Source organism: Phoenix dactylifera, chromosome 15 (genome assembly GCF_009389715.1).
Source record: "Phoenix dactylifera cultivar Barhee BC4 chromosome 15, palm_55x_up_171113_PBpolish2nd_filt_p, whole genome shotgun sequence".
In the NCBI taxonomy this organism is placed as follows: Eukaryota; Viridiplantae; Streptophyta; class Magnoliopsida; order Arecales; family Arecaceae; genus Phoenix; species Phoenix dactylifera.
The window spans coordinates 9,744,255-9,816,130 of record NC_052406.1 but is presented as its reverse complement, the minus strand read 5'-3'; the positions used below and the strand labels follow the sequence as shown (position 1 = coordinate 9,816,130).

General features: G+C 37.6%; 4 protein-coding genes across 33 annotated transcripts in view; all 4 read left to right on the top strand.

Annotated features, from left to right (window-relative positions):
* The first annotated feature begins 10,737 nt into the window (after window positions 1-10,737).
* LOC103705811 lies at window positions 10,738-25,626 on the top strand. Of its 27 annotated transcripts, XM_039134374.1 has the most exons (7): window positions 10,738-10,879; window positions 11,076-11,492; window positions 12,856-12,893; window positions 13,030-13,068; window positions 13,168-13,238; window positions 20,843-20,942; window positions 21,621-21,943. In XM_039134374.1, exons 2-6 carry the CDS (start codon window positions 11,331-11,333, stop codon window positions 20,899-20,901), a joined length of 369 nt encoding a protein of 122 aa, XP_038990302.1. In that variant the 5' UTR covers window positions 10,738-10,879; window positions 11,076-11,330; the 3' UTR covers window positions 20,902-20,942; window positions 21,621-21,943. The 27 variants fall into 27 exon arrangements, 4 of the variants coding, with proteins under 4 accessions (XP_038990302.1, XP_038990303.1, XP_038990304.1 ...); XR_005515200.1 differs by lacking the exon at window positions 20,843-20,942 and adding an exon at window positions 22,019-25,626 and having other exon boundaries at window positions 10,738-11,492; window positions 21,621-21,698; XR_005515201.1 differs by lacking the exon at window positions 20,843-20,942 and adding an exon at window positions 17,331-17,391 and having other exon boundaries at window positions 10,738-11,492.
* A 2,633-nt stretch (window positions 25,627-28,259) lies between these two features.
* Window positions 28,260-32,430, top strand: LOC103705869 (type IV inositol polyphosphate 5-phosphatase 9). The gene is made up of 8 exons (XM_039134373.1): window positions 28,260-29,493; window positions 29,597-29,760; window positions 29,930-30,037; window positions 30,160-30,499; window positions 30,670-30,854; window positions 31,456-31,564; window positions 31,639-31,790; window positions 31,877-32,430. Exons 1-8 carry the CDS (start codon window positions 29,467-29,469, stop codon window positions 32,109-32,111), a joined length of 1,320 nt encoding a protein of 439 aa, XP_038990301.1. The 5' UTR covers window positions 28,260-29,466; the 3' UTR covers window positions 32,112-32,430.
* A 9,107-nt stretch (window positions 32,431-41,537) lies between these two features.
* Window positions 41,538-67,251, top strand: LOC103705810 (putative 3,4-dihydroxy-2-butanone kinase). Of its 2 annotated transcripts, XM_008789674.4 has the most exons (20): window positions 41,538-41,821; window positions 42,702-42,775; window positions 42,868-42,931; window positions 45,006-45,118; window positions 45,196-45,243; window positions 45,531-45,602; window positions 45,687-45,776; window positions 48,968-49,141; window positions 49,343-49,426; window positions 52,571-52,626; window positions 53,630-53,760; window positions 53,830-53,922; window positions 54,710-54,774; window positions 64,417-64,560; window positions 64,652-64,695; window positions 65,817-65,900; window positions 66,080-66,147; window positions 66,248-66,360; window positions 66,456-66,551; window positions 66,805-67,251. In XM_008789674.4, exons 1-20 carry the CDS (start codon window positions 41,782-41,784, stop codon window positions 66,934-66,936), a joined length of 1,785 nt encoding a protein of 594 aa, XP_008787896.2. In that variant the 5' UTR covers window positions 41,538-41,781; the 3' UTR covers window positions 66,937-67,251. The 2 variants fall into 2 exon arrangements, with proteins under 2 accessions (XP_008787896.2, XP_026659968.1); XM_026804167.2 differs by lacking the exons at window positions 45,006-45,118; window positions 45,196-45,243.
* A 1,575-nt stretch (window positions 67,252-68,826) lies between these two features.
* The window catches only part of LOC103705868 (cyclin-J18-like), a 4,778-nt gene continuing 1,728 nt past the window's right edge, over window positions 68,827-71,876 (top strand). Inside the window, exons 1-8 of one of the 3 annotated variants that reach the window (XM_039134372.1) lie at window positions 68,827-69,061; window positions 69,166-69,242; window positions 69,345-69,456; window positions 69,577-69,645; window positions 69,751-69,768; window positions 69,851-69,921; window positions 70,156-70,282; window positions 70,378-70,438. In XM_039134372.1, the coding sequence (XP_038990300.1) occupies window positions 68,972-69,061; window positions 69,166-69,242; window positions 69,345-69,456; window positions 69,577-69,645; window positions 69,751-69,768; window positions 69,851-69,921; window positions 70,156-70,282; window positions 70,378-70,438 (625 nt within the window). In that variant the 5' untranslated portion in view covers window positions 68,827-68,971. Of the gene's footprint in view, window positions 69,062-69,165; window positions 69,243-69,344; window positions 69,457-69,546; window positions 69,646-69,750; window positions 69,769-69,850; window positions 69,922-70,155; window positions 70,283-70,377; window positions 70,439-71,876 lie in introns of all 3 variants that reach the window. The other 2 variants (XM_039134370.1, XM_039134371.1) reach the window with 2 other exon arrangements.

The window sequence follows — 71,876 nt, the reverse complement described above, 5'->3', positions numbered from 1 at the left end:
TCTTAGTGGGCCAAGAGGAAGATATCCAAGTTCTACGACCTTCATGGTTGTAAGTGCACCATGAATCCATATCTTTATACTGCAATAATTTTTGCTAGCCTGTAGTCTTATTTGGGAGCAGGATTGAGATGAATTCCTATTGAATTTATAGATTAGGCATCTTAATTATTTGAGTTAGCCCGTATTGACCTAGCACCCTCGGACTAAATCCTATGAACTGTTTGTGAGGATACGAGCTTGATTTTGTCGGGCTTGACACTGCCATAACCTAGCTTGACATTTTAAGTTAAACTATAGGTTGGGACTTGAAAGTGCTGACAAGTCTGATTTCTGCAGATTTTTTCAATAGGAATACAAAGCATGTGAGATGCATCATCGCATACCATGGCCTGCTCATTTTCCCACAAGTTTCAGTCACAAGATATGTTTCTTTGTAGATCACCATATACTAGGCCTAAGAACATCTAAGTTTGCGATCCGAGCACGAGTCCACTACCCATAATATAGGCCTAGATTGGGGCCAAACTGAGTTCGGTGTCTTAAACCATAGAACTAGAGATTACATATACATTATGCTACTAGATTTTAGGTTGGTTTGCTCACCAGTCCCTACAGCTCTCTTTGTTTATTTTAATACATATAAATGTTCAAGGAGTTTCATGGAAGGAACGTCCTGCCCTTTTTAAGAACGCAATCACTTTTTGTGATAGGGAGGGGTAAACATCAGGCCTTTTCGTCTTTATTTATCTGGTGTACTTGAGATAGACTCCCTTGGACGGGCAAGATCTCATCTTTTTCTTTTCTGCTCTCCTTGTTTCTCTTTTACGTGCAAATATGTAATGCATGCATGCGTGTGCGAAGTCTCTTTCGCTGCTCCCAATACACCGAAAGTCCTCTTGAGAAGGTCTCAGGATAACATTTCCCTTGTCTCTCTATTCTTCTTTTGCAGAGACTCCCAAGCCCGCAATTCCCATGCAAACATACAGCTTTCTCTTTTACTCCTCTCCATGCGCACAGGTTATGCTCTTTGATTGCTTAATTATTGTTGCCCCATAAGTAGATTAATTATACTCGTTTCAAGGTACTACTTTCGTAGAGGGATGTCCTTTGAGGAAATTATAGAGATAATTAGTAGAGATTAATCCTATTTGCAGCATATGCTATGATTTGCTTGAATGAGTAAATCTAGAGGATATAAACACCAACATATGCTCGTGGTACTTCGACCAGGAAAAATACCAGGAGACAAAAAAATTTGTAGGTGCGAAAATTGAGACTCTCACGCAAATTACTGTGGTTCGAGAAAAAAAGAAAGACAAATATATTGAAAAAGAAATTCTAGCTACCATGGTTCGGGGTCATCATTGGTGACAAGATTGCCCCATGATAATTATCATTTTTCCTTAGACATCTATTTTTGGTGTGACACCCTCTTACAGGTGGAATGATGGCATGCATCACCTACATAAAGTTAATAAAAGTTTTCCTAAGACAATAAAGTGCATGAAGACATAACAATGTTGATCATTGAACCTATTTGGTGCTCATCTGATCAAGGTTGGATGTATGCATTTTACTATAAAATAGCAACAGTACTCCTCTCATCTCCTTTTTGTAGCGATAGGTCTTCTATGCTTTTTGGGACCATACAGTGGATGTCTGTCATCAGCCAAAAAAATATTGATGTTTATTTGTGTTGTCTCTTCTACTTCACAATAGTTGATGGTATTCGACCACCATTGCTCGGTTGGCAAGAACAGCTGGTCTAAATATTGTCATTTCTCTTCATTAAGATAAGACACCAGAGGGTTGACTAGGACTTGATCTATCAAAATAGTTTGTTAATTTCAGTGTATGAATGTTTCTCAATAGTAAAGAAAGAAAAAAATGTTTGAATATTTAGAAATTTCATTGTAAAAAGAAAAGAAATTTTGGCTCATCAAATTTCTTCTTTTATATTCCCGAAGAAATCTGAGAATTGATTATTCTTAGCCCTTCAACCTGCAAGATCTGCAAACATGATATTTAAAATAAAATTCAGAATTAGATTATGTTATAAAGTTCGTGCCGGCAGTTTACAGTTTATGGTGGATCAAATTTAGAAACTCAAGCTAATTGAATAGTTGTTCCAGATAAGATGCCATAAAATCCGTGCTCTATTTTTTTTTTTTTTTGAGAAATAGCACGAATTACTACACCATTCCATAGCTTGTAATTTCAAAAGTCTGATTGAGATTTTTTTTTTCTTTAAGGCAAGCAGAGAAGATAACTTAATGCATATATGCTTGCCATCTCGTAAGTCCATATTTGAGGTTTTTTTTAGAAAAAAAAAAGAAGCAATTCTATACTCGAAATTTAATGTAAAAGATTCCAAACTTGGACAACGTAAAGAAGCTCATCTCAGCTTAAAGACTTAAAACTTTATAATAAAATAACATTCAGCTCGATGCACACGATAATATCTAATGGAAGAAAGAACGTTACATTTATTTTATCAACAAGAAAGGTTTTTTTTTTTATTGTTCCCATCCAGAGCATTGATGGTAACTGTTGGAAGTTAATGTGGATGACAAATATGACATGGTCAAGTGCACGTTTGATACACAGACCATGTCTTCCATTCCATGAATCCACATTATTTAGTCATGATGCCTCACATCATTATTCCACCCACTTTGTTTTCTATCATCTCTCTCTCATGTGAATGCATTATATGCACAAAGATCTAGGTATGGACACATTTTCTCTTAATTGATGAGACGGCACTTTTATGTATTAAAAGCATCGCCTCGGAAAAAAGGAACAAGGTTGCTAGGTACTTAATAGTGAGTACTTATTATCTAGGGATGCGAACGCAGGTTTATATTGAAATTAAATAATTAAGTAAGGTTTCTCTCGGAAAAAGAAGGAAGCCAAGCAATTAAGGTGGTCTTTAATTCGACCGTTGGGTGACAGCTTTTGCCGATCAGTTGTGTCATTTTCCCTTGGAGTTGTACCTTTATGAACAGTTTCTTTCAACCGAAGAGGACTACTGAAATTAATGAATTAAGTAGTACTTTATCTTATCTGAGTTTTGTCAGCATTGTAAATGCATCAAGCAAGTAACTCCAACTTAGTTCTCATTGTCTATTTCTCTCTCACTCTCAAGAAAAAAAAAAAAAAAAAAAAATCTCATTGTCCATTGTTGAGCGGTCCAAAGTTGTTTATCCATGATCCAGGGCCAGAGACAATCTTAAACCATCCCATCATACATACCACCATCAATCTCATTATCAAAAGATAAAAAAGGAGGACTTTGTGTCACGTCCTGACAGCGCGTTTGCTTTACAAATTAGGCTGCCCCCTTCCATTAAGGAGAAAATTAATTACTAATATCAAATGAACTTTTTTTTATTTTTCTTTTTTTATTTTGGTAGACAGAGGCCCATAAGCAAAAGGCTAACCTTGCATTTTGCATCATGCTCGCCTTAATTGAAAGTTCAATTTAAATTGCAATATTTCTTTCAGAAGCAAATCATATCTATGAGATGTTCAATACTTAGGACTCTTAGGTTTTTATGAACTAGAAAGGCCCTAAATAGGTAAGATATGTAGGGAGAGGGATTATATCTTTCGCACAAAAGAAGGATTCATCTTTTTTTTTTTTTTTTGGCATGAATCCATCATTAAATCATCCATCGGTTGCTTTAAGTCCATGCAAGCAAATGAACGATGGAGTTCGTAGTGCTTCAAGATCTGTATAGTGGGCGATTCAATGGTGGCTTTGTGTGCGAAAGATGCAATGAGAAAAGTTGGCCCAGAATGCCCAAAGGCCCGGCCAGAAAATATGTGAGCTCAGTCTCCAATGTCATGTTCTCGAGTCCAATGAAGGCCTGACCTGAAAAAATGTGGGCTCGGTCTCCAATGTCATGTTCTTGAGTCCAATGAAGGCTCCAGATTCCATAGATGCAGGCTCAATTTTCGCGATTCTTTTGTTGTAGAAAAATTTCATAGATACAGAAAAACTACCACACTTAGGTTTAATGAACGGGCATTTATGAGAGAGACAAATGTCTCCCATGTTATATAGCTAAGCAACTCTTTTGTTTTTACTAAGAATTGTATTTTATGATTAGGGGGCTAAAGTTATCTACCTGTACCACACAATCAATGGATCGTTACTTGCATTATTTCTATAAGCCTTCGGAGAGCTCATGACTTCGTTGATGGGTTTTGTTGAATAACAACTTTCTATTCCAAAATTCAGAATTGTTTTATTCTCCACCACATCTTTCAATCTGTCCCTATTATACTCATTCTTGTTGTTTCAGCATACATCCACCAATAGCCTTACTCACTTTTAAATGTTTATCCATTGCTTAACATTTCTTTGGTTAGTTTATGAGGTTTACTATTAGGATATTTGTGAGGCCCAAGCCGAAGGAGAGGCCGGAATCCTCGGCTGCATCCTCTCGAGCGTAACGGGGGCGAGATCCGCGGCGGCCATTTGAATGGCCGATGAACCCGCACAACCGCCGCTGAAATCGCGGCGGTAATTTGAAATTTTTCTCCCTAAAATCCCCCACCCAACTCTGCCTCTAACCCCTTTTCCCTCCTCCGCTGCTAGGGTTTGGAGCTCGCACCAGTGCCGCCGGAGAGAGTAGCCGCAGCTTCTCTTCATAGCAAGGTAAGCCTTACCCTATATCCTTCCTACCTTATGATAATGAAATAAAAGAAGAGAAGAAGAGGAGAAAAAGGCGTATCTGTGATTGTCAGCTTGCCGGCTCTCGGTCGCAGGTATCGTCTGGCTTCGGCCGCAACCACCGCCAGTCGTCGGAGGGGGCTGCAGTCGGGTCGAAGTCCTTCCCTTTCTCCCTTCTGGTGGGACAAAGGGGGCGACTCTCGTCTTTTTCCTTGGGTGAACAAAGGAAGAAAGAAAGAAGAAAGAAAGAAAGAAAAAGAAAAAAAAAAAAAGGGAGGGGACTCACCGTGGGCGCTGGCCGCAGGCGCGGCCTGCGACTGCGGCGCCGGAGGCCGGGGAACGCCGGCCACAGGTGCGGCCTGCGACTGCGATGCCGGAGGCCGGGGAACGCCGGCCGCGGGCCGCAGGCGCGGCCTGCGACTGCGGGCGCCGGAGGCCGGGGAACGCCGGCCACGACCGCAGCCGCGGACCGCAGGTGCGGCCACGGCCGCAATCGTGGGTGCCGCAGGCACCGCGGGTGCCGCTAGCCGGCCGAGGGGGCGTCGCCGGCTGCTGCTTGGCCCTCTCGAGCCCGATCTCCCCTTACGGGAGAAGAAAGAGGGAAGGAGAAAAGAAGAAGAAGAAGAAGAAGAAGAAGAAGAAGAGGAGGAGGAGGAGGAGGAAGAAGAAGAAGAAGAGGAGGAGGGGAAGCTTCGGGAATGAAGAAGAGGGGAAGTTTCGGGAGAAGAGAAGGAAAAAAAAAAAGAAGAAGAAAAAAAGAAGAAAAAAAAAAGAGAGAAAAGGAAAAATAATAATAAATAATAATAATAATAAATATATAATTAAATAAATAGAGAATTAAGGTAATAGATGTATTTAAATGAAATGAAATAACAATAAATAAATAAATTAAAATAGAAAATGATAATCTGTCCTCTATGATGATGATAGGTACAGTGAAGTTGTCATCTGGTTCTAGAGATTCGTGAGCGAATCAAGGTAAGTAACCCTGGCACTGATCTTATTAATTTAGAAATCACTGTTTAATTGTAAGAATAAAGTAATAAAAAAAATATATATTGTTATGATGTATTTTCTTAAAAGTAGGATCAAGCATATGATTGCATGTGATTCATGAGTTTGGTTAAATTGCATCCTTCATAAATATTTCAGTATAAATTATGGTTATGATAAATTGCATGAAAATGAGATTTGCGGCATGATTATGAATCTTATACATTACGATGAATTATGGTTATGATAAATTGCATGAAAATGAGATTTAGATTTGTGGCATGATCATGAATTTTATACATTACGATGCCATTTGTCATTTTCCAACCTATGTATGAAAGTATGACTTACGAAAAAGAACAATGATTTATGAACTCTCAGATAGCTATGCCTACCTCTAGAAATAGAGGTCAGTCGACCCCTCTGGAGCTAGCATCCAACGAATATGGCCCTCTGCCAACGGGTTAAAGTTGGTAACGAATAAGAATAAGTTATAAAACTTGTCGACTACGAATACGAACCCTGTCACGGGATTATAGTGACCATAGCAGCACATCTGTCTGAGAGTAAGATTTATAAAGTATGGATGAATGGCAGCATTTTTATAGGACTTGCATTATCATGTTTATGAACTTGCATGGTTGAAGCATATTGTGCTTTATAACCTGTTTTGAATAATTTATCTATGAAATGCTTTATTTTCTGTTAAGTTCTTCAAATGATGCATTGGCATGAGAAAAATTATGCTTGATCTAATAAGATAGTACATGGTTACTTACTGAGTAGCAAGCTCATACCCCTCCTGTTGTTTTCTTTTATTTATTTCAGATAATTAAGGCGATTAGGAGCGGGAAAGAGTGAATGAAAATGGGAGTTGAAGCATAGTTACAGGGACTCTTAGAAGTATCTATGTTAATAAGTTTGGGTTGTAATATTACAAACTCAAGTATTTGATTTAGATGCACGGTATTTGCTTCTTTATGATTAGTTAATAGATTTGATCGGATTTGATTTTATTTTATGAAATAAGATTGTTATCATGGGCTGCGTGTTATTGTGGGCAACAACCTATAATAGCACGGCCATGTCATAAACCGGATTTGGGGCGCATAATATATATATAAAAAAAAAAATCATGTCCGGATCCGGGGCGTGACAATATTTCTTTGGTTAAAACATGAAATTAGGCTGAAAACAGATTGGATACGAATATTTGTAACTATATATTGGTATCTTATATACATTTGAGAGATGCAAGTATGGATGCAAATAATAAGAGATGCTAAAACTTATAAATATTTCCAAGGGAGAATGACATATGGCTGTTCCTTTGACAAATACTAAATATTTCAAACAAATAAATTCAGATTGGAGAAAAAATGAAACCGGTATTTGCATCTTCATTCAAAAAAGTTTCTCTTGCGTATCTAAATCCACATTAGAATCTGATCTTATTTTTATATCCAAATTTGAGTTGCTATGATCAGAGTGCATCCAACCCATTTTCAACCCTACATGAAATTGATTCTCATATCGTCGGTTAATTAATTTATCCCTAGACAATGGTGTAAAATAATACTCCTTATATATTTGCAATTTTTTCAAAAGATTCGCCATTTAAATTAATGATAGTTATTATAATGATGACTGTTATTCGACTGTTGCTACGTTATAATGACTTTATCTAATGGGAATAATATATTTTAAAATATATAATTTATTGACTGAAATAATGAGTGCAGTAAACAAGGTCCATTATTTCTATTATATAATTTTCAATTTATTTGTTTCCAACTAAGAAAATATTCTTTGTTCAGCCAAAAATCATTTTTTTATTTGGTCAACGTAATTCAGGCAATTAATGGTGTTCCTTTTTGTTATTGATCATTATTTTCCATTGAAATGGCAACAGACAACTATGACCATGATTACTATTAAAATGTAAAATATTTTAGGGTTCCTCTAAGTGCAATTAAAAAAAATCCCTTTGTATCAAAAAAAATCCTTTATATCAAAAAAAAATCCCTTTGTAAAAAAAAAAAAAAAACCCTTTGTAAAAAAAAAAAAATCCCTTGTGTCACCTAATGCTAGCCAAGCAAATTAATGTTTAATTACCCCATATTATATTAGAGATTCATGCAAGCAACACCAATCCTCTTGTGCCACATGCTTGAGGAAATTTTTTTATTCATAAAACAACACTCCCGGTACTCATGTTAAATAGAAAATTCACAATTTAGATATTTTTAGACAAATAACAGCAATTGCAAATATTATAACGGCCTGTAATGATTTTGGTGTGGATTCATTGTGACAGAATAAAAATATGATTTCAAAACTTGGTTTAGAACAACCTTAAGCCAAAAAGGATTTTGAGAAGCATATAATATCATTGTGACGAGTAGCATCCTTAAGAACTCACCTAAATCGCATCACATGTTTTTAAAAAATGTATTGCCAATAAATTTAGGTTGAAAATCATATGGAAATGCATATGACATTTAGACCACTTATACATTAGGATTGTGATTGCATGCAGTGTAAGAACAGCATAAGTAATGGACAAGGTTTGCGTAAATAATCCAGACTTATACATTGAAATTTCTGCACAAACATCTAAACAACCTCTAGTCTGCCCCTTAAACATATTGCACCAATAGATGCATGCGACACAGCTGCATGAGCCCTAGAACAGTGCCCTAAAAATTATGGAAGGCCTAAGATGAATAAAAATCTGATAACACTACAATAAATCAATTAATCTATATAGATAAAGTCAACATATCCAATTAATTAAACTGATTCGATTACAAGATCTTTAAATGTTCATTCGCATCAAAGAAAAAATATCTAAATAACTAGCTAATAACTATGATACTCACACTCCGAACCCAACCCATTCGGTACTATGCATCCCGCAACTCTAAAAAAGAGAAAGGAGTTGTGAGCTTTACAGCCCAGTAAGAATTTCCACACATCCATACTAACACAATAATAATATAGCTTTGAAAACCGCAAGAAAACATTGCACGCATTATGAAATCACAAACCGACGATCAATAATGCTTGAATAATCAATATAAATATGTACATCAAATATCAATAGAATCAAGTCATTCAAGAGTGATATAGCATATGATATCTCATAAATCTCCATTAATATTTTTAATGCTTTTATTTTTATTTCTTTTTAACTTGATCCGAATCAATTATTTTTTTGACTTTGGGCTAAATTCTAGTCACTTTTTTCAGCCCATGATGGGGCAATCAATAGTATCACATTTCTAGCATGTGACGGGGCAACTAGTAGTTTCACATTTTCTGCCTGTGATGGGGCAATCAATAGTATCACATTTCTAACCTGTGACGAGGCAATCAATAGTATCACATTTTCGATCTGTGATAGGGCAATCGGTAGTTTCACATTTCCGGCCTGTGGTAGGGCAATCAATAGTATCATATTTTTGGTCTGTGATGGGGCAACCAATAACGAAATAAGCCTAAAGTCCTTATTCATTTAATCACATCCACATATCAATTCTTTTTTAAATTTATTTCCAGCTTATACTAACCATGGTCACGTTTTCGTATCATGATAGGGCAACCAATATAACATGGCTACTTCAGAACACAATATCCATTAGTCTGATTATGCAAGTGTAAGTTATGCTCATATATGCACCCATCATATTATCCATCACAAGCAAGTATGATCAAAATATAATTTAATACCAAAACCATCATAAAACTGTTCTTGCTCTTACTTATCTAAATCATAGCATATCATACATATATAGGTACAAAAATATCTATATCATGCAGGTAGGTGTACAAAAATTCTTACTTCTTTGTTGACAACCAAATGACCAATCATCTGCCTACATCCTCTTGTCCAACAGATTATTCTCCTACAAAACTAAGTCAACATCAAAAATTATTTGGGATATCACACAACCCAAAATCCTTTATTGATCCTCTAAAGGGACCACCAGCACTTAGCATCTCAAGACTATCCAGCAGTCCTCACAAACAATGATCTCTCCGGATCAAGCTAGAGAGAGAAAACACCAACAGAAAGAGAGAGAAATTAGAGAGGAGAGAGAAAATAAGGAAAAAGAAAGAGAGGATCGACCAGCTCTCTCTCTCTCTCTTCCTTCTTCCCGACGAAAGGGGGGGGTGTTCGGCGGCAGGAGGCCCATGGTCGGCGATGCCTCATAGTCGACAGCCCATGGCAGTGCCGACAGTGCACCACGCCTGACGACGGCTAGTCGAATGGAAGATGAACAACAGTGAAACAGGGGAGGTTTGTTCAGTCAATCCGGCGACTCATAGGCCCGTTTCAAGATGAGACGGTGGCCCAAAAACCAAAAAAAGGAAGAGAGATAACTCAGCTTGCCTCCGCGTGAGCTCCTCCAGCCGGATCGATGGCGAACACTCCAATCCCTCCCGCGGATGAACCCTCTAATGGAAGCTCTCAGGATTAGTGCTAAGGAAGAGGGAAAGAGATCCTTTTATAGGCAAGGATTGGATCAAATTAAGTAAACTATGATCTCCCTTTTCGATGGAATCGGGGGAGATCGGAGCAAGGGAACAAGAAGACTCCGATCGGGAGTCTCTCTCCCCTGCTTCATGGGCCGAGCACGGATGGTGGCCTAGAGGCCGAGCCAGGCCCAGTAAGAAAAATATGGGCTCTTACCATTCCTTGGGTATTACATCATGTCAAGTAAATACGAAGGTTGCACAAATCCTACACGGACGGCATATGAATTGATTCCAAAATTATTATACGCAATTGTCTATATAAATAGGAAGCCTTACTGTGAACGCCGTGCTCAGCCTCGAGCCGAATTGTCACAATCAATCTAAGCACTCCTGACCGTCCAATGGGACTCTGATGTCTTCCACTTCTAGAATTGGGTCCACCACAGCAGCCAATCCAGGACCAATGGCCACATCCACCTCTCCCGTGTCTCAGCGCCGCGCGACGCCACGTGTCTCCTTCACCGCCGCTAATTCAAGATCAACACGAGAGGGACAACGCCCCCAAAAGAGGAATCCCCACATAGACGTGGACATGAGCTCACGAACAGAATCGTAGTTTCTACATCACTCCCAAGAACAGAATCGTAGTTTCTACGTCACCCTTTCTCCGCGGAGGGAGAGAAGAGAAAAACGAGCCAAAAACGAGGCTTTCCAATTCCTAAGGTCTCTAACCCTAATTCCTATCCATTCCCCCCAATTTTAGCATCTCCGTTCCCTCAGTTCTTCGATTTTATCCGTAAATCGTCAAATTCTTTGAATATTATTGCATTTCTCCAACTTTTTGGAGGAAGAAACTCGATTATCTTTTTTGCATAAAGATTCTATTTTTTCCATTTTTTTACCTTTATATGTTCCCAAGATCCGTCCGGGATCGACGACGGCGGCGGCGCCAGAGGCGGTGCTGCTGACGTCGGGGGTCAGCGGGCGGGTGAACGCCGTCCTCTCCCTCCGCGTCCTCCGGCGCCTCCTATTCCTCCTCCCCGCTTTCCTCCTCTTCATCCTCCGGTGGCAGCCGAGGTCGCCGCCATGCCTGGGCCCTGCGGCAGGGGCTCACCGACGGGAGGAAAGTAGGAAGGGCGGGGCGGGAGCGGTGGTGGTAAGGGTGCCGGCAGCGATGGTGCCGCGGAGGCAGAGGGAGCAGGAGGCGGCGGCGAGGCGCGCGGCCGCGGTCCGGGGGGTGGTGGCGGCGAGGGAGGAGGGGAGGACAGAGAGAGAGAGGGATTTCTCATTGTTTGCTCTTCACCCAGTCGTGGACTCCTGTCACCGTCAAGACCAAGTATGCGGAACCGTTACCCCTGTTGTCCCTATTTTCATATTAATAATTTTAAAATCGTCTATTTTCTAGAGTTAAAAGTCCAACAAATTTGTGGATATTTTTCGTCATTATGGTCTTTCTTATGTTATGAATATTTGGTTGCTGAATGCTGTAGAAGAAACTATATACAACAGTGGCGGCTTGGCCAAGCACGTGTTTAGAAAGGCTAATGGGCTGCACACTAAGTGGCCTCTGGGGAGAGAGATGCCTAAAATGCTCCATGATTTATTGTTTTCTGATTTTCTGGGATGTAACACATACTGAAATTATAAGAATTATCCGTTTTAGCAAAAAAAAAAAAACTATATAAGGCAAGAAATTAAGATTTTTTAAAATATTATTATTTATATTCTTCTACTATAATTTGGAAAATACACGACCATTGTCGATGCACTCCCCCGTGTCCAGTTTTTATAGCAAGAGATACAAGGGTGCATGTATTCGTATTCCAAAAGGGCATGCTTTATTGAATTTGTATTTTATATATTCTTGGGTTGGTATGGGTTTTTTCTCGTCATAGGACAGGCATAGTTATCTTTCTTTTTTCTTTTTTTTTTTTGTTGGTAAACTTCTAAATATTTAAAAGAAATACTTACAAGAGAGATATTGTGGGAAAACATTGGAAAAAAAAAAACTTGATCAGTTGGAAGGTTCTTTTTCCCTCCCTTTTTGGTGTAAGAATTGCAAACTGGATGGCTTTCTGTGATGTGGTAAGCTCACCTATGGTTTACTTCCCCATGCTGGCTTCTATCTTTTCTCCTCGGAAGGTTTGTGCTCCAATGTAGATGAGATTGCCAAAGAATTCTTTCAATCTGTTGCGTTATCTCTTATTTTGAAAAGGATGTGTTACCTCAGTGCCATTTTGTTGCAGATCGGTTTTTGCATGCATGTGTGTAGCTTTAGCAGGGAATAAAACGCTAGGCAAGATTTTTTTCTTGGGGTTAATTTTCAACTTGCAACATCTAAGAACTAACTGAGCAGGTGACTTACTTAAAATGTTTGATTTCAACCCTTTTTGTCACAAGAATGTTTTTTTTTTTCTGCATATTATATGCATCTGGCTTCCAAGTTCTTCTTGTAGTTGCAACTTAGATTATTCTAGAATATCATATGTTGTTAGTTTGGAAGAGAATGCCTGGAGATACTTTTCTTTGATTTATTTTTTTTCTCATTATCTGGTATTTAGATCACTACTTTATTGCTGAATGATTTTTGATGTATTCTTCTCCGTAGAACAAATTGTAAGCTTCTAAGAGCACCTAGATAATAGATTGTTGCCTTACTAAGATTTATGAATGATGTCTTTGTGCTTCTTGATCTGCAGGGTTCCTTTTTATTTATACCTTACCTGATTTTGGCCAGGTCCGATAGTGTGCCTGTAAATTCACATGGGCATCCCAATTAAAGTGTAGTGAGATATTCTGTAATCAGATAGAGCTTAATTCTTCAGTCCTTTTCATCAAAGGCATCTATTGAATACTATGTAAATATTATACAGGGGCCTGCTTGTTCTTATGCATGATCTGAACGAACAATGGTATGTTAATTTGTGCTTCTATTGAAGCTTGATTTCTTACTTAAGATGCTAATTTAGAAATATAACTGCTGCTTATAGTTCCCATGTTATTTTCAACAGTGGCAGATATGATCATTTTGCAAAGAAGCTGAATGATGATGGTCTTAAAGTGTATGCCATGGATTGGATTGGTGAGTACTTGTACTGTCTTTAATGATTAGCAAGTCAGTTCATCTAAAGTTCATTTTTTGGAGGTTGCATACTTCTATAATTGTACATATCAGTGTTAATTGAGAATATATAGCAGCTGCGTATTCATCACATTTCACTCGTTGGTAGCATGTGATATTGGATATCCTTACTTTATTTTGCAGACAAGTTGGAGACAGAACCACAACTAGAATTTTAATATTCTGATAGCTATTATGACAGGTGTAATCATTGACTAAGAAAACTGATTTGTTGATGAACATATGTCTATCTTCTGCTTATCTATTTAAAGAATCTTACCTTTGTTGTAGAAAGTGAATTTGAATGCTTGAACAAGGCTTGAACAAGCAAAATTGCTTCTTGAGGGAATCGGAATGGATTTTTGGGTACTTCCGTTGGTAACATAACACCTATAAATGAAAGTTTAAATGGAAAATTGGTTTAGTTGGGATGTAATTGAGCTAATTCTCAGCTTACTGTGACAATTTTCATCTTGTGGAATGATGGATCTAAAGATTCAACAGATATCCTGAGGTCCTCTAGGATTGCAAATTTGTGATGCTAGAATAATGAAGCGGCAAGAAATATAGTGGATCGAGAATGAACAGTGGGCTGTGTTCTTTCGTTTGTGGATTCCATATGTGACCTCCTATTAAAGTCTTTATAATGCCCTCTTGTTTTATCTAATGTTCTTTAGGTAGTTTGTTGCCTTGTTCATATTTGTTGGACTTAAATTTCTATTTGATTAAACATAAATTGTTTATTCTAAGAGATTGCATTATATGTGTATATGGTTTTGTATATATTATATGGTTAATAATACTTAAAATATTTGATATTCTATCTTTTGCGGTCATAGCAGTACTAGATTACTAGATCCCATCAAAACTCCACAATTAAGAGCTTGTTTGGATGATTGGGCTGAAAATCCTATTGGATTCGTGGATTGGGCTTGTAAAACTAACAAAATCATAGGATTACAGGCCGGGCTAGGCCTATATTCATAAGTTTCCAAGAATAGCTTTGGAGTGGGCCAGCCCGAATCCTATAGGAAGGGAAAAAAAGACCTTAGAGGCTAGGCCTATATCCATATGTACCCAGGAATAGCTTTGTAATGGGCCGGCCCGAATCCTATAAGAAGAAAAAACAACACCTCGCTCCAAAGCTATTCCTGGGTACTTATAAATATAGGCCTAGCCCAATCCCATGATTTTGCGAATTATACTGACCCAATCCACGAATCCAATATAGTTTTCAGCCAATCATCCAAACAAGCCCTAAGTGTGCTTAGGTAAGAGTAGTACTAGGATTATCGGTGCACTATGATATCATACGGTTATACACCTTCTGTTTCTCTTAATGTATTAAAAATATGACCAAAGGGACAATATTAATAACAATCAGCCTTGGAGACCTCTTTGATGATGTTAAAGTAGAAAGAAACTTAATCATCACCTACAAAGCACACAAGAAAAATACTTTTATAAAGAAGTTATGTGTTAAGTCTAATTTACATTGTTGTCCCTTTGCCTACTAGCTTAAGTTTTTGAATTTGATCAGTTAGGTAGCATGGTATTAGAGCTCAGGTTTGTTGAAGGTCATGAGTTTGAATCCCCGACACATTGTTATCTATTATCTTGATTCTAGTATGCCTTGACTTAGTTATCCCTACGCATGTGTGGCTCAAGCCACATGTGAGGTTGATGTTAAGTCTGATAGACATTGTTGACCTTTTCCAGTTAGATTAAGCTTGTGGAATTAACATTATGCAAGAAACATGTGGCAAAAACCTATGTGTAAAAAAAAAATCTTGATAGGACAGGACAAAATGGGGCATGGAGACCAAACAAGAGAAAAGGGATATCATGCAAGAAAATCAGAAAAATGCTTCAGACTGAGGGACCTGAAGAGGCCAGAGAGAGGTCCAAGGGGGAGAATAATGATTCATTTGGGTCTGATGAAAGTGTTCAAATAATTACTGAAAACAGTGCTTCTAGCTGCCACTATGAGCGTGGAATGCTTTCATAGTGGCTCAGGACACGGCTACAAGGTTTGTAGAATCTTCAACTGGCAAAAATCTTCTTATAGTTGTTTCTATTCCCAAGCATCACTGGACAGTGATAATGCGAACCCAGTAACTGGTTAAGCATATCACATCGCAAATATTGATGACTGCAAACTCTTAGTTCTATGTTGTTTTGGTGATTAGACAGTGAGCATGAGTTCATCATCTGTGAAACACAGCATAGCCACATATTATGAAACAAAAATCAACTGGTGATTTTCTACTGTCAGCTGGATGCCTGTGTTGGCAAAATGTAACTATGATGAGATGGATCCATCTGCAAGACCAACATTAAATGGCATGACTGGATGACTTGATATAAAATGGAGTTAGATTAGTGATGAGCAGATGTTTCAAGGCACATTTGGCAAAGTTGTAGCAAGCAGTTTAGGAGGATAATTTCCATCTGTGATGGGATGAAACTTGGGGAGCAAGTGAGCAAGCTTGAAAGGGTTGCAATCATTCAGTGAAACCCACTTAAGAGGCATCAGTTCTACATACGCAATCACAATAGGTTGTTGCTCCCACAGGTATTTTATGAAAACAATACACATTCAAGATTGTGTAATTAGAAAATTACAAGAACACAAACCAGATATTATGAGTAGCATAAGTTGAGCATTTTGATGTTTCTTCTGGGTTGACGTGCCTTAATCTGCTAATTGCATATCTCATCTAATGCCTGTTCAGGTTATCAGATCAAAGAATGATTTTACTATTGATAATTTTGGTTAACTGATATCTACTTGGCATCAACCCTTTGCGAATTGGTCTCTAGTAAAGGCAAGAGGGCCTGCTAGAAAACTTGTGAGGCTATTTGATAGGATGGGTTGTAATCAGTTAGGCTTTATAGTCTAGTTAAAGGTTACATGAAACTTGGGGGAAGTCCTCATTTTTGTGGTGCCATAGGTGGATCCTCTAGTGTCTTAAATGAATGTTAACTGAAGATTGTAGGTATGAAATGTAATGAATATTGCGAAAAGAATGTTACATAGCATGCTTGCTTTTATGTTAACTGTGCATTTTTTGCCCATTGGTCAGGGAACTGTAACAGTACCATGTTTGAAACTAAATTTCTTTGGAAAAGGGTTTAGATTTATTCCCCAAAAAACCATGCATGAATTCTATATTTAGCTACAGATTTTGTAAGTTTGGATTTATTCTACCAATAGATCATAATTGCTTTTGTGGTTTGCACATCAGTATATAAAACTGCTTCTTGGCTATAGCGTTAACTCTAGGTATGCCAGTTTTTAAACTGAAATGTACTTATGACAATGAAGGCTAGTGAAAGTCAAACCATGCCACAGAACAAGCATATATACCTGCTTTGCTAATATTGTACTTGTATCTATTTGACAAAACTTGTTCAGTTTGGTGGTTGGAGAGTAACAGAGTGAATTATTGTTGAGAATACTGTTCATTGGTTTGAATGATTCTTGTTGTGTGAAGGCGATGTAAAAGGTGTATTTGGTTTAACCTGTGTAAGGTTGGAGAGAAGTTTAGTTAGAGTTAGCATTGATAACTGCCAATGTCTAGGAAGATTATGTGACTGAACCTTATAGAAGGGTAGGCATTAGTAGTTTAATTTATTTTTTGTATTATTTTTCCAAAGAAAAGATAGATTTTTTTAGATTGTACGATACATGAATTTTGGGATAGGCTGCTCATATGAGGCAACAGTAAAGTTTCAGCTCATTGGAGAATGTCAGAAATCAATGGAAATCATTTGTTGTGTGAAAACAATTTTAATGTGCAATTCTTTATTTTTTTAATGTTCTTATACCTTATTCATGCTTTTACTGATTGATGAATTTTTCAGGTCTCTTTTTAATTTAATACACTGGATATATCTTCTGGGCAACTGTGTCTTATCAAAATTTTTAGCTTTTTGAAACTCAAAACCTGACTTGGATCTGATGTGTTCCAGGGTCTGGGATGACTTGGTACTCTTCCTTGTGAGATATATATTGATTAACTTTAAGGATTTTTCGATTCGGTTTTTCAGGTTTCTGATGAAACATAACACCCTAAGACTTGGCTCAAGATTGGCTATAATCTTGATTGAGGCAAGTCAAGCCAGCTAGTTTAAGTACTCAATTAAGTTTTTTAACACTGCTAACTTTTAAATAACTGGACTCTTGTTCACTTCTCATGTCTTTTAGACTAGAAGAGCAAAATATATGTACATGCATTTACTAGTTGTTCATGCCCCTTATATCCATGCTTTTTCTTTGGACATTCAACAGGTGGTCTATGATAATGATTATTCCTTGAAAATATATTTTATAGGCTTTGCATTTACATTGAAGTTTTTTCCTCTTTCATGAATATTTGAAGGCATTACTTGACCCAAAGATTGAAGCCTGTGTTGGAGATGTGGTATTGACATCACCAGCTATACCTGTTCAGCCCTCTCACCCAGTTGTCTCAGTGAGGATATGGCCTTTTCTTTGCTGTTTTAACACATTTAAGAAAGAAAATTGCAGTGTTCAAAGAATACATTACTTTGCACTTTGCATAAGTGGCATCAGGATCCAGGATGGGTATTTGTGTGTTGCATAGTAACAGATGGTTTCTTTGGTGCCAGAAAGCTGTAACCTAATGTTAGTGGAACCCTATTAGGCTATTACCTATGCTATATGGGCATCATACCATTGTATGATGAAGTTCTGGATGCAATTGTCCTCTTTAACGATGCTAATTTCAGCATCATTTGATTTTTCACTGATTTCTGTGATACAACGATCTCCTCTTTCGAACAACTAGAAAATCTAGTTTTAGGATACTCATTCTTGATATAGTGAAAATGCAATGATTTTTGGCTTTCTTAATCTTGTCATTATTAAACTAAACGTAATCAAGTGGATAAACTTTATTTATATCTATCTATAATACATTATAAAAAGGGAATTCTGAATTTGAGGAATATTTCCTTTTAATTTTATTAATCATTTTTCACCCCAAAATGCCCTCGACTGATACTTAAATACTACAAAATATTGACTGTGGGCACCTTCCCTCCTGTTTAAGATGGCAATGATTTTTTTTTCAGTAAAACCACAACAAAAATTTTACTTTCTGTTTGCTAAAAATTTTCACCTATAACTTTTATTCTCTTCTCCAATCAAATGTGAAATTGGGTTTGGATAATTCCAATCAAGAAGGTGATTGGGAAATTTCAAATCTATTTAAGATTCTAGGAGAGCTTTCCTGTTTAATATGTAGTCTTCAGAAAAAGGTATTGATATAACAATGGAAGCAATGATGCACATAGTCAATACTTTTGGTATTTTAGACTTAACAGTTAAGGACATTTTGTGAAGAAAAATGTGACAAATATAATAATAATAGAATAGTCCTATGTTTTGAAAACTGCTTTTGATTTTAAGGAATATTCCCTTCTGATTTTGTATCACTTTTTCTCCCAAAATGCTGTCCATTTCACACTAGAATACCTAAATTATATTGACCTTGGGTGCCTCTCCCTGATGTGAAAAGGCTTCTTTTCTAACAATCCTCATCAAGAAATTTACTTTCTTTATTTTCAACAATCTCACTTATAACTTTTCTTTTTTTTATTAAATTTAAAATTGAATTGAACAATCTTAAAGTCTAAGACTATTTATGATTCTAGGAGATCTTTGTTGTTTACGATTATTTTTCTTAAAAAAATTAATTTAGAGTTACCAATCTTGATTGCAAGTTGAGATGTGCAACTAAATAATCCAAGTTGAAACACCTGCTGATGATCTGAAAGACACTGTTTAACAGCTATAGTCTGCATAATCAAAACCTATCCAAAGAGAATATCAATTTTGGGACGCTATCATTTATGCAAAAACCTGTGGACGAGTTTTTAAGACCAATTACAGAATCTTCAGAATTTTATGGTCAGCCATTGTGATGTAGCGTCTTGCTTAGAATTATTTCGAGAATATGATTAGGTTATATGTTCAGTTGGCAACAAAAGCAAATAAGCAATCTGATGTGCTTTTCCGGTTGATGAGAGATGATTTAGCATTATAAGCCTAGGTTGGAAAGGTTTGCTGCCTTTCTAAGGTCATATTGAACCACTAAATGTGTGAGACCCAGGAAAAAAAAAAAAGGGTTGACGGGCCGGCCCGAAAAGACCGGGCCCATCCCCCTTATTACGATCGTGCCCTAGGCACGATCGTGGAAGAAGGGAGTTGCAGGGGGGGCGGCGTGAGTTGGTTCGCCAGAGGAGACCGAGCGCCAGAGAGGGGACCGGGCGCCGAGATCCGGCCGGCCACGGAGGAAGTTTCCTTCGGTGAAGACCTCCCACAAATCGGGTGAAGAAGTTTGGGATCCGAGGGTTTTGGTCCGAGCTCGCTCAAGGTTCCCCCACCGATTTCTCGCTGGAAGGGTCGCCAGAACACCCCGTCGGACCGAGGTAAGCGTGGCTCCTTTCCTTGTACTTCATTTGCTAGGATTAGGGCCTTGTTGGTGGGGATTTGGCCGGTGAGATCATCGGAGAAGGGTCCGAAACAGGGTACCTCTGTTTCGGCTCCTCTCTTCCGGATTCCGCCACCGCCGGCCGCCGGGTTGGCCGGGATTCATGGCAGATGGGGTGGATCGGGTTTGTGTGGAGATTGGTGATGGATTTCTAGGGTTTGTTGGGAATGGGGATTGGTGGACCAAGGGCTTCCCTCGTGGTTCCACCTTCTTCTCTCCCTCTCGCGTCGGTTGGCCACCGGCGGCGACGACGGCGGGGGGGGAGGCCACTGGGGTTGCTGTCGGGTGGGGGCCGATCCACTGTTATGATGGTTTCGGTGGATGATTGGAGGAGGGGAAGAGTGGTCTTCGGCTGATGATGGAGGAGGGGGGGGACCCCTTTGCTGGTTCTTGGGAGGAAGAAGAAGAAAAGAAGATCTCTTCTTCTCCCTTTCTCTTGGCCGGCCACCATCGCCGGCAACTGAAAAAGTGGCGGCAGGCGATGGTTCGGCCAGTAGTGGCCGAGATGCCGTCGGGTGGGGGGCCGAGCCACCATCTCGGTGGTTTTTCTGTTGATGATGGAGGAGGGGGAAGGGAGGAAAAAGGGATTCTTTGCCGGTTCTTGGGAGGAAGAAGAAGAAGAGATCTCTTTCCCTTGGCCGGTCACCATCGCCGGCGACTGCAACAGCGGCGGCCGGCGATGGTTCGGCCAGTAGTGTTGTCGGGTTGGGGAAGAAGAGGGCACAGCCACCATGGCTGTTGCCCTTGGATCAAAAAGATTTAAGGGAGAGAGATGTATTCCCAACCATGAAGAGAGAGGAATCATCCCTTTCTCTTGGTCTCTTCACCGGGACCGACCATCGTCGCCGGCGTGGCTGCGGCCACGGCTGGCGACGACATAGGCCGGTAGTACAAGGTGGGAGTCGGGCCACCCGGACTGCCCTAGATCTGGAGGGATAGAGATGTTTGGGGACCTGGTGATGGACCTCATAGTGGATGTGAATTATGGTTTAGAATATTTAAATATTAAATAATTTAGTTTGTGATTTATAATTGATGTTGTAGGGGAAGAGTCAGCGGTGCCAGGAGATTTTGATCAGGGGACTCAGCACCCCAGCGCGTAGGTTGTGATTCGGATCCATGATTGAGTTAGTCTACATTTTCTGTAAGAATCCCTACATGTGAACACCTCTATGCATATATTTGATTTATCGTTGGATTTATTTTATAATTATGTTGTTATTGTTTTATGAGCTGATATGATACCTATGAGGCGTGCATTTTGTTTATTATGAAAATATTGAAATAAATTCATTTGGGAAGAAATAGCATATTTTTTGAGAATTTATGAAAATATGTAATGTGATGGAAATGTGATTAAACATGTAAAACTAGACATGTAAAATGGGTTGGACTAATCTTGTCATGAGATAGCCTCTACGAGCTTATGTGTAGGATAGCTGCCACGAGCTGATGCGTGGGATAGCCTCTACGAGCTTATGCGTAGGATAGCCTCCACGGGCTTACGCGTGGGATAGCTGCCACGAGCTTATGCGTGGAATTTGTGCAGTCTTGGACTGGGACATGATCTTGGTTAGTCCAAAGCCAGAAGTGATAAATTTTTAAAACTTGAGAATCAGAGTAATACGTGAATGGATCACATAATGTGAAAAAGGATTTATGTATATGAAATGGTTATATATACTTGTTGTTTGTTGAGCCTTTGAAATGATGAAATGACATTTATTTGATGCTTTGATTATTTTATTATTTTTACTGTGTGTGGCTGTTGGGATTTTTACTGGGCTGGAAAAGCTCATACCATACTTACTTTCTTTTTCAGAGGCACTGGATTCGTAGAATCTGTCGGATGGGACAAGAAGTGAGATCGATCTGGAGTCAGACTACCAGATAGTTAGAAGTAACTTATCTTTTATTAATGGACATTTGAAATTATGTAATAAATCAGTACATTTTAGTTGGATTTGATTGAATTACATTAATCTTTGATTTTGTCATTTTTATGAATATTGTACCTTGTTAGGCCTTACATGATCTCTAGGGTTTTACTTTAGAGATTATGTGGCCGTGTCACGTGGTCGATCCGAGTGATGGGTTTGGGGCATGACAAAATGATAATTGATAACTTTAGTTTTCATAGCTTAATGCTGCTCAGGTCTGCCTTTATATGTTTAGTTCTTTATTTTCAGCTTAATTTACTATATCATTTGTCTTAAGCAGTTAAACTACCTGCAAATGAGTAGTTAGCAGTGGTGCTGTAAAGGGCATTGGAGATTAAACATTTCTTTGTTCAAAAACCATGGCCCAGCAAGCAAGGACATAGAAGCAACCAACTATCCGTGTCACATCAATCTGGTGGCAAGCAAGAGAAGACATGCATTGAGAAGTTTGTGAATAATTCAGCCCACAGATTGAACTTATTAAGCTACAATTTTTATTCTCTGTCATTTCAGCAAGGTACAGTTTTCAAATAATTTTCCCCGAGTTGCTTAACTGTGACTAGGTTCATGTTTTTGTTTGTAGTTTGAGACTTCTATTATATCATTACCATGGCATGGTTAGATCCAATAATAACGTCAATTACACCCGGACTACTTAAAATTAATGCAAATTTGACGGAAGGCATCATATCCAGAAAGAAAATAATTTTCAAAATATGTTGAAAAATAATGCAAATCACTTAGGATGGTTTATGCTGTTTCTCAGGGGGTATTGGTGCTGATTTATATTTTGCATATAATTTCAAACAATGATAGGCCATTTTAAATTGTTAAGATCAACATACTAGAATCTAGTCTTGTAATGATTCCTCCATGCTAGGTTGGGTTTTGGATAAGTTTGTTTGCAGGCTGTATTTAATTTGGTATAAGAGATAAAGTTGTTATTCTGGTACAAGAAAATCTGGAACATGGAGCAAGAGAACATAATGGACAAGCCTTCAATTCTTATTTCTTCTTGAACTTGACTGTGTTTGATTCCCTATTTATAGGCCTCATAAGAAGATTTACATGATCTATTTCACAAAATCTTGGAATAATTAATTGAAACTTATGTTTAGGACATAGCCCTACATTTTCATGATAAATTATAAGATCTTGTTAACTATTTTGTGGGTCGTAATATGTGCATGGAACGAAGTTTTCTTCACATAACTCAGGTGAGGATTTCACTTGACATATAAAGAGGCACAGAGGTGAACGCCCAATCTCAACACTGTGCCATGGGCTATCTTAAATTGTTTTGTACTTTCTTTTTTTTCATGAACAAAATTTCTTTGTACTTTTCTTTTATTTAAATTGGTTAATATTCACTTTTTCTCTTTCATCTAAATTAATTAATATAGTTCCATTGAATATTTTTCCATCATGGCCTTCTTATAAATAATGTTGATGACGATCATAAAGAAAATGAATTGAATTGTGTGATTGTGTGACCCGAAACAGATGGGAAGTTTTGTCAACTATTGTGTGATTAAGAATCTCATTCAATTGTCTCTCAAATGTAGTTGCCAAGGGAACAATTGACCCATGATGTGATATCCAAAGTTTAATATCCTTCTCTTTTGAATGTTAGCTAACAACCCTACGTTTAGTGGCCTCTTTTTTAAGTTCAGAGCCCCTCTTTATCATAATTTACATGAAATCATTTAAAATTATATGAACTCAAGAGCCTAAATTTATAAATTATAACCTTCAATAAAGAATCATCAGTTAATAAAATAATCACAAGTGGCCTACCTTGTGACCTATAAAATTATCAATTATTACGTCCGGCATTGTCACTCCATGTTGTGGGGTTCAACCAACTTTATCTCTGTCCTATCTGCTAGTAGTAATAAGGGAGGTGCTTGAAAGCGAAGCACTAAATTTAGTGTTTGAGCCACACTGAAAAACTATACTAAAGTTCACCAAGCTTTGGTTATTGCATGGCATGTCTTGTTCTCAAACAATTATTTTATCTATTGATGAAGATGAGTAATTTTGGCAGGCCAATAGATACAATCCTAATGAATAACAGCATCAGCATGTACTACTGCCATTGCCACGTACTACATATTAGACCACCTATGGTGCAATAATTCTGACTTCTGGTGTTCAATATGCATTTCATGCCACAAGAATAATAGTAACATGTTAAGTTAATGAAATTTGTAAGATTTGCTCAAACCTCGCATTTCATCATCATTTTCATTCATTTCTTATAACAATTGTGGTTATTAGTTACATTGTAATTAGTATTTTTCATTTCGCATCATAAATTCAGATGAACGCGATATACCAAGACAACAGACTCTGTTAGCTATATATACTGAGTATTACAGAAGGGAATCAGTTGCCAGGCTCCTACCACTGAACAGAGTAGTGCAAATCCAATACACACTTCTCTCGTGGTGCAAACCCAATACCTAATCTGGTCATTGTTTACTGGCCTTTCCAAGATTCTTACATGCCATATGCTTGAAAGATGATAAGAAGCCAAAAGCAAGTTAGTTATGTTTTGTTATTATAGAAAACTACAACTTATGAAATGCATGGATTATTTTTTTCATCTCCTTCACATCACAGCTCAATGAATGCTTCCCCAGTTGTGTTGGCTCAGAGTTTTAAAAAACTTATCAGGCAGCTCAAAAAAAATTCCAACTTGTCCTATAAATGAATTTCCTTAGTGTCTTCTTCTCTCTCTCTTTTTTTATGTATTTATAGCTGGGAGGGTCAATATCCCTTGAACAGTTTGAATGCGTAAGGTTACACTCTGACTTCTCTAACTCTAACAACGCATTGTCCTGCCTATCTAGTTATAAGAGAAGATTAGATTACAGGTGATCATTTTAGATCATGAGAAGTGCCGACAATCTCCCTAGTCCCAAGTAAATGTTGATTAGATGGCTTGATCAAAACTGGCTGATCGATCTGTTATATTATAATTGGTAACACAAGAAACGGAGGAGTGATTTCACCTGATAAGAAGAGCCCAATGAGTGATGATTATTACATCAAAATAGTTTAAATCAGTATTCCATAGTGGGATTCAATAAAATAGAGCATGCCAAAGCAGTTTCAACCACGAATTAAGTACCTCGATTTTGACAGGTGCTCAAATAGTGTTGAATGTTCATTTCTCTTTTGACTGAATGGGAAACAATTGCCATCCGGATTGTCTTATTGATGGGAGAAGTTATGTTGGATGTTCGTTTCATAAGCCATTTCACTCCAAATTAAGAGCATTTTTTTTCTATATATCAGAAAGCTTTGTATATAACCTGATTTGGATAGAATGTGAACTATAAATGCATTAGTTAAAAAGGAGCACCTCAGCGCTCCGTATGATTTCCACGAATTGATGGAACCGCATACGATGTCTCAATTCCTTAGAAGGTACAGTATGAAACTTTAATCCTTAAAATACTCAGTTTTGGTGTATTTTGCCTCTGAAAAATGAACTCTCTTCCCTTTTTTTGGAGGAAATACAAAATGTATTACTATAAAATGAACTATCATGTAATAAAATTTATTACCCAATGGTTAGCAGTTTCTAGTGGGATTGGATCAGAGCCTTTATCCACATTGTCACTAACAACTTGTTATTAAACTAAAACTTAAAGAACACTCTTACTTATGCATAAAATAAATAGAGAGGATCCATTATCAGTCCTTTTTTTAGGAATATTCAATTATTAGATGTTTGAACTCAAAAGAAGCAGCAGCATAGTCTTTTCTTAGCAACATTATTAGATCAGAAGGAAAGTTAATGAACAACTATTTTTATGAAAAAATTGAAGAACATGACCATATTGGCTCGAAGATCTGCAACTTGTTATTAAACTATAATGATGTAAGTGGAAAAATAATTAGGACAATCTACATAGTGCTTACTTTAATCTTGATTGAATAGATATTAAGATATCTAAAGGGTCATTTTCGATTAACATCTGGCTTCCATTCGTTCAAAAATCAAGTTTGCATGGATCGTGGAATAAAATAGAACATCGAATGGGAGCAGAGTCTGTAATAGAAATTCTTATATATGAAATAAGAAAACTTTGATTACGTAGCCTCCATTAGTTCTTCTGTATCATGTTCCCTTTGGAATCATAATATAGTCATATAGATCACCAAGCTATTTATATGCTCAAGTGATTGCACACAACAACATGATAGGCCCATCTCATTAGACACCAGCCATGTGTTTCCTCGTGACTTGATTGGATTGCTAATTTTATCACTAATATCGCAAACGAAAATGGACACTTATTATAGTTCATAAGATTGAGACTTTTGAAATATTGCTTCCACTAATTTCAGAAGTCATCACAAAGAAAATTACCATTTTCCGTTGAACTTATCGATTCTTCACAAAAATTCATGCTTCGCAGATAGTAAAAATTCTCAGTATAGAAATGCACAAACCTACAGAAGGTGAATGTTCAAGAAAATATCTAGGGAACATATCAGTTCACAACATTTTGTTCTTTCATTGCTACATCTCAAGTTTTCCTCCAAAAGGTGGCGAAAACAATAAAGAAGCACGACAATAATCCCTGATATATGATTATAAAACAAAAACTATAAATTATATGAAGATGATTGATGTTTGCTAGAGCAATTAGTTTAGAATAGGAAATGTATGGATAACAATTATTGCAGTTTCTAATTTAACTTTGGCTCGCAGAGCCAATGGTTTTATCTTATTGTCTGGTGGGCTATGACATGGTCTTGCGTCAAATGAGGAATACATGACCTTCTGAAAAGATATTTGAATGTCGATAATTTGTTCAGATATGCACCTGCTCTTCTTCATCCTCACCACAATATACACCATCTTTGTTATTTCAAATTATATTTTTGCAGTAATAGCTTCAAGCAGGAGAATTATGCTTGAATGTGTGGTCATGTGATTTTTTTCTAAGTCCTACAAAATTTTACTATGAAATGGTGAACTTGCTCTTCTGTTTGTTAAACTTAATGAGCGGATTTGAAAATTTCTAGGTTCCGGTTTGCTATAGTTTAAAGAACCGCAAGCCATAGGTTTTCCTTAATGAATCATGCAGCATTGGCTTCAATCTCCTTTCATGGTTTTCCATTTAAAAAGAAACTTGACAATGCCTGGAGCCCTATGGGGCCCACATGCACTCTTTTTTTATTGATGAATTACTGGGGTTCTGAAAAATTTGACCATCTTAGATTAAATCCTTCCTCTAAGCATTCAGGAGATCGATGTGTTGTGATGGGAGAAGACAAGATTAAGAAATAAGAACCAATGGACAGCATCATAGGTCCTTAAAGCCACCATAGTCACTTTGGGAGAAAAGTCAGACTTCAGGGAAAAAGAATGCCAGAAATTCCATTCTCAAGTAAGAAATGAGATAAAAGAAAAAAAAAAGAACTTTAACAAAAAAATAAATAAAAAATGCGGGAAATTCACTAGTTATGGAACACCCAAGGAATCGAAAAAAAGAAAAATAGAATTAAGAGCATGCCGTATTATTTGGCATAAAGCACACACCCATGCATAAGCAAGGGAAGGGTAACAACTAATAAAAGTGAGCAACAATATTGAATAGCAACTTATGAGTAAATCAATATAAACAACAAAGTCATTAAATATTGAACACTACACTTGTTCTAATTCTTCTTTTAAGAATAGCTTGAATTATCTCCGGTGCAATGAGATATTCATGAATAAATAGAGAATATTTATCTAAATTTGAGAGTTTAATATGGGGTACTGTAAGAGGTTAGCTACCTTCTTATTAGAAGTCACTAAAGTATGCTTCCATGAGGTTTCCATTTATTTGTAAAAAAAGGCAGAATTGAGAAAGAGGGGATTGTGTGAGTTCTGCAGGGGGGATGTTCTGGAGGACACTTGGAAATTCATATGATTCCATACTCTGTTTTTGTTTGAGAAAAAAATATGGTTCCGTACATTGAAAAAGGGAAAGTATATGGAGAAAGAAACAGATGAGAATGGAAATCCTAAATGAAACAAGCTCATTGACACACTGGCAATTCAGATTAAAGAAATCTTTTAAGTTCTTTAATAACCATAAGAGATGACGACAAAGTTGGAACTTGGAAGTATTGGACCGTGTCTGATCATCTTAGTTTTCCAAATGAATAATTTACAACCATTAATATAATCACATTGCACCTTGACCTTTTTGGAGTTATATGAGGGTTCTTATTGGATGGTATTAATATAGCGGTGAAACAGCGTTCTTCTAAAGATGCTGGAGCTAAAGATAAGGTCAAGAGGCAATTGGAATTCTTTTATCTTCTGACAGCAATATGCTTAACTTACATGTCTTCTTAAAAGGTAACTTTTGCTCTTCTAGAGAAGGTAGCTTCCAAGAAATTTGGACACAGTTGAGTCGGAGACATTCAACAATATCGGCTCAGAAGGGATCATGAAAAATCTGGTGTTGATGATGGCAACTATAGGTGAAGATAAATTTTGGTTGTCATATGAAAATATGTGAAAGGAAAAATATATACGTCAAGATTTTGGCTTAAATTGAAACTTATTGAATGGAAGATTTCTGACATATTAACAAAAAGAAAATGGTAACATAATTTTAGTAGAGAAATTTGTAATGAGAGATTTAGAAATGGAAAGAGAAAACCTCTTTTATGAGAATCATTCTCTCTGCACAGAATATGTCTTGCATGAATCACTGAAAAATTGGGGACTTATCCCTGTAAATCAGGTAGATATACCCCCTGATTAGTAGATCAAAATTTCAAGAGATGAAAACTATTCTTATACCTTGAAATCACTGATTAGTCCAAAATATCATGAGTGAACTTTAAAGATAAATATAATATATCTCTTCCTAGAAATTTACCATTATTCATAGCCGGCCATTAAATTTTGCATATTCTTAATAGCAACCATGCTAAGATTTACATCATCAGCATACATAACAGCTTATTGATAGAGAAATGCATTACCACTAAAAATAATCAAGAGAAGATAAGCTAAAGATATGACAGGTTTCTTTGATACTCTAGCCGGTGCTAAACCAAATTTACACTCTGGCAATTGCTGTATTTAGTGCTTCTCCCTTGCATCATAACAGGGCAAAAAAGGATCCAGCTAAAGTAGAATAATCGCTACAAGAATTATGAATGCATTGGCAAGAAATGCTGAATATTTTGCCTATTAATGGCCTAATGACACCCTTGTGAGTTTGGAGTCCAATGAACCATGACAAACATTATTTTTGATCCTTCGGCTGCAAGTAACCCATCTCTCACTTACATCAGAGTGCAGAGTAACCCACACCCTCTTGGCCTCCATAACAAGGAAAGACTCTGGGATCTTGGGTGCTTGTCCTTCCCTATAAGACTTATTTTCACTCTGAAAATATCTTCATTTCCAACCACTTGCAAGATTTTGACATGAATCATCTTCGGCGTCAGAAGAAGCGCTTCCCTTCTCTCTCCCAACTTGCCCAACATCCAATAACTTTTAGTGCTTGAAAGGCTCTGTATGGGGGTCCCACATGGCCCTCCTAAGAACGCCATCCCACCCCCTTTTTATCTATTTATTCCCTTCCTTCCCCCCATTTGTTCCCTTTGTTGTCTTCTCCTCCAACCCCAAAACCCACCACCACCACCACCACCACCACCACCACCCACCCCATCCAACAACCCATCCCAGCTACCACCATGCCTGAAAACCAAAAGCAAGGAGAAGTGAGCTTCTCTCTCTGTGTGTGTGTGTGTGTGTGTGTGTGTGTGTGTGTGTGGTTGTGTGGTTGTGTAAGAGCTAAATGTTGAAAAATATTCATATTGTTAGGTCATGTGGCCTAGATTGGTGGCCAACAAGCTGCTTCGAAGGCCGTTGTGCTGCAATTCCTTCGTCATGGACTTCCCGAGCACTGAGATGTTGCTTGAAGTGGCTGGTCTGGATGATCCCATCAGGCCAAAGAGATTGTCTAAAGATCAGACAGACACCCAAAAGTACAAGTGAAATCCAAAAATATTAATTTCATCATTTCTTTACCATCTGACCTTCCTTCACTAGCATTCAGCAGCAATGAGTCATATTAGCTTAGAATTTCTAATCAAAAAAAATATTAGCTTGGAATTATTCTAACATGGATGATTTTTCTCTTCTTTTGTGCTTAAGGCTCTTTGTTAGTACATGGAACGTCGGTGGTATCCCTCCAACCGATGATCTAAATTTGGAGGATTGGTTAGACACAAAGAATAGCTCTTATGACATCTATGTTCTTGGGTAATTTCATTGGTTTCCTCGGTCAAATTTAGCAAGCGCACATTTAGTATCAAGATGATCAAAAACATATATATATATATATATAGTCCTCATAATATAATGGTGGTTTTCCTCCATCACAGGTTCCAAGAAATTGTGCCGCTTAGTGCCAAAAACATACTCGGCCCAGAAAAGAGTAGAATCTCCATGAAGTGGAACTCACTCATCAGGGCGACATTGAACAACTCTCCCTCCAACGCACAAAGAGGCCAGGATTCCAAGCTAGGGGAGATGCAGAAGGTGTATCCAGTCAAGCAAGGCAGTTCTAAGGAAAGCATTGTGCAAGACTTCCGATGCATTGTAAGCAAGCAGATGGTAGGGATTCTAGTCTCCGTGTGGGTGAGAGGTGATCTCCGACGATATATTCGCCACCCTAGCGTCTCCTGTATTGGTTGTGGCATTATGGGCTGCCTAGGGAACAAGGTATGCGTCATGTTATCTCTTCGATCACTGGGTTTAGAATATTAATGATATTATTGTATGCATATTTAGAATCTTAGATCAGAATGATATAACAAGTTTTCATAGACTTTCAAAAGATTTAGGATCTGGAAATTTGTCTTTAAAACTTAGACTCGAATTTTTGCATGCAGGGTGCAGTGTCGGTAAGGTTTTTCCTGCGTGAAACGAGCTTCTGTTTCGTATGCTGTCATTTGGCTTCTGGAGGAAAAGAAGGGGATGAGGTGCACAGAAATTCAGATGCCATGGAGATATTATCTAGGACAAGCTTTCCTCGTGGCCCTTCTCTTGATTTGCCTCAAAAAATTCTAGATCATGAGTGAGTAGAGATTTGGTGTGGTTTTAGCTAATTTTCATCACCATTATACAAGCTAGGAGGTTTCTTCTTTTTTAAGAACTTTAACCTTCAAGGACTCTCTCTCTCTCTCTCTCTCTCTCTCTCTCTCTCTCTCTCTCTCTCTCTCTCTCTCTCTTTCTCTCTCTAGATATCTCGCATGTACATGCGATGCAGAGATTATTTATTGATTCAAATTACTCTTTGTGTGGGCTTTTTGCAATATCTTATTATAAGTACGTGAATAAATTAAGAAAACCAGATGGATCCCACGTCATTTAGGTGGACCAGATCAGCCCCAGATCATGAATGATCCAGAATGAATCGCAAAACTCTTGCTCAAGAGGATAGAATTATACCACTTGGACGTATATCCAAAGTGATAATAGTATCAGAAGCACCGAAACTATTTATAACATTAACGGCAACTACTTTATTATTCATTTGACAATGTTAATCACTTTAATTGCATGTATCTGGATTAATGACCTCTACAAGTTGCATACTTTAAGAAATTCGCAGAACTTTTTTCTTAGAGAGAAAAATGATCACCACCAAAACTTATTTATTTTATCACTCCATGCAGTCGAGTAATCTTGCTTGGAGACTTGAACTATAGAATCTCCTTGCCGGAGGCCAAAACACGAACCATAGTGGAGCAAAAGGAATGGAACATCCTGTTAGAGAAAGATCAGGTGGTAAACAACATCACACTGGAAACTCTATCCTTTTTTTGACAAACAAGTCTCTAAACTCCCAAAACATGCAGTTGAGAGTGGAGGTCTCGGAGGGTCGGGCACTTGAAGGCTGGCATGAGGGCGAGATCTCATTCTCTCCCACATATAAGTACTACCCAAACTCAGATACGTATTATGGGTGCATGCATGGCAAAAAAGGCGAGAAAAGACGAGCTCCAGCATGGTAATTAGTCACCAACTTTCCAAACCAATTACTTGTTATTGCCGACCTGCTGCTAATTACCAGGGATTAACATGGGGGATCCACAGGTGTGATCGGATTCTATGGCATGGGAAGGGTTTGAAGCAAAACTTATATGATCGATGCGAGTACAGACTATCTGATCACCGGCCTGTGCGAGCACTTTTCTCTGCAGAGGTTGGGGTCCCGACAAGCTGTAATAGCTCCTTAAGAAGCTTGTTCTTGTCGGATAGATTTGATCCAGTCACCAGCCACATCGAATTGTTCTCAAATGAAGACTCCAACACATCGAGCGGCCGGTGATTCACAATTGCATCACTATCTTCAGCCATTGACTCACCAACATATTTTGGAGTTCATGGTGAGGTTTGCTACCATATGAGTAACCCTTTCCTCATATGAGTAACCCTTTCCTCATCCTTCAAGGGAGCTTGGGAAGCTATTTTTAATGCACCTTTCTGGTCTCTTATCAGAGAGGAGACCTCAATCCAGTGTATCTTATTTTTTATGTCAAGGTTTTAAAATTTGTGGAGCAGAGATTATATAGAGTGCTAGTGATTGGCCTGTCTGAATTTTTACTCAAAATTAAACTGGGGGAGAGAGAGAGTGTGTGTTTTCGTCTCTTGGATGGCAAGTTTGCACCGCTTGCATGGATGCCAAAAAGAGATCTAGTCGGGTACGACAGTAGATTGCATGGATTTCAGAGTCTTGTTGATAATGCGCGTTTGATTGATTTGATCTGTGATTGATTGATTGATTTGAAGAGGACAAGTTGTCTGGCAGCGCAAGCTATGGAAACGTACTGTAAAGATTGGTTGATGGACTGGACTTGGCGTGGACATGACCTTAAAGAATTACAACTCGGAGGGATCAATCTTTTTCTATCTGGGTGCACTTTTTTCCTCATCTCTGATGCCCTCGTTAATGCCTCATATCTCCCTCAGGCCCAGCAAGTTGGGATAGTTACCATCGAGTGGGGACGTCCTACATCGTATACAACGTTGCATAGGTTCATAAACTACTTTGTTTGATGGCCATCTGCTTTTTGATGGCCAGCATCTATGGCTATACGGCAACCGGCCGTGCCACGCATGCATGCAGAGGATTCATGCTCATAATTTGGTGGCCTAATTGCTAATCTCTCTCATATCGGCGTGATAACAAATCATCAAATATTTTTGTCAATATATTGATCTGATGTAAAAAGGAGACCGAGTCCTTTAGAAGTTGTTTATCTCAAGTGTATTCAATCATATAAATTTGATATCTCCTAATTTATGCCTAAGCTTGGACTCGTCGGTAATGGATCCCACAATTCAAAGGTGGTAATGGTGGACCAAATGAGACCAAATTGCAATGGTGAATCATGGTGGCTCTATGTTTGTTAGACCAAGAATATGGGTCTATGCAATCTCTCATCATACATGTGTATGTATGAGAAAATCTGCCCAATGTAGCTCTTCAAAAAGAGCTAATGATTAGATAATCGGTGAAGTCACTAGGAATCTAAGAAAGAGATGGCTTTAAATGTAGCAAGGCCACTATTGCAAATGTTTGTTTCTTAGTGGTCCTCTAAGATCCCGATGGACTCAAATCCTGACAAATGACCATGAAGTTCCCATATAATAAATATAAACAACAAAATTAAGTTTGCCTCTCCAATTTAACAAGGGCTAATATGAATTATTCACTTCTTATTTTATTTTAAGGTTTCAACCCTCTGAAATATAATGTCTTAATAATCTTAAAATTTTCATTTTTTTTTTGTTTTGATTGTACATTATTATGTAAGATTGCTTGACATGATTTGCTTACCTACAACTTCTTCCATTCTATATTGCCTTAGACAATTGAAATTTTGATTTAGAAGGATCATCAGACTCGATGTGCAATACTTTGGCCACTACGAGTATTTAGGAGGATCACCAAACTCGATGTGGATTACTTTAGCCACTACCAGTATCCAAAAGGATCACGAAACTCGATGTGGAACACTTTGACTACTATGAATATTTGGAAGGATCGCCAAACTCGATGTAGATCACTTTGGCCACTACGAGCGAAGTCAGACAAGATTTAAAAAAAAAAAAAAGATTCGTCATATCGAAAAGCCGAGTTGTAGCTAAACTTTCGAAGGCTATGACTTGGTCATACGATGTTTAATTGACCATTAGACCCCAAAACAGACTGTTCAAACTGAAATTTTTTTTTTTGGGCTAAGATTTTGACCGGACGTAGCTCTCTATACAAAAAAAATCAAGCGAAGTGATAGACGAGAGAGTTAATGTAGAAATCGAGATCTATCTCCTCGAGATTTTTAATTTTTTTACTAGAAATATCCATTTTAAGAAAAAAAATTCTGCTAGGATTAGAAAGAAAAATCTAACCCAAATTGTTTTAGGATGGACTTCACATTATAAATAGAGGTTATGTACTTTATTTTTTTGAAAAATCATCAATGAAAGAAAAAAAGATTTAAAATCTTACCTTCGAGATTACTTAATCTTCTTCTAGTTTTTTTTTTGAGAGAAATTTGATTTGAGCAAGTTAAAAAAAAAATTCCTTCTCCCCGATTGAATCAAGTTGGTATAACAGCTATGCTCTTACCTGGTAGAATTTCAAGTTGATATAATCATATCAAGTTGGTATTAGAGTTTCGGTCCTCTACATCTATGGGAGCCTTAATGCATGGTCCAGATACGCGAGCAATACAACAATCAGAAAAAAAAACTATCTATCTTTAAAGTATATTGATGGACTAAGGTGAGTATGGTTGCTAGTTCTACCTCGATGGATGATGAGATGATAAAACGTCTCACACAACTAAAAAAAAGATAGCCCAACTCACCAAGATCATACCTTCAACATGAGCACTAGCAACTTTATCTTCGAGCAAAACCAAGTGGTTCAGCTGTAAGGCAAAAAAGCAAGTATTTTCCATTTTCAATTCTAATTTAATAGGAGCTAAATCTCCTAAACAAAAAAAGCTCTGATTCAATAGGATCATCAAACTCGATGTGGAATAATTTGGCCACTACGAATATTCAAGAGAATCATCAAACTCGATGTAGATCGCTTTAGACATTACGAGTATCCAAGAGGATCACCAAACTTGATGTGAAATTTTTTAGCTACTACGAGTATTCAGGAGAATCACCAGACTCGGTGCGGATCAATTTGGCCACTACAAGAGGGGATGGGCAGGGTTCAGGAGCAAAATTCGCTATATCGAAAAGTCGAGTCGCAATCAAACTTTCGAATGCCATAACTTGGTTATACGATGCCTGATTGAGATGATTTTTTTTTTAAAATTAGGTATTTTTTTGAGATCTACAACAAGAAGGTTAAATTGGGATGAAATTCCACCATTAAACCTTTAAATGAGCTGGTCAAATTATTTTTTTGGATAAAATTTTGACCGGGTGTAGCTCTTTATCCGAGAAGAATCAGGCGAACCGATACAAGGCAGAGTTGATGTAGAAATTGTGATCTATCTTCTCAAAATTTTTATCTTTTTTACTAGAGATGTCTATTTGAGAAAAAGCAATCCTATTGGAATTAAAGAGAGAAATTCGATCCATATTATATTAGGGCGGACGTCACATTATTATAAGTAGAAGCTATGTACCTCATTTTTTTGAGGAATCATCAATGAAAAAAAAAGAAGACTTAAAACTCTACTTTTGAAATTCCTCCATCTTATTCTAGTTTTTTTTTGAGAGATTCGAGTTGTGTATCCAATGGCTTCCCTTCAACAAAAAATCTGGTGCTATATCATCGTGTTCTCTAAATGAATGAAACCACAAACTAACAAACACTAGCTTCTATAAAATGATTATAACTAACTAGTTTATAGGAACAAGCACTAGCTTCTATAAAATGATTATAAATAATTAATTTATAGGCACCATTTTTTGCTAGGTCAAATACACATCAAAGCAAACAAGCCATCATATGGGGTTAGGTTTGATAAAAAAAGAAGCAACTTGGTGGTCCAAGGACATAAATTGTAGCCGGGAATCATGGACTTGTTCAACTCTTGCCAAGATGATGCAAATGGAAAATATGACTCACTGAAAGAGCTTAGTTTACTAACTTCGGTTACATGAAGGGGACATCATGAGGTGTTGACTCACGTATGCATGAGTGCAATCCAATCAATGTGGACTCTCTTCATGTTCTGTAAATATTTAAATATAAAAAGGGAGATAGAATTGGTTATCTCTGTTCAACATCTTGGGCATATAGTATTTGTTGAAGCCAAGACAAGACTGATATATAACCGCAGTAGAATTATCACTATCGTTTTAACTTTTCAGGATTCACACCTAATAGTTACATAGAAAATAACTCAGAATGATGTTTCACTAGACCTAAAGTGCAAGGCATGCCATTTATTAAAAATATTCTACTCTGGAAGCATATTTTGATCCGGTTTAATAAAGGTAATGATGTATCATTATGGGTTATCCAAGACTGTAATAGAGTAAACAAACCCAAATTGTAAAAACTTACACAATTGTTTTTAGATCTTAGTAATTTACATCTTCTATGCTTCAGTTGTTCGAACTAGGGCTAAAGAATAAGGATCGCCTATTAGGCCTAACCAAGTTTAATTCATTGGGCTTTAATTGGATTAAGAGACAATAGTGCAGTTGAAATGGGCAGCCCTAAGGTCGCGGCGAGGGTGTCATGTACTCAGTCTATTTGCTATCAAAGGACTTAGGTAATCTGACCCAATAAATTTTCCAACGTTAAATTATGTCAAAAAAAAACTTTTTCTGGAATATATTTATGGATTGTAGAATGTGATAGCATTGTACGTGGCATTTGTATTAGTACATAGTGGCCAGCCCAAGCTTGATCAATGCACAATCCTGGCTCAAAAGTCGTGCCCATAGTAACTCTCAGCTCAATCTAATTTATCACTAACATTAAGACTTGTTTATCAACTTTAATTAGGTCATGAAACTTATTTTGGCAAAGCGTGAATCGAAACATTTTTCTTCTCTTTTTTTTTTCTTTTTTCAATAAATGGCCCACATATGCTTACATTGAAAGAGACCCAAAGGATTGATATGGTCAATGAAATTATTATTATTATTATTATTATTATTATTATTATTATTATTATTATTGCAGGTCTGATCTTTACTCTTGTATTGATGAATGGTTGTATTAGGAAGTCGAGATGTGTAGCAACAAATTTAAGTTGCCTTTCCCTGCAGCATAAAAGTTGCAAGCTGATCTGATATGATTAGGAAAATAACTAAAATCTATTTAATTTTTAAATGTCTGATTCCTGCTCAAAATTATGGTTTGATGAATTACTAATCTAAAGAAGAACAAGGTTTACTCAACCTCCATTCTAAAAGATTAGAGAAGGGAAAATTTTGTCATGTGTTAATAAGATGTAAGGATAATAATCCATGGCATGCTTGTGGATATTCCATAGCATACGATGGGATCCTTGGAATGCTCACCTCACCAGGAACGGAAAGGGCAAAACTCCAAGACATAAAGGTGAGAAAACAAAAAGGCACTTGCTCCACATTGCTCACCATCATGAGATCCACAGAAACCCAATCTCTTCCTAAAGGAAAATAGTGCAGAATTAGGTAAAAGAAGGAAAACGACCCACTCAGCACAGACTAGCTGGTCTTTTCTAACTTCATGTCATTCCCACTTTCTTACCTCCTTCCTCACCCCTGGCAAAATCCTTTAGATTGCAACACCCTTTATATGTTTCATGGATCTAAATTAGTGTTACTCTTTGATCCTCATATTTGTGCTGGCCATGTGACACGACTGCATACCCCCTAGAACGTTAACTCTAGAAAATATATAAATCAGAACATTTAATAGTGGGAGATAAGAAATTAAGATATTCAAACATTTTCATTAATTACTAATAATTAAAGTTGTCCAAAATACATGGTTCGAGTGCATCCAATATTAGATACAAAAATCTAATTATCACTCTGTTGAAAACTCCCGAATCAGACCCATGGAACCATGCATCTTGCGGCTCAAAAAAAAGATCCAACAATAACGTGCGTTGATAGCTTAATAAGAATCACACACTCACACCAGCAAAGTAAATATATTATAAGCTTTTAAAAATATAAATAACTACCAAAATATTGCTATTATACTATAATTAAATACTTATTAACAGATTGGCAAATGTCTCATATATACACCAAATGCCAACTCAACATACATATCGTATATCACCATATTAACAATTCCAATACATATATGTCACATAATTTTCAATTAGTAGTTCCATTCAACATGATTATCGTTATGACTAAGACAGGTCAGATTCGGCAACTTTATTTTCCGACATTGAATTGGCCATGACCATGATCCAGCTATAGCAGGCAAACCTTATATTATTCATGCCACACTTCTATATCCCAATCATAGTAATTAATTTAAAGAAATTTCAATCATACTAATTAACCACTAATTTTAAATATTTTAATTTTCTAAAATCTAGTTTTGCAACCTTAACCTTAACCCTAGGTTTTCTATATCATGAACATGTAATTAATTTAAAGATACAAAGGACTAGAGGCATTTTCTTAATTTGTGGGTTGGGGAGAGACCCTATGCTAGTCCCCTCTAGATTCAAACTATTGACTATCTACACAAGATTAAATCAACTCTAATTAAAGAGATAATTCAGGATGAAAAGAGAGGATCGGGGATGTTTGTCATGGATGTAGAGTAGTGATCCTAGTCTGAAAGATTAAGGGTTAGGTCGAATAGGGAATCTGAATGGAGCTGAGGGGAAGAGAGAAGGTAGAGATGGTAGGAGAGCATGTGGGCCAGCTTTGGCCCAACTTAGGAGAATAGAGAGAGACATGGAGAGATAGATAGGGAGAGAAAGAGAGATAAAGAAAAAGATAAAGAGTGAAAAGAGACAAAGTGAGAAAGAGAGAGATAGAGAAAAAGTAAGAACATGGGAAGGCCTCAAACCTATTAGTAAGGGGGAGATACGAGGAGACAGAAAGAGCAAGAGCGACAAAAATGGTTGGTGAGTAGTGGTGAAATTGGGAAAAGCTTTGTGCCCATTACCATTTGAGAGGCAAGAAGAGATAAAAGGGGTGTTGGAGGCTTCAAGCCGACGTTAGGCACCCACTTGTGACTCGACCATCAACTACCAATGAGAAAGAGAGAGAGAGAGGAGGAGGAGGAAATCAAGAAGGGCTTCTATTCCATCCTTTGTAAAAGGAGAGCGAGTGAGAGAATGAGACAATAAGGGGAGGTGGTCAGGGCTCTCGGTCGCTGGCCTTGGGCGACAATTCCAATTGCATAGCAACAAACAAAGAAGTGAGAGAAACATAAGAGATCATGGAGCCTCCTTTTTTCTAAGTGTGTTATCGTTCAGCATCACATTCTCGATACACTTAAGGAGATGAAGGGCGACATGGGCAGGGCAACACACCTGTTCATACCACCCTTTCCTTGCCGAAGATTGAATCGGCTAAGACTATCACATATAGATTTGATATTCCATACTAATACTCATTAATTATACTGCAGTTTACTTGCATGGAAGAAGCATGTACATTTCTTGATTTTAAGACAGATTCCATGCCACCTTCGTTGTTTTGCTCACTGTGGGTGGTAGGACAAGGATAAAGGTCAAACATCAAGCTTAGGCTATAATTATTAGTGTTACCCCATACTGTATTCGGGCATTAGCAGTTTTTGCTAATCAAAACACCTCAACATTTTGAGAAGAGATCCAAACACCTCGATTGTTACAAATCAAAATTAAATAAAAGCCAAAATGCCTTTGGTAGTCTTGACTTATTGATTATATGTCAACTTAAGGCTTGCTTTCAAGTGGCTCTTAATGTAGAAATAAATCATAGAGACATATTGATAAGTGTATATATTGTGATATGTAAGCTGGTGCTATTTCGAGGAAAGCAGCACATCGGCAAGGTATGGCGCAACTTTTTTTGTTTCTTTTTGTGTATGTATAGCCCACTGACTTTATTTGCACACAACCAAGAAAAAATTTAAATGTTAACGAGTAGCCTCAGGGTATGCTGTTCCAATTCACGCCTCATGCCATGCAATGAGGCACCAAAAGTGCATCCGGCTTACTTTTTCTAAGGGCAAACTGAACTTTGAAGGCCCAATAAGATACTGTCACATGGCTTGAGCTTAAATGGTTCACGAATTAGAGAGAGCACCACATTTTTGCAATATTTTTGACTTTTTGTTTCGTCACCAGCTCGCTGGTAAGCCAAGACCTACACTCATTTGGTTCATGAAAAGAGAACAGAAGGAAATATGGTCAATGAGAAAATAAAACTATACCTTATACTCTATTGGAGCCTTTAAAATAGAAAAATAAAAAAGTAGCTTTTTACAGAAATAAAATTTTCATATTTTATGAGAAAGAAAAATTCATATGAGATATGAAAACCTCCTATTTCTACAAAATTGAAATAACTTTTTGTTTTTCCAAAAGTGATTATAAGTTTTTAGATAAAATGAGGTAAAATATTTCATTTTATTAAGAGTACAATAAGTATTATATATATATTAAAAATAAATATTTAATCAAATATAAGTTATTTTAAAATATGCCGCAAATAAATATATAAAACTATTTTTTTCGGATGCCAACTTCTCATGAAAAAAATTTTAGCGTGGGAAAGCTCTCTCCCCCGAACCAAATGGTTCTTTAGCGCATCCCACCGACTCGAGAACATAGTTCTGAAAATGATTTGAGGATACACCAAGTTTAAAGCTATTGACCGTCATCAAAATCCAAACAGCCTCGCTGCCTCATGCCAAATGCTACCGGACTTTATGCTCCTAGCTTTGCTGTTCAGTCACGAACAGGAGATGCGTGCTATCAAGTGGGTCCACATCAAACGTAGTGAGATGAAACTCGGGACACGTGGAAGAGATCCAAGGATCTAAGCCAGCCAGGGGCGGAGAGGGGCGGGCAGATTTATTTTTGCGGCCCACCAATTCGAGCGCACAGTTTGGGGAAAAGGCCGTCCGCTGTTTTCTGCGGAACACGCCAATATCGGCTCGTCATTATCCACTAACTTGGTGGGGCCCGGCCGAATATCGAATTAGATGCACGGTCAAGATATGTCCACACGGAAGTTCCCTGTTCTAAGCTGAACAGCAAAATCCTGCACCGATAAATTCCGCTTCTTTCTAGAAGGGAGAAAAAACCTGCAATCCAATCTTAACCATCAAATTTCAGACTAACTACGTAAAATGCCACTAAATATCTTAGCCCAGTTCATCTCCCATTTACGTTTCATCCAACGGTCACGTCATCCTCTTCACCCGCATCTTAGCGTCAGTCAAATCACATCAGGAAAAAAAAACCCCGCCGTTATCTAGCCATTAACCCGTTATGAACGGCTGTTAATATAAACGAGACGAGAAAATGACGTTTCACAACTTGTATCTAAATTTTATCGAAAAATAAAATATTTGGCACAAGTGATGCAATCCGTTATATCGCCTTAACGGTTACCGTAATTTTCATATAACGGCGTTATTGAGATCTTCTTGCCACTCACCAGGGGCAGAATCGTAGTTTGGAGAATAAAAGACGGGTTTTTCCGTAATTTTGTTTTATTTAATTTGGACAGGAAGGTACCCTGGGCCGCTTAAACGAGTTCAGCGAAAAAAATAAAAATAAAAGAAAGGATCTTTTAAATAGAGAAGAAGAGCCCAGCGAGAGAAGAGGGAAAGAAAGAACCGCAGTCCGAAAGCCAACAGGAGACCCCCAACTCCCCGCCCCCCTCCCTCTCTCCTGCGCTCTCTATCTCTCTCCTTCTTGAACGCTAGGGTTTCTTCTCGCCGAGCGATCGAGGAAGAGAAATTCCTCGGATTCTCCGAGCCCTCGAAGTGGAATGCTCGGAGGCCTCGCCTGATCGAAGAGGAGCGCCCGCGATTCTCGTTCGAATTCTCTGCCATGTCGTACCGGGGGAAGAAGCTCATCAACGATCCCAACGGTTTGCCCCGATTCTTCCCTCTTGAGTTTCTTGGCGATTTCTTGCGGCTGTTGCTTGTCCGATCTGATTCAAGCGCTCGTAGGCGTCGGATTTGTGGTTTTCTTTTTGTGTCGTTGCGCAACTGTAGAAAGTTCATTCGATTTCTTTGTTATGTAATGATTCATGGAAGTCTTTCTTGTTGTGGATAATCTTGGGCGGAAATGGGTTATCCCTCAACAATCTTTTTTTTCTTTCTCGTGATTTTGATTCTTTTCTTCGGAGACTTTTGCATACTGGGTCCCTTAATCAAATGCTCGATTGAATTTTTTATTTTCTTTTCTTGCATTATAAATTATTCCTTGGAAGTCTGTGTTAGATTGCGGATGGTATCGAGCGGAAATTGGCTGTTATCCAACAATTTTCTTGAAAGTGTCCATCTATCAAATGCTCATTATTTTTCTTTTATTTTCTTCTATTATATACTGTTCCATGGAAATCTTTCTTGTGATGTTGGATTATGGATAATGCGGAGTGGAGATTGGTTGTCCTGCTTTTTTTTCTTTGATTCTTTTTCTAGAGATTTTGCATATGGTATTTATCTCTCAAAATTCTTTAGATTTGTTTTGCTTCTCTTTTATTATGAAATTTTTTCTATATTTTTGGTTAAAATTTACATCCTATATTTATCGTTATCATGATTTGATTGCTTCGTACTGTATCATCAAATACCAATTTAAATGAGGATCACTTTGAGTATGATGATTGATTAAATTTTAGGAGGATTTCATGTGGAGATTGGTCGACCTTTTCCTCTGTTGCCATTTTAATTGCATAAATCTGTTGTACGAAATACTTTTTAGTTGGGGATTAAGGAGTAAATTTTTGACTCCTGTGAGTGCAGATGTGGTGACTGAGTTCATTGAAGGCCTTGTTGAAACTTATCCTGGTTTGCAGTACTTGGATGGCTTCCCACAGGTGATGGCTATATGACATATGTGCTAATTTTAAGTGATTATCTTATAGGTATATAGTCTTGATCTTGAAAGGAAATCTTGTTTGAAGTGCAGATTAAGGTTGTATTGCGTGCTGATGTCTCAGGCACAACTAACGATAAGGTTGCAGTTATATCTGGTGAGTAGATTTGCATTTAGAATTTCTTTCTTCATGGCAATTCCCTATTCTTTATTTATCTGTGGTAATAGATCTTTTATGAAACTTTGATGCATGCTTGATGGTCATATATGCTGAGCATAGCAGAAGTATGCAAACCACTGAGCTTAAACCTGACTACATACCTATGGTTTTGAAAGCTTTAAGAGATTTTACTGGGCGGAAAGATAAACATTTTGGACTCCTTCCAATCCATTATTGTTTATGGTATGGATATGAACATCTTTCCTTTCTAATCTACAAAGAATGAAAAAATGATAAGCCTTAAAATCTACTTAAAAAAAAGAGCATAAACTTTGATAACTGTAACCAAATACAAGAAAAAACCTCGAGAAATGTACTATGACAGGCATAACCCATGTGTAGCATCTCTTCCATGGTATATATGCCTCCGGAGATGTCCCTTATGTCTATATTCTCTTCCTTATTCTTTAAATTATTTCTTTGCCTCTACATGCATTTTTCTTAGGCTTTCCTAACAGATGGCAGTATATGGAGACTATATTTAAGCCCACCTTGTGCAGTAACACTTTTCTATCTTCCTCATTGAAGAAAACTACCAAGGAGTATCTTTTTTGTTTTTTTACACTACATATCTCATGTATAGGACAACAAAGCTCCAAATTTTAAGCATGGCTCAACTTTCCTGTTCTTATAGGCAGGGATCAAGTACGACACTTACTAACACTCCGCAACTAGACATAATTGATTACCACTTTGGCTAGATCATCTTAATTGGCTATGTGGAGGTTACCTTGAAATAAAAGTCTACTATTGCCTGCCTTAGTTATAGGCTTATAGCACATATCAACCTCCATATCTCCTCTCTCTGATAGTTGTCTCTCAGCGTCTACATATAATTTAGTATCATCAAGGTTCACCAACTCAATACTGGACTCTATACCAATACTATCATGGTACAATGTTGGTACGCTAGTTATGAGGTTAGTTTAGCGTTTTGACACTCTATATACCCCATGTCCCACTTATTAGTTCGATATTGGTATGGTAATACCCAATAGTATCGGTACCAATCGGCACATCATACCATGAGTGTCATTGGTGCATAGTACGACACGATATTGCCCTACACATGCTAGTACCAACCAGTACGGTGTACCATATAATCTTAGGGTATGTTTGGTTGGGGGGAGTTAGGCTTTGGAATGAAAATGGTAATAAGTAACTCCCATTCTAGACATTTAGTTGTGAGGAGTCTCATTTCCATTTCGATTCTAGAGAGGAATGGGAATGGCCCCCCCAATTCCCCAAAACCCAATACCAACTCTCTTCCAATATTCTAATCCTATTCCCCTTCCGATTCCAAATCCAGTCACAAACTGAATGCATCGAGGAATATGACCATTCCAATTCCCATTCAATCCATGGCAATTATGATTCCGATAGCGAACCAAATGCATTCTCATTGGAGTGTGATGACCACTCGACATGCTAAAAACTTTTCAACCACATTCACCTTGCATCAAACCTTTAACTCTACCAGAAATGTCTAGCATTCCATATTATGCTACAGATTAGCGATACTGACATTAACGTCAAGGCATCTCTTAACTGTTAGTTTGATGTTGCCCCTTGTTTCCAACACACACACACATATATGCACCTGTTTTATAGTATGCAGGTGTCTCCAATGATATTGCATTTTTATATGTAATTGTAATATTTTGTTAGACATAGCCCAAAATTTCAAGTACACACTACCAGAATCACAAACTGAATATAATGCTTTAAAATCACAATATATTGAATTAAATTTACTTATAAAATTCTATCATATATTTTTCTAATGTGATTATCGAGAACATATATTTTTGTTAACCTATATATAACTTTTTCTTTTGCAAAGTTACCTTGATAATCTTGTGTGTGGATGATCCTCTAAAGCTTCAATATATACTTTCTATGTCTAATACTTTCATCCACCTAGATGTCCCGACTCTGGTGTTACGACTATTAGTGACATAATTCAACATGTAGCTTGCTATTTATTTCAATGATACTGCCTTCTATACAGGGGGTGGAAGTGGCCATGAACCTGCTCACTCTGGATATGTTGGGGCAGGGATGCTGACAGCAGCCATTTGTGGGGATGTTTTCACTTCTCCACCTGTTGATTCTATCTTAGCTGTATGATTTCGTTTGGCACAATTTACCTGGTTTTCCTTGTTTGCTGCAAGTTAGACTAACTTGATCAAATCTTATAGGGCATTCGAGCTGTCACAGGTCCTAAAGGATGCCTTCTAATAGTCATGGTACTGTAGTGTACAACCTTGATTGCAAATCACAGAAAATGTTACCATATTAACATATCTGTAAATTAAAACTTGATAATCTTTCATATCTTGATGCCTTTAAGTTGTTTGATTTCATTTATTTGGATTTCCACATGTCATTTTAAAATTCAGTCTTTAATTTAATTTTTGAATTGAAGAAGGATACATAATGATTACTCACTCATATTGACTGCCTTAATTGCTATCGTACTTTTTTCTTTACCATGGTGTTCTTTCTAAGAGGACTGTATTTTGCACATTAACAGAATTATACAGGCGATCGACTTAATTTTGGTCTGGCAGCGGAGCAGGCTAAATCTGAAGGCTATAAAGTAGAGGTATAAAATTGTCTGCTATTTTCAGTAAGCCTATATAATCTTAGAGATGGCCTCTGCAAATTCCAGATCTTTTGATGTCTGCAGATGGTTATTGTTGGAGATGACTGTGCCCTTCCACCACCTAGAGGTGTAGCTGGGAGAAGAGGTTTGGCTGGGACCGTTCTTGTTAGCAAGGTTTTTTTTCTTTTTTCCCTCTTCCATCTCATTTGTATGAGCTATGGCAGTTATCTTTTGTAGGATACCATGTGGATTCTGAATAAATTTGCGTTATCCCCATTGCTTACTGACAACAAAGTTTAATGTTGGTTTCCATATAAATATTATCCAAATTATTCTATTTTCTATTTTGGGAAGCCTGAAAGCTTACTTAAATATGCGTGAAAGATATTAAAAAAATGCATCCAATTACATAGATCTTATACAGGCTGCTGGCATCAGCTGCATGACCATGGCAATTTTTTTTAATAGTAATTATAAGAATTTCCAAATTTGTTCCTCCATAATTTTATCGTGGTATAAACTTTTTATATGAATGCTTTATATGTTCAATTTCATATATGAGAAAAGAAAATTATGGTTTTAGACTATTTCCTTCTGAAATGTCTTGTATGTGGGCATGTGTGCTTGCATGGGCTCATGCTCAAGACAAAGTTGTTTTCTAAGAATCTGCTTCTAATGCAGTCCATATTTAAGGAGTTGGAAAGCAAAGCTAATAATTAGCCGCCTTTATGCACACCATCCTGATGTATAAACACATGCTTTGATGGGTAAACATGTTTAGTCTGTGGTGTCAGTGTTGCAAGAATTCAAAAAATAAGGTGTATTTTTGGTCATCTCTTGCAAGATGTGTCATTACCTTTACCTTTGATGTAATCTACAAACCATGTGCCTTGATGAAGATTGAAGACACTTCACAATCAACAAGGATTATCTTTGGTTGAAACAGATCAAATCTCCACATAAATTATGTTCATCTGGCTCCTGATCTAAGCCATAGACCTGAACAATTAAATAGAAAAAGACAAAACAAGCAAATCCCCAAATCAAGCTGCTTCTATGCTCTTCATTTATGCCTATTATTACTGGACCAATCGAGATCCAGTACACTGATCAATGAGCACATCCTTGTTAGCTAATACAATTGCTGACTCATGATAATGTTATAATGGTATGATGGCATTTAGGGTGATAGAGTGATGGCTTGATACACAATAATGTTATAGTGGCATCATGGCATTTAGGGTGATAAAGTAAGAGAGGTGGATGGTGATGGAAAAGTCAATCGATGTCTGCAAGTTTCTATGCAGAATTTTGAAGCAAGTAAGAGAGGCAGATAGTTGATGGTGTTTATAAGTTCCTATGCATGATGTATGAAGCACTAGCTAGAAAATGTGACCATGATGGGAAAATATAAATGCCAATTTGCTATTTGGTATGAATCATTCATATAGTTAAAGCACCTGAAAAAATATGGTTTCAAGAATCTCCTACTATTGGTTCCTGAGCTACTCAGCGAAAAGTTATAGCAGCTCTTACTATTGGGAATTTTCTGAGCTCTTGAATACTCATGCTATTAGCTAATGCTTTTTCTATTAATCTGATTCAATGCTTAATGTTTGCAAATTTTAGTCTATGCATATGTAATATTTTGCTTAAAGAAAGCTATTAGTTTAACTATAGTATTATCCAGGGGGTATAATCCTATTTCGTTGGGACACTTCCTATGCTCTCCCACTTATTTCTTGTTGAATGAACGATTGCTTTCTGTTAACTTAGATTTGCTCTTATTCTTATTCTTACTTGCTGCAGTTATATGGAAATGTTGGTGGGGGGTGGGGGGGTGGGGTTGGGTTAAATTATCTAGAGCTCGGTGTAGGGGTAGCGATAAATGCTGTTTTCTATGAGGTTGAGAGGAATGACAAACATGAATTTTCTGACTTCCTTTATAGGGGGTACAGCTAATCTAATTCACAACAATATCTTGAACAGAAGAAGTCTAGATTAACAAAGATTCTTGAAACACAAATTTGAATATCACCCTCCTCGTATATCAGCCTTGAAGACTTAGAACTAGTGTATAGTGGTTCAGCTCAACCTTAAAGCTGTAGAAAACAGAATCAAATAGCTGAACTTAAGTAAGAGACGGAAAGAATAAAGAAACAAGTGATAAGAAAGTGCATGGAGACTCCAGATAAGTGCACCACTATGATCTGCCGAACCGGTCCGGCCTGGAACCGGTACTCGAACAGCGTGGATACCGGTTCCAGCTGTTTTCGGGCTAGTACCGACCGGTACGCATGCGTACCGGCCGCATACCGGTCTCGTACAGGTGCAAATCGGCCGGTTCACACCAGTACCAATTTTTTTTTTTACCACAGCGCGCGCGTTGTAGATTTTGAACCACAGCACGCACGTGTGGCCCTTTCGGGCCACGCCCTCCCTCGGGCAGAGCGCCCCGTGTGGGCGAGGAGCCGCGCGCCCGCGTGCGGTTCCCCATGCACGTTTCTGCGCGTGGTTCCCCGCAATGGGAATCACCCCGCGCGCGATTCCCCCGCCCGTGTGGATGCTGGCCAGCTCATCCGCGTGCGCGCTGCCCTGCGCGGGTCATAAATGCCACTTTGTGGCCAGCTCTTGCGCGTTCGTGCGGGCGCGGACACGAAGTAAAAAAAAAGATTTCCACGCACGCCCGTGAACCAAAAAGAAAAAACAAAGACCGGTTCATACCGGACCGGTTTCGGTACGTACTGGACCGGTTTCGGTACGAACCGGTCTCAAACTAGTCCGGTAGGCGATCAGTACGCCTACCGGTACCGGTTCAGCGTACCTTATGCACCACCTTATTTTCTTTTATTGTTGCGAGCAATTATCCTCTACTAACTAATGATGAAACCATATGGGGTTGTATTCTGTTAAGGCCTGATAATGTGCTAGCTGCCTTAGTACATAGTAGTAGCATCATGACTGCACTGAAACAGTTTCAACCAGTTGCATTTTTGTTTTTTAGATATAAAATTCTATTCAATTCATCCTTGTTATATCCAATATAGATGAGAAGGCGTTCTACATGGAGGTGTTTAATTCATGACTGTACATTAATTTGATGCTTTGTCATTTCATATTGAATCCAAGAGGAGTAAGGATGTTCAGAATATGCTCCTGAGAAAGAGTATGGATCCCCCAGGATTATATGGTTGGGTCACATGATTGAAGTTACGATTCTCACATTCTCAACCTAGTTAACAAACATATACTTAAAATTTCAGAGGTCGCTTTTAGATATTCTAGGAAATTATTTGCAAACCATATTTTTGGTCTTTTTCTTTCATGCATACTTTCAAACTTATATATGTTTCTGTAATTGATAGGTTGCTGGGGCAGCTGCAGATTCTGGTCTGTCCCTTGCTGATGTTGCTATAGAGGCAAAGCGTGCGTCTGAAATGGTGGGAACAATGGGAGTTGCCTTGTCAGTATGTACACTGCCTGGCCAGGTCACATCTGATCGTTTAGGTCCAGGGCTGATGGAGCTTGGCCTTGGAATTGTAAGTGAACTTCAACATATTTTGTATTTGCATACCATTACTCATATATGTATCTTGTTTTCTGAATTGGTGTATGTTGTTGCATTACTTTATTTGTCATTGTCCTGCATATCTGCTGAAAATATGGATCAAATCATATGGGCATTTGGGTATTTTTTATTCCAGACTTAAGAGCCCTAATTTTGCTGCTCATTTTTTCAGCATGGGGAGCCTGGGGCTGCAGTTGCTGACCTCCAGCCTGTTGATGTTGTGGTATCTCATGTTCTTAAGCAGATACTGTCAAAGGTATGTTTCATTTGTCTGATATTTTTTCATTTGTCTGATATTTTAGTTTCTTCAGTTCATTACTTTGCTTCCTGTGACAGATTCTATTTTCCCTTTTTCGATTATGAACTTTTATTTAATTATTCGAATGTAAGCCTCTAACCTATTGGCTGAACACATTCATGCAAACTAACCAAGTTTATTTTCATCAACTAAATGCCAGCATAAGATGGGTTTGTGATCTTTGTTCATCATGTCGTCCTAATTGGTATGGTTCCTGAAAGGTGTATGCTCAGAACAGCAGGGAAGTATAAGGTGTTGTCAGTTTCAAGTCTTGATATGGAGGATATAGGATATAGGAACACTCAGCACACCTTCCATTTATTTCAAACTCTGAATCCTTGTATTGTCTAAGACATTGGGTTTGCATGGGGCATCAATTATGGTGCCTAGAGTAGCATAAGAAAGATATTTGTTTGCATAAAATCTGAACCAATATGTTGGCAAAATCTTATGATTTAGTACTTTTATTTTACAATTTATATATTTTTTGAATTTTTATGTTTTACATGATGATATCTGTAATGGGCTGGGTTCAGATGAAGGTGAAAATAAAATTTAAATAACTAAATAAGAGGAGTGGAAATCTGATGATATGGATTGTCCTATGAGTTAAGAGTAAGGACCATAGGATCTTGACAAAAGAGGCATAGTTAAGGAATATCTAGTTTGTTAAATGAGGTATGATAAGATCTTGACAAAAAGTGCGAATTAAGGTGAAGGATGGAGATGTTATTTTCGAAAGTTATTCAATGAGGATTCTACTAGAGAAATTTGTATTATAGAGGCAAAGTTAAGGAGTTGTGATGTTTCTCGTTGCATAAAATTAAATTGGAGATAGTTTTCCAAAGAATTTAAAAGGGTTAGAGACTAGGGTGAAATGATATACAGATTGAGGTTTTGGCTAACTTGGCTTGCACAGGAAATGCCGAGTTATTGAAGGACAAGTATCATGATCTCCATGGATAAAAATTAAAGAGATATGTAAAATTGCTTTAATTACCAAAGAATTAAATAATATATGAGCTACTCTATTAAATTGTCTGAAAGGGCAATTGAACAAATATTAGAAAATTGATGACAGCCTATAGATTCAGCTTGTCGTTGTTCCAAAAAGATTAAGAGGCGAAGCCATCTCCTTACTTGGGCAATTTTTTAAAAAATATAAACAAGAGGGAAGAATCTAGATGTAGTTTTATTGACCAGGAGAAAGCTTACAGTAGGGTACCAAGAAAAGGTGGCTTGAAGAGTTTTATAAGGGAAGGATATGTGTAAACAATATATTCAAACCATCAACGATATTATGATAGAGGCTTAGAGCATTCACAAGTGTTAGGATTTGTAATATGACAAGTGGATTTCCAATCATGAGTGAGTTGCACCAAAGATCAACACTAACTCATATATATTTACATGTTCTCAGTGAAATTACTGCTAATATTTAGGAAGATGTATCTTGATGCACGTTATTCTGTAGATGATATATACTATTGATTGATGAGCAAATAACAAGATCAAATTCTTTGCGAAAGAAACATTTGGAGGATGAGGGCTTACAATTTGACACCTACTTTATATTGGAGTATCTACATATATAACTCCAATGTAAAATCAAATTATCACTTAAATTCTTGAGTGAAATTTCATTTTATTCATTCTAAGAATTATTTTTTGAAACTCTAATTCAATTGAAATCTAGGAAAATTATATGTAAGAATAATTCATTCAAAAATTAATATAATATGAGTTAATGTTTTGTTGGAATTCATATGAGGGTCATTCTGAAAATTTCTATTGAGTAATCTCTTTTAAAAGTTCTTGGATCTCACTATAATTCAGATCCTACATGGACTTAAATTTGCTTCACTATAAGATTATGTGAAATTGATAAAATGAAATGATTCGTGTTGAAAATTGGACTTTAACTGAAACCCAAATTTGTATTAATAAGTTTCATGTTTGAAATATATAAGTCTGAATGTAGATAAACCTTTATGTTCACGTTCATATTTTGGAGATTTTATTAATTGATGTTGAAAGTATAAAACTTCATTTAAGATGTGACAGTGCCTAGATGTTAAAAGAAGGTTCCAATTGGTGATACTATATTAAGATGCAATGCCTGGTTTTACTGCACATTTTCTTGGCACTATTTGTTGGTTACAAAATCTGGTTTCTTTTGTCTAATTTTCCAGGATAGACTTCATTCAAGAGATTCGAAGCCATTATCATATTGTGTTTGATTTTTTCCCTTTTGTCAATAAATCTAAAAGTGTTTGATCATGTGGCAAATATATTCAGATGCAATGTCAGCATTGCAGTACATGTTTCATTGGGTGCTATTCGCAGAATACTGTATCTGCTCCTTCCTCTAGTTTTTCCAGCATAGACTTCTTCACAAAGATTCTTAGATCAATATCAAACTGTTTTTCTCCCTTTTTTGTTTTTCCCTAAGTCTAAGAGTGTTAGGTGCTAATGATGGCTTATTTTAGTCAGTTGCAATGCCTGCTTTCCTATGCATGTTTTATTGGGCTCTATTTGGCAGAATAGTGTATCTAATTTTCCCCTCTTATTTTTTCAGAGAGACTTTTTATGGAAGATTCTAAGTTGTGTATCGGACTCTGTCTTTTTTTCCTTTTACAGTTATCACTAAGTCTATAGTGTTCAATTTCAAGGATAGGTAATTCTTCATTAACCTATGGTAGATTTTATATATATGAATAAGTGGAACTTCAGCCTTCTTGTTGAGTGGTAAGGTATGCTAGTCTACTACATTATTTTCATACATTCGAGTACAGTTGTTATGTGGTTGTACAGTGCTGTTGTTCAATGCAGTGTGCTTCTATTGCAGTTAGACAATTGTTTCAGCTCTTGGGAACTTCTAAGCTGATATTATCCTTCTTGTTTCTATCAAAAATTGGGTTACTTGTTTAGAGTGTCTTTATAATTGCACATCTTTAACTTATATATTCAAATGGCGATACTTCCAGTAACAGCATATATCAAGAGTTCCTATTATCTGAATGGGATGCATAAATAGAAATATTTTTCTACTTCCGAAAAAATCTACCATCTTCCACATGCAATTGTTTCAATTCCTTGCAGGAAATTCAGTACGTTCCTATCACCAGGGGAAGCAGAGTGGTTCTAATGATTAATGGGTAAATACTTTTTTATGACTCCTATTTTTGTACATTTAATTTTTTGATTAGTTTCTTCAACAAAGAACCATAAGTGCAGTTAAATGAGGAGCATAGCTAGCACCTACAAGGATTGATCAGCTAAAATAACAAGTTATCACATAATTTCACCAATATCAAGTTTTGAAAATATAAAAATATTATTGCTAGGAGAGCACACCATGAAGATTTTTTGTAATTAAAGAAAAAGATATTTCAAGAATATTGGGTGGAAAATTAGTAGCCGGAATCTTCTACATAGGCAAGCAAATGTATATTGACTTCCACTTTGTCATAATTGACTCCCCTGTCCTGCAATGATAGGTTTTCATTATGTTGTTAATTTATCAGAGCTATGATATAATGATTACAATATCAACGGGTTAAAGCAAGCAAATACATGTTCAGTGCTTTCGGAATTGTTGAAGATTATTCCCAATAAAACATAGTTATAGTGAGAATAAGATTGATCAATAGCATATCTGGTAGCATAAATTTACTACTGTCTAGAAACTTAAGTATACCTTGATTAGTATTTTCATGCATCCTCAAATTGTTATCTTTATTCATGATTTTGTTAGCATAAGTATAATATACACAGGGCCAATTTGCTTTTTAAATATATATCATTGCAAAATTACTAAACCTTGACTTTTGCATTGTTTTACATGTTCTAAGTAACAAAAAAAGGTTCCTCAATGAAACAATATCATTGAAAAGTTCAAATAAAATTTTTCATGGTAGTTTTAATATTTGAATATCGGTGAATCAAGCCCCTTTTGTATACCATGATGAAGATCTTTCAGTTCTCACACCTTCATGCTTTAAGGACACTCTGTAACAAGTATAATATAATAATATTCATTCCTTTGGCCTTATCTGTGGTTTATTGATTAGGTGGGCATCTTAACATCTTTGATTATAAAATGTTGTAAGAAGACAAGACATGTGAAACCATTGTTCAGTTTAATTTGTTATAATACAGATTAGGTGCCACTACCATAATGGAGCTGATGATTGCAGCGCAAAAGGCAGTTCCAGAGCTACAACTGGAGCATGGACTGGCTGTTGACAGGGTTTATACTGGATCTTTTATGACTTCTCTCGATATGGCAGGTTAGTTAATGCAAGAAACTTTGGTGTACATACCTTAGTCTTGCTGGCTGTCATAAATTCTTTTTGCAGGTTTCTCCATAACTGTTATGAAGTCAGATCCCACAATTTTGCAGCATCTGGATGCCCCAACTAAAGCTCCATATTGGTCTGTTGGTGCCGAAGGTAAGAAATATCAATAGGGAAACTCTCTCTCTCTCTCTCTCTCTGTGTGTGTGTGTGTGGGCGCGCGTGCGCGCGCATGCATGCATGCATGTGTGGGTGTGGATATATGGTCTAGCATGTGCGTAGATATATAATATAGGATCCGGTGCACAGTCCTATCAACTGTAAATTTGTATAACAACAGACTTGATCACGATACGAAATCACATGAGTGATGTCTTAGTTATGTGTGCATGCATTGCTACCAGGAATTTGGCATCAATCTCATGGTTTGACATCATGTCGAGAGCTAGTTGTTTGACATTCTTAAACTCCACAGATGAAATAAAATATGTGAATTGGGTGTGTGTGTGTGTGATGCATGGTATATTGTTCTTTTAGATAAAAAGGGCTTAAAATATGGTTGTTTATGCTTTGCTTTTTGCATGCTTTTAGCTTGATAATGTAGGTAAGGTGTTTTAACTACCGTGCGACGTAGATTTTCTACCTTTTTAATCGCTGTTCTTTCAAATAATGCCTTGCTTCATTTCTAACAAATGGCTCTTTCAACTCTTCTTGTTCCACCAGCAAAATCCTAGCTTTATATTGAGATAAATGAGAAATGATTCAGACATCATAAGTATGAAAACCTTCTTCAGTTCTTTTGCATTAACCTTTTGTACCTGCTCATACAAATTCCAAATCCTGAAGTATATTAATTCAGTTTTTTAATATTGTTCTAAAAAGAGTTATTGATGATCTAGTCCTTTTTCTATTGAGGTCATAATATGTACTTTTTACTCTGTAGGTGATCGCCCACCAGCTAAAATTCCTGTTCCAGTGCCACCATCCTGTTCATCGAGGAGTAATGAGGTTAGACACAAACCCATTTTAGCACTGCTGGTTTCCACATCATAAAATAACTATTTTTCGTCATTTAGTGATACTTGCTTTGGTTTCTACATTTCTGATAGCTCTTTAGTCTCTAATTACTTGGTAACAATTATATAGTCTTGTATGATAGTTTCAGGTGAAGGCACTAAACTTGATGGCATAATGCATTTGATGTTGGAGAAGTTGTGTGATTTTGATCAGCAACATTTTTAAGAAAGATATGTTAATGTTTTAGTTTGTCAAGCTTTCTATAGATTAAAATCTACTGACATAAATTAAGAATTTTCTGTAGACCCAAACGTTCTCTGGACTTTCAATCTAAACAGACCGAGGATCTTGATTTACAGTTGATGAATTTGCTTAATTAGTTGTTCCACCGAGGAACTAATATCATGTCATGATTTGTTGGCGAGAAAACAATTACTTTTAGAGCTTTACTTTTTTGCTGCAAGTGCTATTAGGGTTCACACTGGCAGATAGATAGATGGATGGATGGATGGATGGATGGATGGATGGTTATTCCTTAATGGAAGTGAAATTATTTTTTTTTTCTCTTTTTCAATTTAGCCACTTCAGTTTTTTATAAACCATTTGTTCTGTTGTTTAATGGGAGGTCATGTTAACCTATTGGTTTAGTAAACCATTTAAAAGCATTCCTTTCGATTTAGTGCTGGAACATCTCTGATTGATTGAAAAGATTTATATTCGGAAGCATCTTGCGTGAGGATGGAAAAAAATATTTGATTATTCCTTAATGGAAGTGAAATTATTTTTTTTCTCTTTTTCAATTTAGCCACTTCAGTTTTTTATAAACCATTTGTTCTGTTGTTTAATGGGAGGTCATGTTAACCTATTGGTTTAGTAAACCATTTAAAAGCATTCCTTTCGATTTAGTGCTGGAACATCTCTGATTGATTGAAAAGATTTATATTCGGAAGCATCTTGCGTTTCTTCATTCTCCATATCGAAAATTTTGTCATCTTTTTTATCACAACTATGGATACCTGTTTGACCTAGTGGGGACATGGGTGACTCTTAACTTGAGCAAAATACATGGGAAGCACCAAGAGCTTGTATGGTTGAAAATTTTATGCCCTTATTGCCCCTGGCAAAGTCTTAATCTTGCCTGAGTTCTTGGTTTGTATTGGTATCTGGCATCCCTTAATACAATTTATAGAGAATCTTGTCTCCTATTATCACAGTCGATAGAGACGATAAATCCTGAGATATTGGCTTATATAATACGAACATAACGACTGATATTTCTCAATCATTTTTGGATTTCCTTAAATAGATTTTCTAACTAAAATATTTCAAATCAATGTCTAAGTATAGATGCCAATGTTGGATGTACCATATTGGCTGAGGTCTTTATTTCAGGCCTCAAAAATAGGCTGAGATTAACCAAGATCTATGTTCATCTCAGCCTCGGCAACCATCGGGACGACTGATGTCTCAGATTTTTTCTACACCATGTCCCTTGGTCGTATATATAGTAATGTACATATATTGCCATAAAAGTCACAGTAAAAAATGGTCAAAGGACATGCAGAAGTGTCAGATCAAGATCAGATGATGCTAAATAGATCATAGGCGTATGCAGTCTGAGGTTATAATTCGGTCACCACTTTGGTAAGCTATTGAAGATATCAAAAACTCAAAATAGGAGTAACAATCTTTACAATTATGGTTTGGATGTTCGAGAACCTGACTGCACAGATAAGCAAAATAAATTTTGTAGAATTTTGTGGTGTTGATCATTGATTTAGTCAGCAAGCTAAATGATGTTAAGGTTTGAAGTCTAATGTAAACTTCTACCAGATCTATATATTTCAGTGCGACACCTAGATCTGATAACGGGCTATACATTTAAGACTAGAATGTAATATTATAGGAAAACTTGTAGGCATGTTGTGTGCTATAGGATGCACCTTGGCTGGGAATATAAATGGGGCCTCTAAGGCTTCAAACCTTTCATAGATGATGAATTACTAGGCAATTGGAATAGAGGATCGTGATCGCGATCCTCTACTCCTTCCTCGTTCATGAGGAGACAAGGCCGCCTTCTTTCTCGCTCGTGAGGAGATAAGGCCGCGGAGTCGCGGCCAGTGACGACTCTGCATGTCGTTCGAGCGGCTGTCGGTCGTTCAGTCATGTTCATCCGCCGCGTGAATCGCGAGCGGTTCAACAACAACCTCAAGCTCATCCATCCCCTTTAAATATTGAGCTCCCCTCCGCATCCACCGACAAGCATCTCTCCCTTCTTCCCCATCTCCGGTGGCCATTGTGTCGCCGAATCTGAGCTCGACCACCCCCGAATTGCCTTTATTTTCTCTAGTATTTTTTATGACTGTTTTTTTCTGTTCTAAGATCCACTTTGCCTGTCGGAAGCCGCCACCGCCACTTCAGCTATCCCGATGAGCTTCCTTTCTCCCTATTCCCCTGTTCCAAGCCAATTGAGCTCCCATTCCTTTGCACCTAGCCAAATCGGGCCATTTCTCTATTTTGAGCCAAGTCTATGGCTTCCCCCTTCCCTGCCGGTCACCGCAACCACTGCCGGCTGCTAATGGCCGTCGACCTCATGCCACCCAGGCCGGCCGCCACCAGATCCTCTCCTCTCCTCCCTTCTCTCTTCTCCTTCCTCCCTTCTCTCTCTTGTCCTTTCCTCCCTGTTACCACAGGTTGAACTCTTTTTGGGCTGTGTTCGGCCCAACAAGGGATGAAAAACTCTTTTTGGGCTGTTGGGCTGTGCTCATTGTGGGCCAACTTGGGCCCAGTTTCACCATCTTAGGCCCTATCAAGCCGTGCTCATTGTGGGCCAAATTTGGGCCTAATTCAGTCATTTTGGGCCCTATTGGGGCGTACCCATTGTGGGCCAAAATTGGGCCCAATTCAGTTAGTTTGGGTCTTCTTGGGTCGTGCACATTGTGGGCCAAATTTTGGCCCAGTTCAATCGCTTTGGCTCTATTGCGTCGTGCCCATTGTGTGCCAAATTTGGGCCCAGTTCAGTCATTTTGGGCCTTATTAGGCCATGTCCATTGTGGGTCGTATTTCTTTTAGGTCTTGTTGGGCCTAGTTCATCCTATTGAGCCATGCCTATTGTGGGCCGAGTTCAGGCCCTGTTCATTCTCTTGAGCCGTGAGCTCGTGATTATTGTGGACTGTATTTCTTTTGGGCCTTGTTGGGCTGTAATCATTGTGGGCCGAGTTCGGGCCCTATTCATACTGTTGGGCCATGATCATTATGGGTCGTGTTCATTTGTGCCGGGTTCATTCATTTTTTGGCCCTGTTCCTCTACTGTAGGCCGTGATCATTGTGGGTTGTATTTATTTTGAGTCGTGTTCATTCATTTTGAGCCTTGTCCATCCATTGTAGGTCGTATTTCTTTTGGGCCCTGTTTATCCATCGTGGGTCGAGTTCGTTCATTTTGGACTAGATACATTGATTAATCCAGGTCGACCCAGGTTAAATATCTCTTTTTCGATTTTGGTCAAACCGGACTACGCCAAGCCTCTGATTGGACCTAACCAAGTGAATTAGGCCCAAAACTAGGTGGATTAGGCCCAAAAGCTCAACTAGCCTTAGATCGTGTATCTCTCTCTCTAAGCAAGCCCACAGTTTAACTAGATCTAGAGCTTTCTCCTAATGGTCGATCCAAACCACTCGGACCAAGCCCATGACCAGGATCAAACCAAATCTAGACTCGAGATAAGATTCTCTCTCCTATTTTCTTTCTAGACATATTCGGAGATCCTACTGTAAGCCCTGTTTTTGTTGCTCTGATCCAAGTTGATCCAGTTTGGAGACCCTAAACTGCTCCGATATTCAAGCGGTAGACCGATCAATACTTCAGCCCCAGCTAGATTTGGCCACTTATGATCTTTACCTGACACATTGAATCCTACTGCCTTTGACCGATCTGAGCAGTCGGGCAATGTCACCTGACCAAACTGATCTAGGGGCATGAGACTGTAGTATTTAATTTTGATTTCTGAAATTATGTTAAAATTAACAATATTTTAATGATATTAAACAGGTGTATCTGACATGTTTGCTTGAAGTGAGATTTAAGGCAAAAAGAAGTAAGTTACTTAATACTTCAAACTTTCAAAGTGTGTTTTCTAAATTATTTGGTAAATTAATTATTAGTGGATTAAAATTCGATATATGTTTTGTACTTAGTTAAAAAGCATCAGGCATGTTAATGATCATTTTGAATTTATGTCATATGTATGAAATCTGAAAAATGTGATTGGGCAAATTATAAAAAATTTATTTTGTATATATGTATTCTCAGCATGGCTATGATCTGTTCTAACCCCGCCAATAGAGATTATTCGTTGACCCTATTGACTTGTCTCTGTGAGAAACTGGTTTCGACACCGCACTACCAGTGATTATAATAGTGGTATTCGGACACCGTTGCCACCGGTGGTTAATAATAGTAGATTTGGCATTTTGTGCAACCCATGCCACCAGTTTATGTGGTCGTAGCCTATTTATGTTGGAATTTTGTTATCAGTTTTTGTGAAAATTATAATAAATTTTTTAAAAAATATGTTCATTGATTTATTTCTCAGTCATTATTTTATGTTTTAAAATAAATATTTGGCATGCTTTGACCCTACTCCGGAGTATTATGTTGCTTACCGGGCTAGTGTAGCTCATCATCCATTTTTTTATTTTTCAGATTCAGATGCATAGACGCATGATCGCTCGGGGCTTTGGGAGTGCGCTAGATTTTTTTTTTTTTTTTTGCACAGTAGATAGAAGAACCTACTAATGACACCATGATATCCATATCAGTCAAAATTAAAAGAACACTGTTCTTTTCTTTGACAACAAAATTCTTTTCAACAAGAAAAACTATGAGAAAATATTTCCAAATCACAGTGAATATTGTTGACTAGCTTAAAATAATTTAAACCCTCAATATTCTTAGAATTTACTAAATGACTTCCAATCAAAATGCCAATCTGCATTATAAACTAAAATGATCAAAAATTTCAAATTTGAGGTAAAACTAAAGAAAAATCTAAAGTCTCATCCCAACTATATTTTTCTTCTTCATAAGAGTTTCATGCATGATCCACATACAGATTTCAATCCTCGAGGAATATTTCAATGAATATTTTCCAGCCCGAACCTTAAACAACATTTTATAAATGAACTTTAACTTGCCACCGAAATAGTTAACTTCAAACTAAAAGTAATATTACAGTACCCTATATCAAGTTGAACTTCAAAATCACTTATATTGGACGCTAACATTCCATGACTTAATACTCTTTCATAACTTGAAATACAATTTGCTCCACCGAGAAAACTTCCAAAATAGCTTATTTACACTTTGGTTTCGAGCCCAGTTAACTAGCATTCTAATTTCAACAAGCATCTCAAACAAAATTCATATAAGATAACACAAATTTATCAATAACAAAAACAAAGACATTTGTCTCATTGCCTAATTTCTACCCATCTCTCAAACTTTGCGACGGACCATAATGATCCTAAAACTGAAGACCTAATACCTCTATTACTATCATAATCACTTAGTGATCTTAAACCTAAGCTCTGAAACGACCAAATCTATCCCGCTCCGAGCTCGGAGCGCGACAGACGCCGCATGTCTGTACAGCAGACCGTACAAGCATGCAAGGCAACGAAACATGTCAATGCAATAACAAATTGATTTAATCATTAATTTATTCAAATAGTTCTTACAATATTTTCAAAATAACATATGCTAACATAAATCAAATAATCTAACTTATATGCCAATAACTGAAGAAATCATCAGGAAATATAGTGCACTCCGAAAGCCCCGAGCGATCATGCGTCTATGCATCTGAATCTAAAAAATAAAAAAAATGGATGATGAGCTACACTAGCCCGGTAAGCAACATTAGGGGTCAAAGCATGCCAAATATTTATTTTAAAACATAAAATAATGACTGAGAAATAAATCAATGAACATATTTTTTAAAAAAAATTATTATAATTTTTACAAAAACTGATAACAGAATCCCAACATAAATAGGCTATGGCCACGTAAACCGGTGGCATGGGTTGCACAAAGTGCCAAATCTACTATTATTAACCATCGGTGGCAACGGTGTTTGAATACCACTATTCTAATCATTGGTGGTGCGGTGTCGAAACTAGTTTCTCACAGATACAAGTCGATCGGGCCAACGAATAATCTCTATTGGCGGGGCCAGAACAGATCATGCCATGTTGAGAATACATACATACAAAATAGATTTTTCATAATTTGCCCAGTCACATTTTCTAGATTTCATACATGACATAAATGCAACATGAACATTAACATGCCTGACCCTTTTTAACTAAGTACTAAACATATATCGAATTTTAATCCACTAATAATTAATTTACCAAGTAATTTAGAAAATACACTTTGAAGTATTAAGTTGTCTCTTTTTGCTTTAAATCCCACTGCAGGCAAACATGTCAGATATACCTGTTTAATATCATTAAAATATTGTTAATTTTAACATAATTTTAGAAGTCAAAATTAAATACTACGGTCTCATGCCCCAGATCAGTTCGGTCAGGTGACAATGTCCGACTGCTCAGGTCGGTCTAAGCCAATAGGATTCAATGGGTCAGGTAAAGATCATAAATGGTCAAATCTAGCTAGGGCTGAAGTATTGATCGATCCACCGCCCGGGTATCGGTGCAGTTTGGGTCTTAAAACTGGATCAATTTGGATTCGAGCAAGAAGAACAGGGCTTGCATTAGGATCTCCGAGCATGTCTAGGGAGAAAAAGGAGAGGAGAGAAAATCTTAGCTCGGGTCTGGATTTGGTTTGATCTTGGTCTTGGGCTTAGTCCGAGTGGTTTGGATCGACCATTAGAAGAAAAGTCTAGATCTAGTCAAAATGTGGCTTGCTTAGAGAGAGAACAAGATACACAATCTAAGGCTAGTTAAGCTTTTGGGTCTGATCCACTTAGTTTTGGGCATAATCCACTTGGTTAGGTCCAATCAGAGGCTTAGCCTATTTAGTCTGAATTGACCAAAATCGAAAAAGAGATATTCGGCCTAGGTCGACTTGGATCAATCAATGTCTCTGGTCCAAAGTGAATGGACTCGGCTTATAATGGATGAATAGGGTCCAAAAGGAATATGACCCACAGTGGATGGACAAGGCTCAAAATGAGTGGACACGGCCCAAAATAAACACAGGCTACAATGATCACGACCTACAATGGAAGAGCAGGGCCCAACAAGATGAATAGGGCCCGAACTCGGCCAACAATGAATATGGCCCAACAAGATGAACAAGGCCCAAAAGGAATACGATCTACAATGGTCATGGCCCAACAGAATGAACAGGGTTCGAACTCGGCGCACAATGGGCACGATCCAACAAGATGAACTGGGTCCAACAAGGCCCAAAAGGAATACGGTCCACATTGGACATGGCCCAACAAGGCCCAAAATGATTGAATTGGCCCCAAATTTGGTCCATAATGGGCACGACCTAATAGGGCCCAAAGCAATTGAATTGGGCCCAAATTTGTTCCACAATGGGCACGGCCCAAGAGGGCCCAAACTAACTGGATTGGGCCCAAATTTGGCCCACAATGGGTACCGCCCAATAGGGCCTAAAATGTATAAACTAGCCCTAAATTTGACCCACAATGAGCACGGACTGATAGGTTCTAAGATGGCTGAATTGGACCTAAGTTTGGCCCATAATGGGCACAGCCTAAAAAGAGTACATCCCATGAACTAGGAAACAGGGAGGAAAGGAGAAGCGAAAGAAGAGAGGAAGGAGAGGAGAGGATTCGGCGGAGGCCGGCCTGGGTGGCAGGAGGTCGACGGCCATCAGCAGCCGACGATGGCTGCGGTGACCGTCGGAGAAGGGGCAAGACATAGACTTGGCTCAAAATAGAGAAATGGCCCTGTTTGGCTAGGAGCAGAGGAACGGGAGCTCGATTGGCTTGTAACAGGGTAATAGAGAGAAGGGAAGCTCACAGGATAGCGGCGGCGGATCTTGCGATGGCAACTTCAACTTCCGATGGGCAAAGTGGATCTCGGAACAGGAAAAAATAGAGTCATCAAAAATTCTAGAGAAAAGGAAGGGAATTCGGGGGTGGCGGAGCTCGAATTCGGCTACACGATGGCTGCCAGAGGTGGGGAAGAAGGGAGAGATGCTTGTCGGTGGATGCAGAGGAGGGGAACTCAGTATTTAAAAGGAATGGATAAGCTTGAGGTTATTGTTGAACTGCCCGCGATTCTCGCAGCGGATGAAGATGACTGAACAGCCGACGGCCATTCGAACGGCCTGTAGAGTCCTCACCGGCCGCGACTCTGCGGCCTTATCTCCTCACAAGCAAGGAAGAAGGCAGCCTTGTCTCCTCATGAATGAGGAAGAAGGAGCAGAGGATCGCGATTGCGATCCTCTATTTCCATTCTTCCTTCTCAGGTTGGACTGTGGGCTGAAGTTGGTTGGGCCCGCTGACTTCAGTCCAATAAGGCCCATTTAAGGCTGGTTCTCACAGAAATATTATGGGTCATCCACAATAGAAGGCTTCCAATCGCATAATAAGAATTAAAGTAGTGGACCATAATAACAAATATAGTGTATCAGCTTCTGATGTTGTTTAAAGGTGACAGACTAGTGCAAGGTATTGAGAATGTACATATTCTTTTTGACAATTGTAAGAATGATTATTTTCAAGTCTGATTTTCTTGTAGTGTGCACCAAGAACTTCAGTCAGAGAAGCAAGGTATGATAATTACATACGTTAATGACATGCACTAAGGACAGTCATAGAGTTGATGTCCTCCATTTGTGGTACTACTTTTTCATATCATCATATGTTAAGTAATAATGAACTCAATCTTTAATGAAAAATTAGATGTTAAGGAATTCATTACCAATGTAGGGTGTCTCCTACTATGTAAACGTTTTTTATAATATATATGAGTGGTTATTTTTAAGTCTCTAGAAAGTTTATTTAACATGCACTAGGATTTGAGTGCAAATGATTTGCTGAATTCTTTAACTGGGATGATGAGGGATTATTTGTTTTTGTTGATTCATGTTTTCTGACCAGGTAAAACAATGACTTCTGTTGGGTGTTGTTTAGTGTTATATTAGAAACAACATTTGTTTTACATAGCCAGATAAAAAGAAAGATTTCTGAAAATCGAATGAGATGACGTGCATTCTCAAGATTCTTAAAATTGAATTTACAATTAACTTTTGTAAAGAACAAAAGGAATTCAAAATCTCTCTTAGGAAGACGTAATGATCAACAATTAAAATCCATTTCTCTCTCTGTGCCTCTCTCTCTTTAAAAAAAATAGATTTCAGGTCTGTAATGGTACCCAAGAAACACTGACCTATAAAATCAACAAAAGCTCTTGATTAGGATGAAGATTATAAAACTTTGACTTTATTTTTTTCTTTTTCTTGTATGCCAATGATGAAAACTGCTTTTGTTTGATGCTAAGTAGTTTCAATCTTTCTTTACTGAAAGATTTGGCTGCATCAAGATATTTATATATCATTATGTTCATGTTATCCATTTGATGTTGCTCTAGACAGCTACTTTTGGTTGTACTAATTTATCAATTCTTTGGCAGATGATCACTCAACCACAAGAGCTAAGTGAACAAGGCTGCATTCTGGAGGCTGCTATTCAAGCAGCTGCAAATGAAATAATTAATCTTCGGGACAAGTTAAATGAGTGGGATACTAAAGTGGGCGATGGTGATTGTGGAACTACTGTGAGTTCAGTTATTAAGTCATGTGACTGAAGTTCATATTACTATGTTTCATGTTGCATGGTTTGTGATTAGGCTATGCATGCCTTTGCAGATGTATAGAGGTGCTACGGCTGTTCTTGAAGACATGAAGAAGTGGTAAAGATCACTTTACATTTTTCATATGAACCCTAGAGTTTTCCATCTCATTTGATGCATCAAGTCATGCCTGATGAAGTGCGTGTTATGCATGCCATGCTTTCTTTTGCTGATTTCAAAGCCCTGGCGCACAGCCATGACACAAATTGCATTTTCAAATGTCCAAGTTTTTTGTAAACTATTTTGGCATCATATTTTGATGATATTACATAAATTCTTCAGCCACCCATTTTTGCTTTTTGGAAGATTAAATTTATTATTTACCAACTGCATATTCCAATTATAGATTTAACTTCAGTGGTCTGATTAATGATGAAAACTTTCGGCACAGTAGCATCTACTTCCAAAGATATGTCGTTGAACTAGCATGTAATGCATTTAGATGGCCAAACAATTGGTAGGTGAGAAAATAAATATGCTTTAATAGGAAAGTGATCCTTGGAGGATAATCCTAGCCATCAGAGTTCATGTAACTTAGATGTATGACTTTTTGAACTACTAATTTTGTTTTTTGAAAAACTTATGCTAAGCCAAGATTCAGATATTAATTTTTTACATTATTAACAAAGTTGAGGACATAGAGGATGAGCCTTGGTGCAATGGTAACGTTGCTCCATTATATCCTAAGTGTCATGGGTTAGAAACATGAAAACAGCCTCTCCTCATGCGAGGTAAGGCTGTGTAGATCCAACCCTCCCTAGACCCCATAGTGGTGAGAACCTTGTGCACAAGGCCACCCTTTTTGTATTGTATCAACAAGGTTGAGGAAATCAGTCACCAGCATCTTAACCTATTGGCTGAGGCGGTCTTTAATGAATATCAGTCTGGGTCAAGTCTGAGTATTACATCAAATATTTGGATATTTATCTTGTAGTCAAGCTATCGACCTTCCTTAATAGGTGTTATGCAACTTTGTGTCCATTCTGCAAGAAGGGCACTCTATAATGGTCCATGCTTTAATATGCATTTATATTTCCTTTTTGAGACATAATACTATGAAATCCACATATTTATGTTGATGATTTGGTTATAACAAATGATTTAATTTCTAGATTAGCTGTTACCTCCAATGGGGCTTTCTTCTCCTGATCGCTATCTAACCAGAGGTTTTTGCTTTACAGTTACCCTCTGAATGATGCTGCAGAAACTGTCAATGAGATTGGGGCCTCAATCCGAAGGGTGATGGGTGGAACGAGTGGGATTTTGTACTTATCCATCATATCTCCTCTTTAGTCTTACCTTGAATTATAGCCTTACTATTAGCCCCACTAACCAGAATGTTGTTGAAAATAAATAATTTAGCACCTCCCTACTACTTGTTTCGTCGGCATCATGGATTTTAATAATTCTCTTAAAAGTAATGCTTTGATTTATGGGTTGACAGGTATGACATATTCTGCAAGGCTGCATACACAAGCTTGAAGGGAAGCCCAATTATCTCATCAAAACAATGTAAAATGATGATTTTTTATTTGTAGTTATGATGGGAATCATTGGAAATATTCTTCTTTGTGTTGACTGGTAGGAATTACCACCCTTCCTTTCATTCTAGGGGCCAGTGCTTTGGAGGCATCAATTGCTGCAGTTAGCAAATATGGGGGTGCAAGTGCAGGCTATCGCACAATGTTGGATGCTTTTATTCCAGCATTAACTGTTCTAAAAGAGGTAAGCAAAAGTTTGCTTTACTTTTTACTTTCTCCGTAACTTTCTTTTCAGTGACATACAGATACTAATGCTTTTCCTTTTGTTTTCATGAACAGAAGCTGGAAGCTGGGGATGATCCTCTGACAGCCTTTCTCCTGTCATCTGAAGCAGCCATGAATGGGGCAGAGTCAACAAAAGATATGCATGCACAAGTAATTTATGTTTAACTTTATGTCTTTGAATTTGTTGAATTATATGCGTGGACATTGAGCATTACTTTGGTAGCATCAATCATGACTCCTTATGGAAAGGCCCATTCCTCCCCGCACCCCCCGCACCCAACAAAGTTGTAATTTCATTTTTTGAAAAGCATCATTTACTGAGAATGGTGGTTTATGAAAACTAGTGCTTGTGCCATGGATTACGTATAAAATATATTTATGCAAGCATATATGTTAAATGCAGGCTGGCTGGTCCACTTACATAGCTGCTGATCTCCTATCTTTAGTTCCTGATCCTGGAGCAATGGCGGCAGCAGCATGGTATAGAGCAGCAGCGCTTGCCGTCAAGAATAAGCTGCAACCGTCACAGAGCTAACAGTAGCTGTGTATGTTACTTCAGAATTTCAAACTATACCTGACAGAGTAATTCTTCACAATTTTTAACTCATTTGTTTTCCGCTTGTGCAATGCATGAGCTGAGAAAGCTGAGTTCTATCTACCCATTGTTTTGTCAGTATAATATAGTGTCAAAATTTTATAAAAGAGATCCATAGTGATAATAAAGAGTTAATAGTCATTTTGCCAATCTGGTGGTATTCGTTGTGGCAATTGAATTTGTGGTTTTTAGGATCACCCTGTTAAAACTATGATGCATCATCTCTCTTCATTTATTGTGTCATTTTGTAGGCAACATCCTCTTAATGAAGTGTTCAATGGCTGGTATATCTCTCTCTTCTTCTTTTTTTTTTTTCTTTGTTAGAATTAGGACATTGAGAAACGTGAGCTGCAATCGTGGAGGGCCGGAGCCAAACGCATATCCTTGGAATCCAACTCCAAAGATTCTACCAATTGCACTGGCGACACCCTATATCGGCAAAAGAATATCTTATGCTTGCTGAGTTCAACCAGATGAAGTCGTAATAAATGTTGATCCATTGTCTTCCATGTTAGTGTTTCAGTGGTAACTCATTGCATCCTCCATATCAAACTCTTTTGCAATGTTGGATGTCGCCCAGCACAGGCTGCTAGCACATTTTTTCAGTCACTCGAGGAATATCACATGGAACATCTGACAGGCCTATGAAGCTATTCTCATGCATAAAAAAAGAATAAAGAACCCGGTACATTGACAAAAAGGATGGCAAGGGGCGAGTAACGAAGTATTAGAGCACCGTCGGTTGCTAACTTTTGTCTTTTGATAGCCAAAAGTTAAGCAAGATGGGCGTTTGAACTAGAATGAGAGCCTCTTGGGATGGGCCGAAGCCACCTCCGTGCTTCGCGTATGCTTGCGAGTTCTTGGACAAAGGAGCCCTGTTGAGGCGGTACAAGATGGCCGTAGCCATCGCTGCCTCTAGTGGGTGCGCATGAGCATGAACGGGCTCCTAATCTATCGATAATTTGCACTCTTCGACCTTACCGCTCGACATGCGTCCGATTTCATCGCATCTTCACCAACCCTGCCCTGGAGAGTCCTATACCTTAATCGCCCCAACAACTACACTAATCGCTAGATACACCCAAGCACAAGAAATTGAGTACATCACTTCTACAATTTGCAGGCTAATGCCAAGGCTGGTTTGTTAGCTAGGTTCATTATGTATTTGGTGCCCTTAGATGACATTTCGTGCCACCGCTGAAGCTAGCTCTTAATTTAAGGTAAACACTTGTTTTGTGCACAATGAAAAAAAAATAAATTCTTAAAAACTATTTTGTGGATTACTCTAACGATTACCACGTAAGCATCTTCTTTTTCAATAATAATCATCTACAACAATTTTTTTTTTTTTAGCTTCATGCTCGAATAACCAAGACTTGCAGCAATTTGTACCCATTTGCTGGCTACTTAGATAAATAAATGGTTCTCTTTTGTTATTTAGAAAAATTAAAATTTATCAATTTGAATTGATTATTATTTTATATTTAGTTATTATTAAATAAATTTTACTTCCATCCTTTGATTTTTTTTAATGATCATTTAATGTTGAGTCCTTACTCCTAATATATCGAGCAAAATTAGATGCAAGATAAATATAATCATGTATGAAAGCAGATGAAACAGTACGTAGAATATTAATCTAATTATATTATATATTAGATATAACTGGACATAAAATATTAGATATATAATTTTTGAGTAAACCTGAATATATTAGGACTAAGCATAAAATGAGAGGGAGAGGGAGGGCCATATTCTTTTCAGAAAAAAATAAATAAAAAAAAAGATCCAGGGTTAGGTTCCCCTTTATTAAGAATGGGGACACCATTAGGTGCCAGTTTCTTTAGCGTGGGCAAGCTGACCTTTTTCCCACCCTGTCGCTCTTCCGTCCGTCGTACATCCGTTTCGCGCTCCCCTCGCAGAGCTTTCCCGCCAACGAGATACACAGGCGCGCGCAAACAACACACGGAGAGAGATGGAGATGGATATGTCGTCGTCCTCCTTGGCCGCCATCCCTTCAACCTTGCGTTATCGTTTGCTGGAGTTCCTCCTCCACGCCTCTTCGGTAAGCCCCCATCCAAATTGTTCTCTCCCTCATATCAACTCAAAATTCTTCCCTTCTGAATTCCGATCATCGCCACCACCAACCCCCCTCCCTCTCCAAAAAAGCAACTCCAATGCCCCCCAATCGTCAAGTACACGGCTCTCTCCTTCTTCGCCGATCGATTCCTCCCTTCTCTCCGCAGGTACCTCAAATCCTCATCAAGATGCCGACTTTGGTGATTCTTTAGGCTTCTGATCTTGATTCATTCTTTCTTTCTTGATTTTCATAACTTATCCATCGCCAGAAGGAAGGCGATGTTGCTCGATGGGAGGGACGGAGTGAGCTGGCTCTTGGATCCACCAAGGGAGAGCAATTTGCAGCTCTTTGCCCTCATTTCCTTATGGATTTCTAGTAAAGTATGTTTCTTTCTTCCTACTTTTAAAATTCGATGTCGCTAGGGTTGGTTGATTTCTTGTTATGCTCTTTGTCATGTAACATGGCGGCAGATGCATGATTCTCGTCCCCTGTCTGTGAAGAGCATGAAGGCTTTGGGAGACGACCTCATCACCGATCAGCATTTCATGGCTCGGGATTACGCTGAAGCTGTACGTCTCGCATTTTAATTCTCACAAAAAAGAGAGAGTATTTTTTACCTAATTTAAACCTCTTTTGACCATCTAGAATTGATGGATTTTGATCCTCATGTGTAGGAATTGGTCTTTATGGAGGTATGACTGTTTTTGATGACAAAAAGACGCCTTTTTTTTTGTCCGATGTAGTATTGAAACCTAGCTAATACGACTTTTTCAGGCATTTGGATTTGAGATTGGAGCTTCAAACATTGTATTCGTCTTCCTTGAGGATCTTCTCATTCAGTTCAGGTGATCCTTGACTCATTTGATTTCACCATGACTTTCACTATGTCCATGTTATTGCCCTACAGAAAGTTCAATTAACGAAGAAGATAAAAGGAACCCCTCATAACCTCCCAACTGGCTAGAATCATTGCTTCTTCTTCTTTCTATCTGGGTGACAATTTGTGAATTTCTTGAGATGACAGGATACAGCAACGTAAATCAAGTTCTTAAATTTACAATTTTAATTTTGTGAATCAGGGAATTGTCAATGTTAGGGGAGCTATTGAGGTCTGATGTGTGCATGGAAATCATGGATCTCCTCTATGAGACAGAAGACATGTCAATGCTCTTCAGCTCCCCCTGTTCTCTTGCAGCATCTATCCTTGTACGTTCATCAACTTGAACTGTCCCAATGATTGCAAGAATGGCCATTTCTCTTCTTTATTCCTAGTTAGTTGAATTGCTATAATTGGCATGAAGGTGACTGCATATACTATTTCAATCCCAAAGCAACGATGGGAATTTCCACTTCTACCTTGGGGTAAAGTTCTATTTATATGTCCTTCATGAAGTATGCTTAATTATTATACCATAGTCTCTTCGACTTTTCATATTGAATTGCAAGTTCTATTTTCAAATATTTAGCTGGGGTGCCTTTCTTATGACAACGGATTTGCTTAACTTTGGTCTTTGCTAGAAATTAGGACACCATATATATAATGGTTCCCTGGGCTTCTCCCCTTGGCTTTTATGCATCTGTGTTCTTCAAAACCACCATTTATAGGAAATTGGCTACCAAACTATTGTTAATTTTATTAACACGAATAAATTTCTCTCAGAGAATATATATATAAATTTTAACATTTATTTGAACATTGCTAGTGTAATTAAAAGTTGTTTCCTTTTCTAAAGCATCCATGTTTTTGAAACTTCAAATATCGAGGTGTGGATGAGTCTAGTTAAGATTAACATCTTGGAGAGCTATGCCAAGAAGATTGTTTCTCTTGATTCTTGAGTGCTATAATTTTTTCTTGGCTCTTTATCTTGTAAATTGTATATGACCTTCTCAGGAAACAAGGTTAGCTGAAAATATGAGCATCATGTTATCATTTGCATTAGTCGCCTGTTATTTCTGTCCATCATAGTGTGTGCAGAACTCGCTATCTTTTGTCTTAGCTTTTTGAGCATGCAGATATATTGATGGACCCTCCTAGTATTATCCGCTACAAAACTTTTGAGGTTTTCTAGCTACAGAAAATCTAAGGATAGATTTGGATGCAAAACCAAAAGATGGTAATCCTGTTCTTGTCAAGCAAGCAATTTTCTACTCCATATGGCGCTGGAAATTTAGTTCCCGTCATCCTCTTGGTATGTAAATTGAGTCTAATGAGAATGACGTTTATATAACGTATCTTGGCCTGGTTTTAGTAATGGTATTGTGATGACTTAATGACCGTAATCCTATTATTCTTGTGGGCGTTTTATGATCCTATTATAAGTGTTATTAAGCAAAGAATATTAAGAAAAACACTACTCTGTTTTCATGGCTATTAGCCACTACAATAAATTATGAAAATAAAATAATTTTATTTTAAACATCTCATATCATTTTTGTGTCGTATACAGATAACACTATCATATGTTTAATTTTAAAATAGTTTTGTGTATACATATAATATCCAGTTATAAAGGCATAATGTTAAATAAGAAACACTATGGCCATTATATGGCGCATGTTGCATTGGTTTGCAGAAATCATAATGGTCGTTTCTATAATGCTATGAAATTCTTTATCTGAGACAGACCTTTAAGGTTACATCCCCATAAAATCTTGTGGTAGAAAAGCATGGAACGGCTGTCGGAAAAGCTGATAATACCTGGAAACTCTCAAATAGATTTCACCTGGCATAGAGTGGACCAGGTCTAATTGTTGGAAAAAACATAGACAAATTTTAGTACAAGCTTGTAACAATCAATAT

Coding starts and splice junctions, on each gene's coding strand:
- LOC103705811 (XM_039134374.1), top strand. CDS start 11,331: ATGGTGCCGCGGAGGCAGAGGGAGCAGGAGGCGGCGGCGAGGCGCGCG. Junction 11,493..12,855: donor CCTGTCACCGTCAAGACCAA/GTATGCGGAACC, acceptor CTTGATCTGCAG/GGTTCCTTTTTATTTATACC. Junction 12,894..13,029: donor CCTTACCTGATTTTGGCCAG/GTCCGATAGTGT, acceptor AATATTATACAG/GGGCCTGCTTGTTCTTATGC.
- LOC103705869 (XM_039134373.1), top strand. CDS start 29,467: ATGCCTGAAAACCAAAAGCAAGGAGAA. Junction 29,761..29,929: donor GATCAGACAGACACCCAAAA/GTACAAGTGAAA, acceptor TTTGTGCTTAAG/GCTCTTTGTTAGTACATGGA. Junction 30,855..31,455: donor CAAAAAATTCTAGATCATGA/GTGAGTAGAGAT, acceptor CACTCCATGCAG/TCGAGTAATCTTGCTTGGAG.
- LOC103705810 (XM_008789674.4), top strand. CDS start 41,782: ATGTCGTACCGGGGGAAGAAGCTCATCAACGATCCCAACG. Junction 45,603..45,686: donor CTGAAGGCTATAAAGTAGAG/GTATAAAATTGT, acceptor TGATGTCTGCAG/ATGGTTATTGTTGGAGATGA. Junction 54,775..64,416: donor GTTCATCGAGGAGTAATGAG/GTTAGACACAAA, acceptor ATTCTTTGGCAG/ATGATCACTCAACCACAAGA.